Source organism: Pituophis catenifer, unplaced genomic scaffold (assembly GCF_029215685.1).
Source record: "Pituophis catenifer annectens isolate HBS135680 unplaced genomic scaffold, rPitCat1.0.hap2 SCAF_18, whole genome shotgun sequence".
NCBI lineage: Eukaryota > Metazoa > Chordata > Lepidosauria > Squamata > Colubridae > Pituophis > Pituophis catenifer.
Window position 1 is genome coordinate 1318480 of NW_027256898.1, and position 60948 is coordinate 1379427.

At 42.0% G+C, this 60948-nt stretch overlaps 8 protein-coding genes across 8 annotated transcripts in view; 2 read left to right on the top strand and 6 right to left on the bottom strand.

Moving 5' to 3' along the window:
- The window catches only part of ATP10D (ATPase phospholipid transporting 10D (putative)), a 27955-nt gene extending 21516 nt beyond the window's left edge, over positions 1-6439 (bottom strand). The window contains exons 1-6 of the mRNA XM_070956271.1: positions 6391-6439; positions 4873-5164; positions 3544-3738; positions 2132-2336; positions 679-764; positions 448-554 (exon numbers count right to left, since the gene is read on the bottom strand). Coding sequence (XP_070812372.1) covers positions 448-554; positions 679-764; positions 2132-2336; positions 3544-3738; positions 4873-5164; positions 6391-6439 — 934 coding nt within the window. The remainder of the gene's footprint in view (positions 1-447; positions 555-678; positions 765-2131; positions 2337-3543; positions 3739-4872; positions 5165-6390) is intronic.
- Positions 6440-7582: 1143 nt separating this feature from the next.
- On the top strand, positions 7583-12756 carry COMMD8 (COMM domain containing 8). Its single transcript, XM_070956138.1, has 5 exons — positions 7583-7681; positions 8957-9112; positions 9727-9879; positions 11110-11265; positions 11939-12756. The coding sequence occupies exons 1-5, from the start codon at positions 7640-7642 to the stop codon at positions 11957-11959; spliced, it is 528 nt and encodes a 175-aa protein (XP_070812239.1). The 5' UTR covers positions 7583-7639; the 3' UTR covers positions 11960-12756.
- Positions 12757-13370: 614 nt separating this feature from the next.
- On the bottom strand, positions 13371-20155 carry LOC139326139 (arylacetamide deacetylase-like 4). Its single transcript, XM_070956272.1, has 4 exons — positions 19982-20155; positions 18648-18864; positions 15159-15222; positions 13371-14151 (listed from the first exon to the last, which is right to left on the bottom strand). The coding sequence occupies exons 1-4, from the start codon at positions 20153-20155 to the stop codon at positions 13371-13373; spliced, it is 1236 nt and encodes a 411-aa protein (XP_070812373.1).
- Positions 20156-25043: 4888 nt separating this feature from the next.
- LOC139326074 (arylacetamide deacetylase-like 4) lies at positions 25044-27286 on the bottom strand. The gene is made up of 4 exons (XM_070956173.1): positions 27104-27286; positions 26299-26533; positions 25926-25989; positions 25044-25818 (listed from the first exon to the last, which is right to left on the bottom strand). Exons 1-4 carry the CDS (start codon positions 27284-27286, stop codon positions 25044-25046), a joined length of 1257 nt encoding a protein of 418 aa, XP_070812274.1.
- Positions 27287-30240: 2954 nt separating this feature from the next.
- LOC139326140 (arylacetamide deacetylase-like 4) lies at positions 30241-31324 on the bottom strand. Its single transcript, XM_070956273.1, has 2 exons — positions 31233-31324; positions 30241-31125 (listed from the first exon to the last, which is right to left on the bottom strand). The coding sequence occupies exons 1-2, from the start codon at positions 31322-31324 to the stop codon at positions 30351-30353; spliced, it is 867 nt and encodes a 288-aa protein (XP_070812374.1). The 3' UTR covers positions 30241-30350.
- Positions 31325-34659: 3335 nt separating this feature from the next.
- LOC139326081 (arylacetamide deacetylase-like 4) lies at positions 34660-36987 on the bottom strand. Its single transcript, XM_070956188.1, has 4 exons — positions 36805-36987; positions 36017-36233; positions 35652-35715; positions 34660-35544 (listed from the first exon to the last, which is right to left on the bottom strand). The coding sequence occupies exons 1-4, from the start codon at positions 36985-36987 to the stop codon at positions 34770-34772; spliced, it is 1239 nt and encodes a 412-aa protein (XP_070812289.1). The 3' UTR covers positions 34660-34769.
- A 2871-nt stretch (positions 36988-39858) lies between these two features.
- On the top strand, positions 39859-49859 carry VAMP3 (vesicle associated membrane protein 3). The gene is made up of 5 exons (XM_070955977.1): positions 39859-39967; positions 43382-43457; positions 45855-46013; positions 46897-46948; positions 48702-49859. Coding segments are annotated over exons 1-5 (309 nt in total). The 5' UTR covers positions 39859-39965; the 3' UTR covers positions 48722-49859.
- Positions 49860-52303: 2444 nt separating this feature from the next.
- Positions 52304-56712, bottom strand: UTS2 (urotensin 2). The gene is made up of 4 exons (XM_070956094.1): positions 56613-56712; positions 53296-53409; positions 52854-52897; positions 52304-52420 (listed from the first exon to the last, which is right to left on the bottom strand). The coding sequence occupies exons 1-4, from the start codon at positions 56710-56712 to the stop codon at positions 52304-52306; spliced, it is 375 nt and encodes a 124-aa protein (XP_070812195.1).
- Positions 56713-60948: the final 4236 nt, after the last annotated feature.

Sequence of the window (60948 nt, forward strand, 5' to 3'; positions counted from 1 at the left end):
ATCTGGGTCCTCATTTTATCGAACTTGGAAAATATTGGATAAATAGCATGGACCAAATTCCCAATATAGTCCACATGCAATTTCACTGCTAAAAGTCCTCGAATTGTGTTTTGTGAGCATTTGTATTTCATTATTTCAATTAAAGTTTATTGTCATTGTACGTATATACACAGTATACCCATACAACGAAATTCACATAACACCCAGAGACTAAGCCCAACACACATGACAATCCCCAAACACCCCCCCCACCCACCACAAATCCCCCACCCCTAAACCACCCAAACATCCACACAACAGACCAAGTAATGCTGTCCAACAGCTCACTGATGGTTGGCCCTTTAGTTCATTGTTGAGTGCCATTGTAGCTCTGGGATAAAAACTATTTCCTAACTGACCAATGAATGGCTAGATATTTTCCTGCACGATCCAGCTATGGGCACTCACCTGCGTACACCACGATGCCAACCACAGCTTCCGTGTTCCTGACAATGCATCCTCGCATCAACAGGTTGTCCTTGTTTAAGCCCACTCGCTCCTGATCCACGTTCTCACTGCAACACATGGAAATCTAAGAGTAATTCTGACTGGTGCTGCAGTCCTGCTTTTAAAAATAAGCGACCACCCCACGCTTAATTTTTCTCAATGTGATCAAAGAGCATCTTCAAAACTACTTACATGAAGCCCCGGAATGAATTAAGGTCGTTGTTAGGAGTCTCACATTCTATTCTGCATATAACTTCTTCTGGATTGATTTCATAGGCCTGCAAAAGAAGAAGATAGATAGATAGATAGATAGATAGATAGATAGATAGATAGATAGATAGAGATAGAGATAGAAAGATGATAGATAGATGATAGATAGATACAGTAGATAGATAGATATAGAATGATAGATGATATAGAAATAGAAATAGAAATGGATGGATGGATGGATGATAGATAGATGAGAGAGAGAGATGAGAGATGAGAGAGAGAGATAAATAGATAAAGATAGATAGATAGATAGATAGATAGATAGATAGATAGATAGATAGATAGATAGATATAGAGAGAAAGATGATAGATGATAGATAGATAGATGATATAGAAATAGAAATAGATGGATGGATGATAGATAGAGAGATGAGAGAGAGAGAGAGAGATGAGAGAGATATATATAAATAGATAAAGATAAATAGATAGATAGATAGATATAAAGGAGAGAGAGAGATGAGAGATAGATGAGAGAGATAATAGATAGATAGATAGATAGATAGATAGATAGATAGATAGATAGATAGATAGATATGGAGGAGAAAGAGAGAGAGACAGAGAGATGAGAGAGAGTTGAGAGAGAGACATAGAGAGAGATAATAGATAGATAGATAGATAGATAGATAGATAGATAGATAGATAGATAGATAGATAGATATAGAGAGAAAGATGATAGATGATAGATAGATAGATGATATAGAAATAGAAATAGATGGATGGATGATAGATAGAGAGATGAGAGAGAGAGAGAGAGATGAGAGAGATATATATAAATAGATAAAGATAAATAGATAGATAGATAGATATAAAGGAGAGAGAGAGATGAGAGATAGATGAGAGAGATAATAGATAGATAGATAGATAGATAGATAGATAGATAGGGAGGAGAAAGAGAGAGAGACAGAGAGATGAGAGAGAGTTGAGAGAGAGACATAGAGAGAGATAATAGATAGATAGATAGATAGATAGATAGATAGATAGATAGATAGATAGATAGATAGATAGATAGATGTGTGTGTGTGTGTACCGGAGGAAAGTGCAAGAAGCAACGGATGGAAACATCTTGCCACCAGAATTTGTGGGTCATCCATCACTGGAAGTTTTTAAGAAGAGATTGGACAACTGTCTGAAATTGTATAGAGTTTCCTGTTTGAGCAGGGGGTTGGACTAGAAGATCTCCAGGGTGCCTCCCAGCTCTATTCTGATCGATTGATTGTTTAAAAGGATCTAGGGCCTCCTGCTTGAGCTGGGTGTATGTGTGTGTTTCGGATAATAATTTCCTTCACAACCGCGATGCCGTAACCTTGAACGGTCACTAAATGCAACGGTTGTAAGTCGAGGACTACAGACATAAAATCCTCAACGCGATCGGTACCTGTTCGGCAAAGCCCTTCACCACCTGTCTCTGTTTCAGGTTGGTCTCTCCATCCAGGCTCGAAGTCTCAATGTGGCAGATCCCATCCCCGTCGCTAGAATAGATCAGGATCATGTCGGCCGGAATCTCTTCGTTGCACGCCAGTCGGATGAAATCTCCCACGGCCACATCGCTCCAAAACTTATCCACGTAATCTCTCTCTCTCCTGGAAAACCAGTAGATGGAAAACATGAGTGTGCCATTTTTATTTTTTATTTTATTTTTGTATTTTATTTATACATTTTTCTTTAGTAAGCATAAAATCCTCAATATTCTACATGAACAGAGTGTTGCCTGAGGACAGTGAGTTTTGAAAAATAATAGCATTAGTAATAATAACAATATTCATATCCTTGATAATAATCACATCATCATCATAATATTTGCTTCTCTATTACAATTATAAGTAGGGACGCGGTGGCTCAGTGGCTAAGACGCTGAGCTTGTCAATGGAAAGGACGACAGTTCAGCAGTTCGAGTCCCTCGTGCCGCATAACGGGGTGAGCTCCCGTGACTTGTCCCGGCTTCTGCCAACCTAGCAGTTCAAAAGCACGTTAAATAAAACGCAAGTAGAAAAATAGGGACCCCCTTTGGTGGGAAGGTAACAGCGTTCCGTACGCCTTTGGCGTTGAGTCATGCCGGCCACATGACCACGGAGAAGTCTTCGGACAGCGCTGGCTCTTCGGCTTTGAAATGGAGTTGAGCAGCGCTCCCTGGAGTCAGGAATGACTAGCACATATGTGCGAGGGGAACCTTTATCTTTTACAATTATAAACCTTCATTCTATGTTTAATCATCCTCTTCAACTTCTCAGTTTCTAACTTCCGTTTCTGTCAACGCACCGTTAGTGAAACAAGTCCCACGTTAAAAAAAAAAATTCAGTTTCTTCCTTCTCCTTTATTTTGAGTCTTCATCTATCCATCTCTGTGCATTATATTATTTTAAAATATTATTTTAAATATTATAAAATATTATTTTTTTTTTAAGTATACTTTCCTCCGCAGGGATCTCCTTATTTTTCTACAGTCGTGCAAAAACAATTGTGCGCCGTTGTTGTTGATATAGATGGACGATCCTCGGCTTACGACAGAGGCTTCGAAGTGACAACATCGCTGAAAAAAAAGCCACTTTGGGCCATTTTTTCACACTTGTGACCGTCACGACCATCCCCGCGGTCACGTGATGGAAATTCAAAGGCTTGGAAACTGGCATGTACTTATGACTGTCGCGGCGTACCAATCGGATCCCCTTTTGTGACAAGCAAAGTCAAGGGGGAAGCAGGATCCGCTTAACGACCGTGGGACTTAAGAGCCTTCGATGGGCATCTGTCAAAGTGAAGTCTCGGTACACGCCGCGGGAGAACTGTTACGTACCTACAATACGCTCTGGTGGTGAAGTTGTTTATCTTTTTGTCTAATTTGTACTTTGTGTAATCCTCCAAGCCATCTTTCACGGCGATAATGGTGAGAACCACGCAGAGTGGAATCATGGTAACTTCTTTTCTAAAGGCTTCCACCGCTGGGACCCAGTTGAGCAGAACGATAAATAAGAAGTACAGATTGGCGACTCTGAAATAGAACAAAACGCACCCGCCGTAAACATACGAGAGACACGTACGAGGTATTCGTAGGGAAGCAACCTTAGCTAATCAAAGGAATATCGAAACGACGTTGTGTATCCACAAACTGTAGGTGTTTTGTCATAGGTAGACTCAAATATCCAGATATTTGTTTCTTTCTGACTTAAATATTCTGCTTAAAATCATAGTTCAGATGCCACCACAATTGTAAACAAAAGGTGTTGAGACTCCAGAATAGAAGAATAGAATAGAACAGAACAGAACAGAACAGAACAGAACAGAACAGAACAGAATAGAATAGAATAGAACAGAATAGAAGAATAGAATAGAATAGAATAGAATAGAATAGAATAGAATAGAATAGAATAGAATAGAATAGAATGATATAATAGAATAGGATAGGATAGGATAGGATAGGATAGGATAGGATAGGATAGGATAGGATAGGATAGGATAGGATAGGATAAGCACTGAACAACCAACTTAGTAGGAGTTTATCAACTACAGAGTAGAGTAGAGTAGAGTAGAGTAGAGTAGAGTAGAGTAGAGTAGAGTAAAGTAAAGTAGACTAGACTAGACTAGACTAGACTAGACTAGACTAGACTAGACTAGAGTAGCAGAGAAGAGAAGAGAAGAGAAGAGAAGAGAAGAGAAGAGAAGAGAAGAGAAGAGAAGAGAAGAGAAGATGGAAGATGGAAGATGGAAGACGGAAGATGGAAGATGGGAAATGGAATGGAATGGAATAAAATTCTTTATTGGCCAGGTGTGATTGGACACACAAGGAATTTGTCTCCGGTGCAGAAGCTCTGAGTGTACATACAAGCAACAAGTGATAAATCATGATCATAATCATAAAATACAATCATCATAAATCATAACATACAACCAATCAACCGATAGTCCTAAGATGCTAAAGGAATAGGTAATAGGAAGGATGAGAAGGATGATAGTGATACAGTACTACTACAGTTTGACACCCTGGGGCATAAGAGAGCGTTGTGGGAATTACTTGTTTTGCAGAATGATGGCATGGGTGGGAATAAAATTGCCTTTGTGTGCGTCTAGCAGAATTATGGATTACGGTCCTATAAACTCAAATAGAATAAGGAAACAAACGAATCACCTGTGGAACTGTTCGAAGAGATTCCTAGGTATGAAGGACCAAAACCGGTATTTGGTCGTCCGTATTTTGTTATTCACATAAAGGTTGGTGACTTTTTTATACTCCTCTTTAAAATGGGCCGACCAAGGTATAACGATTCGGTGTTTCTTCGATTTTTCAGGGACCAGCAGGGTCTCACAACTGATTTTCGGCCTGATTTTGCTCTGCCTGCCGAAGACCAATTTCAGCCACCGCTGACAATAACGGGGTGCCCACGCCCGGTCTCCCATCTTCTCAAAAGAAGCCAGCAAATCTGGAAGAGGAAACCTATGAGAATAAATTTAGTTAAATGATCGTTGCAAAGGACTTATCTGCCCTGCTGAGATCAATGGCGCATTGAACAGTCTACTATAAACCAACTTTCTAAATTGCCAAATATTTAAAACAAAGATTTGCTCAAGCATCTTGGGGGCGGAAAGGTGGAGGTATTGAGTTCTTACTCCAGAAGTTGTGGGTGCTCCATTAGTGGAGGTTTTTAAGAAGAGATTGGAGAACCGTTTGTCTGGAACGGTATAGGACTTCCTGCCTGAACAGGGGGTTGGACTAGAAGACCTCCAAGGTCCCTTCCCACTCGTGATTGTTATCTTGTACAAGGTAGGGCTTTGCCCACGTCTGATCCCATAGAAAAGACTCACAACGATAGCTCAAAAAAGCAGGCTAATAACAACAACAATAACAACAATACATATTACAACAATAGTATTATTATTATTATTATTATTATTATTATTATTATTATTATTGGTTAATCTTTAATGAGATTCACAGCCTTTGAGGCTGGTTAATAGCTCAGCAGCTCGAGTCCTAACCAAGGACCTAGGAATTGTTAAGGTATCGTCGGAGGATGTAAGCTGTTCCGAGTAATATTATTATTATTATTATTATTATTATTATTATTATTATTATTATTATTATTATTATTACTTTTACTATTATTATTATTGTTGTTGCTATTATTATTATTATTATTAATTATTTATTATTATTTACAGATATCGCTGTACCAGGAGACGCCAGGGGCGAAGAAAAAGAACTGGAAAAAAAATCACGAAATACCTGGCCATCGAAACTACACGGCTATGGATGAACCATGCAAGAGTGATACCCATCGTCATCGGGGCACTTGGTACCATGTCCAAGAATTTTATAAGATACATCAACAAATTGCAGCTTCCTGCAATAACACCAGCGGAACTGCAAAAAACTGCGCTACTCGGAACATCGTACATCTTAAGAAGGTACTTGGTTGATCCCTAGGATGCTGGCAGCAACCCCTATCAACCATTAGCGCCAGTCAATGGTATTTGTGATGCATTTTTGAATGTTCAGTTGACTGAGTTTCATGTTTAATGAATAAAGTAAATAATAATAATAATAATGCAGGAACTCACTTGTTTAGACTTTACTGCCAATAAAAGTTTTTACAGAAGAAAACAGAAGATTTAAGCCATGGTGGCTGAAAATCTTTGCAAGAGGCACCATTGGCATCCAACTCGGAGAAACTTCGGAACCAGCAACTGATGTCCATTGTGGTGAACGTTCTAGAAGAGTTAGACAATGGATTGTGTAATCACAAGTTGGCTCTCCTAGGTTCTACAGGCTGACATGTGTCCTCCCGCTTTGCAAATACAGGCGGACCTCAACGCTCGGCCCAACATTTACGTTGCTAAGTGAGAAATTTGTTAAGTGAGTTTTGCCCCGTGTTACGTACCACCGTTGTTAAGCGAAACACGGCGGTTGTGAAGTTAGTCACACGCTGGCTCAGAGAACCTGGCTTCCCCATGGATTTTGCTCGCTGGAAGGTCAAAAACGGGGATCGCGTGGCTGCGACCGTCGTAAATACGAATCGGTTGAATTTTGATCACCTTTCCATGGTTTTAAGGGTGAAAAACGGCCCTAAGTCAACCTTTTTTTTTCAGGGCCGTTGTTAACTTCGAAGGGTCACTAAACGAAGTCAAATGAGCACAAAAACGGTTGTTAAGTGAACCATCGGCTTTCTGAGAAGGTCGCAAAAGGGAGAATCCCATGACGTTGAGACACATCAACCGTCGTTAAGTGGGAACCAGTGGTCGGAAACTTTGAAATTTATGTTCCTAAGCGCGACGTTCGCTAAGTGAGTTTTGCCCCATTTTGCGACCTTCCTTGGCGCCATCGGTAAGTGAATCGCGGCAGTTGTTAAAAGTTAGCAACGCGGTTGTTAAGTGAATCAGGCTTCCCCGTTGATTTTGCTTGTCAGAAGGTCACAAAAGGGGGGGGACACGAGACCCCAGGACACTGCGACCGTCATAAGTATGAATCAGTTGCTAAGCGTGGGATGCTGCAATGGTCATAACTGTGAAAAACACCCCTAAGTCATTTTTTTCAGTGCCGTTATAACTTTGAACGGTCACTAATTGAACTGTCGTTAAGGCGAGGACTGCCTGCATTGTAATGTTATTTGTGGATTACAGTATAAGCAATAAAGCAATAAATGAGCAATAAAGCTTTGACATTGGTTCAATAGGATAATGCAAGCCACATTTGGTGCCACAAAACTACAATTCCCGGGATGCAATGCTCGTCACGTGTCGACGAGGCTCCTCCTCCCGCCGGCCAAACGCTGCGCCTGCGCAGAAACGGCTGGCCGACTCCGTTGCTTCCGTCGCAGGAAACTACGCATGCGCGCGACGAAGCGGAAAAGCGAGCCAGGCGGACCACCGCCTCGACTCTTGCGCCTGCGCACGGGAAGATGAAGCTCTTGGAGAAATTGCCGGAGGCTGAGACGGCGAAGGTGAGGACGGAAAGGGACTTTATTACGGTCGGATGGCCTATCGGGGTTTCCGCATCAGCGGAGCATTCATTTTCCCTCAGTCCGGGCATCGAATGCTCGACGCTAGCTGCCCATGCGCAGAATGGTTCGCGCGCATCTGAACGTGTGCATGAGTGTGCGCATGCGTGCGTGTTGGCTTTTTTTTTTTTTTTTTTTTTTTTTTTTGCACATGCGTAGTAGGGGGTTTAAAAAAAAATTCCTGTAGCATCCTTGCTGTATTGGAATAACAAAATAACAGAGTTGGAGGGGATCTTGGTTCTTGGAGGTCATTTAGTCCAACCCCCTATTTCTTGCATTTGCATCTCTTTTTTTCCCCTTTTGGAGAGATGATGATGATGATGATTAATAATAATATCATGGTATTTGTGATGCATTTTTAATGTTTATTATTATTATTATTATTATTATTATTATTATTATTATTATTATTATTATTATTATTATTAAATATGAAACAGTCAACTGAACATTCAAAAATGCATCACAAATACCACTGACATTATTATTATTAGTTAATCTTTAGTGAGATTCACAGCCTTTGAGGCTGGTTAATAGCTCAGCATTATTATTATTATTATTATTAATAATAATAATAATAATAATAATAATAATAATAATAATAATAAAAAATTAGTAAGTAAGTAAGTATTGGCTCAGGGGTGGCTGACCTCATCGATTTAAAAGTTACCCAACACTGAACGAAAAAATAAATTTGTCTATTTATTCCTTAATACAAATGATGATCCTGGAATTATTATGAACTGAAAGAAAGAAAGACTTTCGACTCATGCCTTGCAGGTAGTCCTCGACGTACGACCGCAGTGGAGCCCAACATTTCTGTTGCTAAGCGAAACATTTAAGTGAATTTCCCCCCCTCCCCATTTTATCGCCTTTCTTGCCACCTTTGTTCAGCGAATCACTGGGGCCGTTAAACGAGTAACCTGGTTGTTAAGTGAATCAGGCTTCCCCGTTGACTCGGCTTGTCTGAAGGTCGCAAAAGGAGAGCATGTTACACACACACATATCCCTGGGGGTCACGGCAACCGTCATAAATACAAGTCAATTGCCAAGCGTCCGAATTTTGGGTCATAAGTATCAAAAATTGTCCCTTTTTTTCCCCAGTGCCGTTGTAACTCCAAACGGTCACTAAACGAGCAGTTGTAAGTCAAGGACTACCTGTACCGAGTCGTGGCCCTTAGGAAACTCATCTCTTTGTTTATGCTTCATTTCTTGCAGTTCTTTCACAAAGTCATCGACGGGCTGTGCGGCCACGTTTCCCCCCGGTATCGTGACTACGACGCCGTTTGGAATTTAACAGAATGGATGGAGGCGCTCGAACAAACGGCCTCGTATTTCAGGGAAACGGTTGGAAAAGATCTTTCGGAGGAAGAGGTAGAAACACCCGGGGATTTTTTTAAAAAAAAAAAAGAGAGAGAGGGACTCGATTCGGCTGGTTGACTCGAAATTTATTTCATAGAAAAGAAAATCATTATAAGATCATTATAAAGCAAAGCTTGGTTTATGGAGGAGAACTTGGTTGATTTACGCGTAAATCTAAGATTAGATTAGATTAGATTAGATTAGATTAGATTAGATTAGATTAGATTAGATTAGATTAGATTAACAGAGTTGGAAGGGACCTTGTAGGTCATCTAGTCCACCCAAGAAGGAGACCCTATATCATTTTTGACAGATGGCAGTCCAGCCTCTTCTTAAAAGCCTCCAATGATGAAGCTCCCACAACCTCTGAACGCAACTTCTGTTCCACGGGTTGATGGTTCTCACTGTCAGAAAATTCCTCCTTATTTCCAGGTTGAATCTCTCCTTGGTCAGTTTCCATCCATTATTCCTTGTCTGGCCTTCTTTGGTGCTTTGGAGAATAGCTTGACCCCCCTCCTTTTTTCTGTGGCAGCCCTTCAAATACTGGAAGATAAATTCACTTAAAAATCAATTCACTTAATAACTGCGACATTGTTTTTACCGCTAATTCTTTCTTTTCTTTGTAGGCTGTTCGGCCGTTGGCGGAGTTAAATCCCGACACTCAAAGAGCAGCGCTGACTTGCTTGAAAGCTAGAAAACCTGATATCAGGCAAGCCCTGGTTGGGAAAACAAATGCTATTTGTTCTTCCCAGCTCCTGAATTTTGATTGGCAGCTCAAGGTGAGAGGCCAATCTGCTTATTCTTGTCTGCATAATATTTCTAGGAATCCCCAAATCTGAGCACCTCAATTGAGGGAGATCAATTGAGGACTGACAGGTTAAAAGCTCCTGCGTTTACCATTTTTAAACTCAAAAAAAAAAAAAAAAAAGGAAAAAAGAGGAGCTGTTAAATATGTACATAGATAGATAGATAGATAGATAGATAGATAGATAGATAGATAGATGGATGATAGGTGGGTGGGTGGGAGGGTGGATGGATGAGAGAGAAGGATGGATGGGATAGGTAGGTAGGTAGATGGATGATAGGTGATCAATAGATGATAGGTGGGTGGGAGATGAAAGAGAAGAGAGATGGATGGATGGATGGGATAGATAGATAGATAGATAGATAGATAGATAGATAGATAGATAGATAGATAGACAGACAGACAGACAGACAGACAGACAGACAGGCAGGCAGACAGGCAGACAGGCAGACAGGCAGATATATAAATACAGTAGATGATTGATAGAGAGACAGACAGACAGAAAGACAGACAGATAGATACCGTGTTTCCCCGAAAATAAGACCCTGTCTTATATTTTTTTAAACCCTGAAATAAATGCTTGGCCTTATTGCCATGCACTCAAAAACCCGATTAGGCTTATTATCAGGGGATGTCTTATTTTGGGGGAAACAAGGTAGGTAGGTAGATAGGTAGGTGGGTGGGTGGGTGGGTGGGTGGGTAGGTAGGTAGGTAGGTAGGTAGGTAGGTAGGTAGGTAGATAGATAGATAGATAGATAGATAGATAGATAGATAGATAGATAGATAGATAGATAGATATAGAGAGACAGAGACATATATAGAGCTAGAGCTAGAGATGATGGATGGATGGATGGATGGATGAATGGATGGATGGATAGAGATAGAAAGATGGATGAATGGGGGGAGATAGATAGATAGATAGATAGATAGATAGATAGATAGATGATGGATAGATGGATAGATGGATAGATGGATAGTTTGTACGAACTTTGTGTGGATAGATAGATAGATAGATAGATAGATAGATATAGAGTTATAGGCTGAATGCAAACTAGATTTCCCATTTACATGTACTGGGAGTTCCTTTCAGCTCTCACGTTATGACCTTAAAAAGACTGCTAATTATTATTTTTCTCATCTCTTCTGATTAAAAAAAAAAAAAAACCCCAAGTCTTAATTGTGTCGTTTTTCCTTCCCTACGCAGCTCGCCCTTTCTAGTGACAAATTGTCCATGCTCCAGATGCCGCTTTTAAACCTTGATCTGGATTTGTCTAAAGATGGGGACCTCAAATTTATCTCCGTGGAAATGAATAAAGAAGAATTACAGGCTCTGATAAACGCATTGGAAGCGGCGAACAAGGTGGGTCTTTTTGCTTTTAACTCGCTTAACAAATGTTTCACTTAGCAACCTACATTTCAGGATCAATTGTGGTCGTACGTTGAGGACACTGGGAAACGCCAGGGGATGCTGAGCATTTATTTCACCCCAAACTGAGTGATAATTCTATTTTTTAATTGAAGTTATTTTTCTGCTCCCATTTTTACACTTAACGTTATATTTGGGGGATGTTCAGGAAATCATTTTGTTTCATAAAGCCAACGAAAGCTGAAATCTTTTTCTTAGGGAAGAAAATTGGAAGCCAGTCCATAAATGTTGGAAACTGTTGGGATTTTTCACACGAATTGAACGCTCAAATCATCCCGGCCAAAAGTATCTCAAAAAGTTCAATCATGGCAACTGGATTTACAAATTATTTTGTAAATTTATTTATTTATTTATTTATTACGTTTTCGGGCAAAATGAAAATAACAAAACGTCTCAGTTTTAATAAACTTAATTTACTGAACTTAATAACGGTCCCGTTGCCATCATTTAACCTTTTTAGATAGGTTGGGAATTCCGTGGTTGGGATTTATTGATTGAGAAGATATGCGGGCAATCACGTCCACACAATAAAGTTTAAAATATGAATAATATGTTTGAATAAGTTGTTGTGATTTAATGGTTTCTCTTCTTTTTCCCTTCTTTGAAGGTAGTTTTGCAGCTGAAATGATTCCCGATTCAGAGCCGCCCAGCGCTGAGAAAGAGGATATTTATTCTAAAATGCAAACGGATATTATTTTTCCAGAGATGGAAAGTTTCCTGAGATGGAAAAGAAGATGAGGAATTTTAATTGCAAGCTTAGCAAGACTTTGCATTAGACCTTTAAATCAATTAAGTACATTTAGGCTACAGTATGTCTGAAAAATTTTGAAGAAATGAAGCGGCTGAAAATTCATATTATGTTAACAAACATTGCGTCAAATTGTTTAGGGCAAAAGAAAAGAAATTTCTTTTTTTTCTCAATTCGCTTTGGATTTGTTCAAACAATTACATATTTTGACTACCGTGGGATGGTCAGACTGGAAAGCAAAATACGTTGTTTCCAACTTGCCTAAGAACAATATTTTCTAGGACAAAAACAGCTCTGCGCACAAATACAAAGGAACGCGTCTATTGAATGAAGTACATCCAGTTTGAAAGTGACGTTAGGAACAACTCGAGCGGATTTATGGTGTCGGAGTAATACTTGTACGTGGGAGAAATCAATAAATGTTTTTGTAACTGGGTTTTTGTAACCTAAGCTATGAAGCAGGTTGAAAATTGAATACAACGTTGAATCTTACAGGTTTAGGACAACTCGCCGTGGCGGGAAAGTTACACTACTGTCGAAGAAATGGTGGAATAGAATCATAAAAGGAAGGGTGCCAAAGGAGGGGCAGAATGAAATAAAATTAAAAATTATTTTTTAAAAAATTATTTTAAATAATTACATTGAATTGTTGAATTGTCCTGCAGCGAGAAAGAATAAGAATAAGAATAAGAATAGAATAGAATAGAATAGAATAGAATAGAATAGAATAGAATAGAATAGAATAGAATAGAATAGAATAGAAAATATGGAATGGAATGGAATGGAATGGAATGGAATGGAATAGAATAGAATAGAATAGAATAGAATAGAATAGAATAGAATAGAATAGAATAGAATAGAATAGAATAGAATAGAATAGAAAATATGGAATGGAATGGAATGGAATAGAATAGAATAGAATAGAATAGAATAGAATAGAATAGAATAGAATAGAAAATATGGAATGGAATGGAATGGAAGAATAGAATAGAATAGAATAGAATAGAATAGAATAGAATAGAATAGAATAGAATAGAATAGAATAGAATAGTAGAATAGAACAGAACACAATAGGATATGATAGGATATAGAATATAGAATAATAAAACACAGAATGGAGAAGTCAGATTGATTTTTTAAGAGCTGCGTTTGGATGGGGAAGACCCCAGTTTGGGGTTCATTGACCAGGATCTAACCAGTTTATCCTAAGGGGTCCACGAGTCTGGGCCACCGGATTCCCCCGGGAAAGAAGATCAAAATGCGACATCCTTCTCTCGGTTTTGTTTTGGCTTCACAAGCGTCGGATAAAATCGGCGATATCGTGCAACATCCTGTTGGTCGGCAGAGGGGATCGGATCCAAAGCATATAGAGCAAGACCATCCCATGCAGGCCCTTCTCTATGTGGCTCCAGGTTACCGGCACACGATTGTCCGTCAGTCGCTTCATGTACAACAACCCGTCATCGCGAAGGACATCATACTCGCAGGTCAGCAAGAAGGTCTGAGGGAGCTTGGAGATCACCGCGTCCTCGGCGAGCAACGGCGAACAGGTTTCGGTGAGCAGATCTTTCATTTCTTCGTGCAACCGAGGGTTAAAATGAGACGAGGATGGCTCTGGTGGCGTGTAGCCTCTGGCTTTGAACCGTTCCGGGATGTTGTCAGCGCTCAACCACTTCTGGTACTTCAGACGGGTGGCTTCAGGAACGTGACTGTTTTTCAGAATACTGTCCACAAGAGAAGTGGGCTTGTTAAAGTAATAGCAGCCCAAGAAGGCAACTAGCTTACGCCACAAGAAGGGACTTTTGCGGTTCTGCTGATAGGATGGCAAGGAGAAATCCAGGCCTTGAAGAACGGGGTAGATCAACACTTGGGCGTGAACCTTGGGAAGGTCACTCCGGTCCACCAGTAACTGGCAGATATGTGCGGTCAATGTACCCCCGAAGCTGTCTCCAGCAATGATAATACGGGAGCTGTCCACCCCGTAATCTTCTGCGTGTTTCATAAGGAAGATGGTCGCCTTCAGACAGTCATCGTACTGAGCTGGATAAGGGTTCTCCGGCCCAAGTCTATACCTGAAAGGAGAAAACGACTGATTATGGATTCCTGATCCAATTGGGTACAATGACGAGCTCAGTCTTTCCCTCGTTTTGTAATGTGGTGGTGATAGTTTTTTTTTAATTATCAATCAATGAGAATAGAGTTGGAAGAGAATCTTGGAATCTTCTAGTCCAGCCTCCTTTTCAAGCAGACCATTTCAATCAATCAATGAGAATAGAGATGGAAGGGACCTTAGAGGTCTTCTAGTCCCATCCCCTGCCTTAGGCCATTTCAGACAAATGGCTGCCCAGTCTTTTTTTTTTTTTTTTAAATCTCTGGTAATGGAGCACCCACAACTGCTGAAGGGAAGCTGTTCCGTTGGTTCTCACTGTTAGGAAGTTTCTCCTTACTTCTATTAATATTATATATACCCTGTTTCTCCAAAAATAAGACCCAACCAGAAAATAAGCCCTTGCATGGTTTTTCAGGATGCTCGTAATATAAGCCCTACCCCCCAAAATAAACTCCACTTAAGATTGTCAGCCATATTTCCCCAAAAATAAGACCCAACCAGAAAATAAGCCCTAGCGTGGTTTTTCAGGATGCTCGTAATATAAACCCTACCCCCAAAATAAGCTCCACTTAAGATCATCAACCAGATAGGCGCATTTAGTACCGTATTTCCCCTAAAATAAGACCTAACTGGAAAATAAGCCCTAATGTGTCTTATGGAGTAAAAATTAATATAAGACCCGGTCCTATTTTCAGATAAACTCTGGTGAGGCCAACTTGCTGCGGGACAATTCAACCACTGAATGATTTCAAATAATTTTTTAAAACATATTTTTAACTTTTTTGTCATTCGCGTTTCATTTGGTCCCTCCTTTGGCAGCCTTCCTTTCTTTTAACAATTTCTATTTCATCGTTTCGTTGATATTAGTGTCACTCTTGGCCCGCGGCGAGTTATCTGCACCGCGAATTGGCCACGGCGACTTGTCCAAGACCTACTGCAGATTAATGAGACAATGGAGGTAATACTCACCCAACTATGAACACAGTCGAATTCCCCTCTTTGGCAATGTACTGCAGGAATCTTTCGTAGAGACCTGAAATGAGTATTGATGAGTTATACAATGGATGAGGATTCATTTCTGGAAACCCCTTTCCCTGCTTGGGGGAAGGAAGATTTGCTGAAGACCAGCTGTTGTACTAAGGACAGCTGCTGTCCACTAATCACTTTCCTATTTGCCAGGCCTCTTACTAAAGTCTGTCCTATTTGCGTTTGGAATCGTTTTTTTTGTTTTTTTTTAAATAGGTTTGTTATTTTATACATCTCATTGAGTGGATGGTGTGATACCTGGGTATCATACATTTCAATACAAATGAACATAGCATTATTATTCCTGATAATACATTCCATTTTCACCTTTTTAACGCAAAGCTTTTACTATCGTCCTTCAGTTCTAAACTTTCTCCTACTTCTTCCATACATTGTAATATCTATTTTTACTATTATTCCCCTCTTATTTCTATCTCTATTTAAACCCTCTTTTTTTTTCCCCCATGTCACTCTAATCCAGGTAGGGTTTCCTGCCTGGGCAGGAGGTTGGACTAGAAGACCTCCAAGGTCCCTTCCAACTCTGTTATTCAATTCAATTCCTATTCTATTCTATTCTATTCTATTCTATTCTATTCTATTCTATTCTATTCTATTCTATTCTATTCTATTATTTCTATTCTGTTCTATTCTAATATTCAAAGACATGATATTTCCTTCTTTCATTATTCAATATCTCAAGTGTACACTTCTGGTACCAGTCACAATCATTCCAACATTTAATATACATCTATTCCTATTCCTATTCTTTCCAGTCCTTGTATTTCTAGTATGGATACACATGTTTTCATTAAAATATATATATTTTCATTATCTAATCACGGAGTGTTTAATTTTAGTTTCCATCGTTAATCACAAGTTTATATCTATTCAATAGTACCCCCACATAACTTCTAGTTATCTAATTTACAAAGTAATTTTCTAACTTACATAACACTAATGTTGATATACAGTATTAAAGTAATTTTTACCTCTTTAACCCCTTAGCCATCATGTCTTGCCTGTTTCCGAATTTGTAATCTCATTATTATTATTATTTAAACTTGCTTCCCACGTCCCTATTTGCCAGGCCTCTTGCTGAAGTCTGTCCTATTTCCTTTCGGAATCAGAAGATCCCAGCCATGTCGACAACGCTGTGGCAATATTGAAAATTGCTAAAACTTTGGGTGCGGCTGGCATAAACACAGATATGGCTTGATTATAGTGTGCAAAGCAAATGACTGATAGAATCTGTGCCTAATGTCCATGGTTAATAAGAGAAATTAATATTCCCTGTTTATCTCTATTTAAATATCCACCTTCTCTTGCTTCACCATGCCTTGCACATAACTAATTGGCCTATAATAATAATAATAATAATAATAATAATAATAATAATAATAATAATAATAATAATAATTTTATTTCTATACCGCCCTTTTCCCGAAGGACTCAGGGCGGTGTAACTCTGACAGCAACATTATAGGTCCCTCTTCAATATCTTCATGGATGACTTGGAATAGAAGGGGAACTCAACAAATTTGCAGATGACACTAAACTGGCAGGAATAACCGACACCCCTCAAAAACAGTAACGCTGAGAGGGATCTTGGAGTCCGAGTGGACGATCCCTTAAACCTGAGCCAGCCAAAAAAGCTAATCCGATCCTTGGTTGTAGAAACAGAGGCATGGAATCAAAATCACGTGAAGTATTAGCACCGCTTTATAAATCCTTAGTAAGGCCACATCTGGAATATTCTGCATCCAGTTTTGGTTCCCACATTACACACACACAAAAAAAGGCGTTGGGACTTTGGAAAAAGTACAGAGAAGAGCAGCTGGGATGATTAAAGTCCTGGAGGATAAAACATATTTATTTATTTATTGTTTCGATTTATATGCCGCCCTTCTCCGGAGACTCAGGGCGGCTTACAATGCGTTAAGCAATAGCCTTCATACTTTTGTATATACCTGCTTAGTAGGGCTTTTAACCCCCCCCCAAAGCAGTGTTCTTTTTTATACAAAGCTTATTGCCCCCACCATCCGGGTCCTCGTTTTACCTACCTCGGAAGGATGGAAGGCTGAGTCAACCTTGAGCCTGGTGAGATTTGAACTCACAGTAATTGCCGGCAGCTAAGTGCTACTTAACAGCACTTTAGTCCGCTGCACCACCAAGGCTCTAACGTATGAAGAACGGTTGCAGGAATTAGGTATCAATTTCAATACCTATAGAACAGTTTAAAGCCAATGGGACAGTTTAAAATCGTATTTTATTCCGAATTCATTTTAAATTGCATTTTATCCAATTCGATTTTAAATTGCTTTTCTCACATTTTAGTAATAATTTGTTTCTGGAACTCTGCACTTTGATATGGCCCAAGGGCTAATCAATAAATAAAGATACTAGATACTTAAAAGAAGGATTAGTGGGGGCATGAGAGCAATCTTCCAGTATTTGAGGTGTTGTGGATTAATTAGACCAACACAACTTTTCTAGGTTAGTCAGAGACAGTATATTGCGCAATAGGTTCAGAGCCATTTTTACATGAAGCTGTGAACAAAGACAGAACCTAGTTACAATGGTTTTATACCCTTCTAAGACAAAGGATTCTGCTAACACAGCAGTTTATGTGATCATATACATTTGTTATATTTAATTGACATTTCCTAATTACTAAGTTTCATATTATTCTTGCCAAACAGTCATAATTCTTCTTGTAAATCACTGAAGCATAGATTCATGGCTGGCCTTGGATTAATAAGTAACTTTCTGTTTCATATGGATGTCTGCATCCTTGACAGATAGGCCCCTCACTGATATATGTTGCCAAGAATGGAATTTAACTGACAGTGTAATCTCTGAACTAGCACATTTCTTTCTTTATAACAATGTGAATAAAGAGGGCCCTTCAGTGATCATCCAGCTGGACCCGCATTACCTACATTAGAGGGGCTTCAACTTATTTTCCAAAACACCAGAAGGCAGGACAAGAAATAATGGATGGAAACTAACCAAGGAGAGCAGCAACCTGGAATTAAGGAGAAACTTCCTGACAGTGAGAACAATTAACCGGTGGAACCACTCGCCACCAGAAATTGTGGGTGCTCCATCGCTGGAGGTTTTTAAGAAGAGACTGGACCAGCCGCCTATCCAAAATGGTCTGCTTGACCAGGGGGTTGGATTAGAAGACCTCTAAGGCCCCTTGCAGCTCTCTTCTGATTGATTGAGAGCTGTGTGTGTGCGAGAAAGAGAGAGATTTTGAATGAAGTGGAATCGTAGGCGACCTTCTGAACATCTACAAGTGTTTTAGTAGCCAACCATCCGGAACTGATTTGCCATTAACTGGGATGCTTTTCAGCGTTCCAGTTTATCTCCCTGAGATTCCCCAACTATCTTGGTTTAGCAATCCAAGGTTGGCTTGGAATTACACCTTACCGATGCTTCCCGCAATGCCAGCTCCACCATGGCAAAAAAGCACAGCTTTTCCTTTGGCCTTTGGCCCCGTTTTGGGTGAGTAGATCCTCACTGGCACCCCATCAAAATTCTGATCCCGAATGGTCAGGGATGGATCCTTAAACAAGCTGATTGTATTCGTCCACAGCCGTATGATTTCAGGCAAACTGGACAAGCCCAGCGCCTCTACAACAATTCCCTATTGGCCAAACGACAGGAGAGAAGAAGTTAATTTGGGGAGACGCTCACAACTTCTGAAAGCGAGCTATTAGTAAGAACTGTGTTGCTAATTTTCCAGTATTTGAAGGGGGTGGAAGAAGAGGGTAATCAGCTTATTCTCCAAAGCACCTGAGGGCAGGACAAGAAGCAATGGGTGGAAACTCATCAAGGAGAGAAGCAACCTGGAATTGAGAGATTTCTTAACAGTGAGGACAATTAACCCGTGGAACAACTTGCCACCAGAAATTGTGGGTGCTTCATCACTGGAGGTTTTGAAGAAGGGACTGGACAATCACTTGTCTGAAATGGTCTAGGGTCCCCTGCTTGATCAGGGGGTTGGACGAGAAGACCTCCAAGGTCCCTCCCGACTCTATTCTGATTGATTGAAATGTCGTCCAGCCAGAGGGCATTTTTAGTTTTTAGTTTTTAAATGGTTATTAATTGTTTAGTTTTAATTTGTTAATGGGTTTTAATTCGCACTGTTTTAATTCGGGCCAAAGTATATAATTCTTTTAATTAATTTTAAATTTTGTATTGTTATGTATTTTAGTTTTGGCTGTGCACCGCCCTGAGTCCACTAGGAGAAGGGCGGTATATAAATTGAATAAATAAATAAATAAATAACTTCAACCTTAACTTAAATTTTACTTTCATTTAACTTTTCCTTAGACATAGTGAGGCATGATTCTCCCAAGTTCAGATTAATTAAAAAAAAAAAAAAGATTTTCATTGCATTTCCCACCCACCCCACCCCCTCTTCTATTTAGATTTTACTACCTGGTGTAACTCAAACCACATTCTCAGACTGAATGAGTCCCAACTGTTCCAAAGGGACGTGCCCACTTACAGACACAGCTGTGAGAGGAAGGAGAAGAAAATGAAAGGAATCCCTCTTAATTCCCAACCCCTTTCAAAACTGGACAGGGAGGTGACCCAGTCAGTTTCACAGCTTTTCTTGTTCAAGAAAGCGAAGAAAGGCTTTTGACGGCGGCGTGGATGGATTCGGGGCCAGTTCGAATCTTGTAAGGAAATAACAAAACGATTATTTCCCCCCCACCCCTCGAAGTTCCTGAGAAAAGGAATAAAAGAAAACTTACGAACAGGATGCCCGAAAGGATCCACACTTGACACATGCGAAGCTTCAAGGCTTGATCGATCCCAGGAGGAAACACCGTTTGGGTATTTTGGATGACGACCGAGACCAGGACGATGGCTGGGTAGATGGCGGTTCCGACAAGAAGGCAAGCCAGGCGCTTCCAGAAGGAAGTCATTGCGCCTTGTTCTGGAATAGAAGGATGCTGCTTGTCCTCTTGTCCGTAGAGACTGCGAAGAGCCCAGTAGCAACTTGTCCGTAGAGACTGTGAAGAGTCCAGTAGCTATAGGTATTTCCATATATAGCCAATCGATCCATTTGTGGAAATATAGATGGGTTGGTATTAATAAAGAGAAGGCTGCCTTCTCCTCTCCACCCACTATGGAGACACCTACAAGAAGGACCAGGCAGAGAAGAAGATCTGGTGGGAGGGACCGACCCAGAAGATTGGTCTTCTCTAACTGGGTTGTTGTGAAGCCAAAAATCTTAACCTGGTTATTATAAGGGTTTAATTGCCAACATTGTACCTTGGCTGGCTCGCTTCTCATTTCCTGATGTTGCAATGGTTGCTATATTGGAAAGGAGTCAACGGATTGTGTCACATATAGAGATATATTTTGGAGGCGGAGAACATACCACAAAGGAGATATGAAGAGCAGGGACTTGTGGGAGCCAGATGGGAACAAAAAATACCCAACAGGCACAAAAGATAACCTTGTGGAGTGGGTGCGGCGGCCTAGAGGTGCAGCTCTGGCCTCACAATCAAGAGGCTGTGAGTTCGATCCTAGGTAGAGGCCGATATTTCTCTCTCTCTCTGGGCACACTGAGAATATACCTGCTGAACAAAACTCTGTATTGGCAACAGGAAAGGCATCCGGCCATTAAAAAAAAAACACCATTCTGCTAGCTTCATTCAGTTGCCCAGACTCCAGACCCCGCAAGGGATTATAGGGTCATTAAATGATGATGACAAAAGATAACATTGTCCGTTCTCTCATCCCTTAGCAAAGATGGAGGCCTTCTCCTCCCCACCCATTATGGAGACTCCTACACAAAGGACCAGGCAGTGAGGAACGTCTGAGGGGAAGCGCCTAAACCATTTCAGACAAAGGACTGTCCAATCTGTCAGCGTCTCACCACTGGCATAGAGTGGAGAGAGATAAGCCCTGAACGTTTGCCTGCTAAATCCCTTTGAAGCTGGGTCGTCGTGGAAATGAAGGGAGGGGGGACATTCCTGTGAAATGACGAGACAAGAAGCCAGTAGAGTGACTTGGAAGATAGCCAATGAGAAGCAGATAATTGGGGATCGGAAAGGGAGGGATTGGGGGGCAAAAGGTCAGTCTTGTCCGCATCGAGTCATGATCCGGTTGCTGTGCTCAAATAAAGAGAAGATTTCCTTAAAGATTGGCAGTTTGGAAATTCATTTATTTTGAGATAGCATCGAAGTCTGACACAATCTCTTCTTGAAGACCTCCGGTGATGGAGCACCCACAACTTCTGGTGGCAAGGAGTTCCCCTGGTTCATTGTTGTCACTGTGAGGAAATTCCTTCTTCGTTCCAGGTTGCTTCTCTCTCCTTGATGAGTTTCCATCCTTTGCTGCTTCTTCTCCTGCCTTCTGGTGCTTTGGAAAACAGGCTGAAAACCCGCCCCCCCCCCTCTTCTTTGGGGCAGCCCCTGAGATATTGGAGCATTGTTAAGAAAAGGAAGTTTTTGCCCCAGGACTAATGATAGGGTTGGTATGGATTAGAAGGGTTAATCGCGGTCATATCCTGCAATCCTCATTTTGTATGGAGGCTGATAGGATCAGAGAACTCAGTGCTCGTTAATATCAGCACACCACGTGAGTAGATCTTTGTCTGAACGGGTGACTGAGGCACCCACTGGTAAGGATCAATTAGGACAGCCAATTCCCACAGGTGCTATTTTTGGGGCATGTGGTATCCTTCACACCTTAGAAAATCACGATCAGCTTTGCACGTGGCAGGAACACACGGTCTGTTCCTTGTGGGAGCTGCAACGTCCCCGGGACGTGGAGCCCAGATTGACGTCGTCTCCCCAAGGGATGAAATCAGAAACGGAAATAGAAACGATGAAAGCGAAAAAAGATTAAGAGACGTGGGTGGGTGCAGTGGTTAGAGAGCGTGGGGATGGCAGGCTAGCTCTGCCCATTGCCGGCAGTTCGATCCTGACCGGCTCTAGGCTCACTCAGCCTTCCGTCCTTCTGAAGTCGGTAAAATGAGGACCTAGATTGGGGGGTGAGGGGTGAGGGGGGGAAAGATGCTGAAACTGCTTAGAGTGGGCAGTAATGCACTGTGGAGCGGTATATAAGTCTAAGGTCTATTCTGTTCTGTATTCTGTTCTGTTCTATTTTATTTTATTCTATTCTATTCTATATTCTACTCTATATTTTCTATTCTATTTTATATCTATTCTATTCTATTCTATTCTATTCTATTCTATTCTATTCTATTCTATTCTATTCTATTCTATTCTATTCTATTCTATTCTATTCTATTCCATTCCATTCCATTCCATTCCATTCCATGTTTTCTATTCTATTCTATTTCATATTTTCCATTCCATTCCATTCCATTCCATTCCATTCCATTCCATTCCATTCCATGTTTTCTATTCTATTCTATTTCATATTTTCTATTCCATTCCATTCCATTCTATTCTATTCTACTCTATATTTTCTATTCTATTCTACCTTGGTAGCACAGTGGTTAGAATGCAGGTTTGCAGGCTAACCCTCCCCACTGCCAGCGGTTCGATCCTGCCCGGCTCAAGTTTGACTCAGTCTTCCGTACGTTCCGAGGTCGGTAAAATGAGGACCCAGATTGTTAGGGGCAATAGGCTAACTTTGTAAACCGCTTAGAGAGTCAGCCTTTCACACATGCACACACCCAACCAACCAACTGTGTCCTCACTTTACCCACCTCGGAAGGACGGAAGGCTGAGTCAACCTTGAGCCGGTCAGGGTCGAACTCCTGACAGTTGGCAGAGTTGGCCTGCGATCCTGCATTCTAACTGCTGTGCTACCACGGCTCCCAAGTCCCTATTTTCAATGTCGTTGTCATTTAATAACGGTCACTTAAGTCGAGGGCTATCTGTGGAGGTTTTAGCCAATTCCCGGGAAGATCTCAAGCTGAGGGACGATTGTGGATGTGAAGTAGCATCTTGGGAAGGGTGGAGTCTTCTCCAGAGATGGGAGATCAGGATATTTGTTTTAATTTTGTGCCACCTCCCTAACACATTTTACAACCTGGGGCCCAAGACATGGAATTACAAAATCAAAGATATTGCAAGATTTCCCTATAACGTCCACGATGCCAGCCCCAGAGCAAAATCCAGAAATAGGAAGCGGGGAGTTTCCAGAACAATCTCCAATACCAGCCTTAAGGTACGCAGTGTGAAATTTCCGAAAGATGTCCCTAATTAATTCATGAGCCATGAGCCAAACTTCAAAAGAAATACAGTCATTTATTAGGAGCACCATTTCAGCAATACGCGGATGCAGTTAGAACTAATCCCACGTAGATTTACGTTCCCCCATGACCCTGTCTCTCCCCTCCTCTCTGGCCGTGTCATAAATCATATTCTCATATTCTTTGGCTGGCTGTGAAACCTAACCCCCTCCTTCTGATTGCGGTAGAAAGGCATCTGTGGAATGTAGTTTCAGTTAGGGAAATCAATCAGCTCTATCAGTTCTCCCTCCCTCCTGCTCATGGCAACTTGAAAGCTTTGCAAGTTGACATGCAGAACATTAAAATAAAATAAATATAACCCCACATGTATTTTGTCTTTTTATCTGCCGGGATGCAACAACAGGGTAATGCCATCTTAGGCTGCATTAACAGAGGGATAGAATCAAGATCATGTGATTACTGCATTCACTTTTGGCCACCAAGATATAAAAAAGATGTGAAGACTCTAGAAAGAGTGCAGAGAAGAGCAACAAAGAGGATTAGGGGACTGGAGGCTAAAATATATATAAAGAAAGGTTGCTGGAACTGGGTATGTCTACTTTAATGAAAAGAAGGACTACGAGAGACACGATAGCAGTCTTCCAATATCTCAGGGGCTGCCCCAAAGAAGAGGGAGTCAAGCTATTCCCCAAAGTACCTGAAGGCAGGACAAGAAGCAATGGACTGAAGATCATAAGAGTAACCCAGCCTTTTCAATCAGAATAGAGCTGGAAGGAACTTTGGAGGTCTTCTAGTCCAACCCTCTCCTCATGCAGGAGACCCTAGACCAGTGATGGCGAACCTTTTTGCCATCGCGTGCCAAAAGCGTGTGTGTGTGTGGGGGTCACATGTGCGTGTGCCCACACCGATAATTCAATGCCCCCCGTGCCTGTCCCCCCAGGCATGAGCACATGACACCCCCCGCACCCCGTTTTGGGCCTAGCAGGCCTACCTGAAGCCTCCAGAAGGTGAAAACAGCCTTCCCCCCTCCCCCCGGAGGCCCTCAGGAGGCCAGAAACGGCCCATTTCCCGACTTCCGGTGGGCCCCGTAAACCCGTTTTTCGCCCTCGCCAGCCTCCAGGAAAACTTCTGGAACCTGGGGAGGTCAAAAAACTGGCCTACCGGGCCCACCGGAAGTCCAGAGACTTCAAGTAGGCCTCCGAGGCCGAAATCGGGGCGCAACCCCCTCTCCCAGCTCTCCACCGCTTTTGGCCCCCAACGGCAAAAAGGTTACCCATCACTGCCTTTTCAATAAATCAATCAGAAGAGAGCTGGAAAGTCTTCACATCCAACCAGTAGTAGGTTTCAAATCCTTGCGCTACTGGTTTTGCTATCAGTAGCACATGGGTGCGCAGCACTACTGCGCAGGCACAGAGTGTTTTGGATGATGTCTGGGCAGGTGGACGAAGCCTCCCGCCACTACCAATTCGCCCGAACTGGGAGCAAGCCACCACAGCATCCAATCCCCTTGCTCAAGCAAGACGCCCTATATCATTTCAGACAAGTGCCTGCCACTCACTCACACACAAACACATGCACCAGGCAAGGTCACCAAGCTGGAAAGACGAACAAAGCAGAAGAAGGTGGACGTTGAGTTTCTAGAAACGTTCGAGGAATTGGATGACACTTTTGAGACTCCTCCTCGTCCCAGGAAACTCCACTGGCCCAAATCCTATCAGCAAGGTGATCCCGTGGAATCCATCCTCCAGGTGATGCCAGGTGACAGGAACCCCGTTGTCTTCCAGCCGTTTCTTGTACAGCAGGCCTTCGTCCCGTAAAATGTCGTATTCACAGGTTAAAAGGAACGTCTCTGGATACTGTTGGAGGACGGCATCTTCCGTCAGGAGTGGAGAAAACGTGGGTTCAAAAACTCCCTCGCATTCTTTGAAAAGATCTTCAGAAAAGCGTCCGGGTACAAAGGGCACGTAACCCCGGAGTTTAAATTCTTCCGGAATATGTTCAGCGCTGATCCATTTCTGGTACTTGGCCCTGAGATGTTCCGGAACGTGAGCATTGGCCATCACGCCATCGCTGTCCGAAGTCTTTCCGGTGAGATAAAACTTGCCAAAAGTGACCGCATCTCTCTTGAGTAAAAGGGGCACCGATTGGTTTTGCTGGTAAGAAGGCAGATTGAAATCCACACCTTGGAGGAAAGGGTAGAGTAACACGTGGGCCCTGACCCGGGGCAGGTCCTTTCCGAACACAAGTTGTTGAGAAATGGCCGCCACGATGGAGCCTCCGCTGCTGTCTCCACCAAGCACGATCCGTTGTGGATCCACACCGAAGTCCTTCGCGTGCTTCAGAAAGTACGATACGGCCGCAAAGCAGCTGCGTTGTTGAGCTGGGTAGGGATGCTCCGGTGCCAAGGGATATCTAAACCAATAGGGAATCAAAAGGAAATCTTTCAAATGCATTGGCATTCCTATTATTATCATTGTTATTGTTATTTTTGTTGTTATTATTATTATTATTACTATTACCCGATAGATACAACCACGGTGGCACTTTCCTGGGCAAAGAAACGACACAGCCTTTCGTGGCTTTCTGAAATATTAAAACATATATAAGTATATATATATATATATATATATTTAAGAAAAAAATGAATACATCCATTTTTTCCCATTTAGCCCAAACATTTCTCTGTCCCCTTTGTCGCTCAATCAAATCAAAAAAATCAAATTCATTACAGTCAAAGATGAGAGTCCTGAACAAATCCAAACACCCGAGGAACATCCAGTTTCAAATCCCGGGGATGTCGTAAGTGTGAAACACGGCCCCCTTTTTGTGACTTTGAATGGTCACTAAATGAGCCGTTGTAAGCCGAGGACTGTCCGTCTTTGGAGAACTTACTTAAGCTTCCAGACATGCCCCCTCCTCCGTGAATCCACACAAGTCCCCGTCTGCTCTCAGGGTTTGATGTTTTGGACCGATAGACCCTCACGGGCACGGAGTCGAAAAGCGTTTCCTTGATGCTCAGGTCACAGGGCCCCGCTGGAAATATTCCATTTGTCACGAACTTCCATACTGCCAATTCATACAGCGGAACTTCCATGTTGCAGATGCCAAGTTTTTCCAGGATCGCAGCCTGCTCAGTGCAAAAATTAAGGGAAAAACCACATAGAGAGATCCAGAGAAATGCTATCAAAAGCGAGTTCAATCAGAATAGAGCTGGAAGGGACCTTGGAGGTCTTCTAGTCCAACCCCCTGCTCAAGAGACCTTATAGTATCCCAGATAAATGTTAAACTAGACACTCTGGTTTCCCTCGGGAAGGCGTTTTGCTTCTCATCCGAGCTTCTTCAAGCTCTGAGCTTCTTGAGCTGAAGAGCCGAAGAAGCTTCTCTTGATGAGAAGCGAAAGGTCTTCGAAGAAAAACCAGTTGCCTCTTGGGAAAAATAAAAGCCTCTTTGGGATAAAGTGAAACTTTGATTTTCCTTACAAATTTCTGCTCACCAAAATGCTATTGTTGAGCCAGAAAAACCCATGGATTGATTTTATTATATTAATTTATTCCACGACTCTTCTTTTTATTAGGTTGATAGTTTTTAGATGAGGTTTTACATTCTATAAGCTGCCTTGAGTCGCCGTGTGTGAATGAGCAGCAATATAAATTCCACAAACAAACAAGCAAACTGAAGCTAGAATCCAAGGACTTACCAGTCTGAGAAGAATACAGATGAACAGATAGATAAGGCGAAGTTTATTCCCCTGGATGATTCCTGGCGGGATATGAATTTTGGTATAATCGTAGTAAAGGATCCACCCGAGAATTAAAAACGGGACCGAAATGCAGAAATAAAATATCAGCATCCACAACTCTTGGCCAAATATAATTTCCATGCTGAAAATGAAACTCGGAATATATATATATATAAGAAATCTGGTCCAAGGAAATTGCAGCCCCCGTTTAATTTCCCTTTTTCGTTGGTGCACGACGAGATGCACCTTGCCACGTCGTCCTTTTAACAGCGAGAGACAGGTGTGTGTTTCAATCCCTTTTCGAAGGCATCTTTTAAATCCTGCATTTGATGCAATTGGGCAGCTTAAACTTGAGGACAGGGTGACCTTTTTCCGAATCCTTCCCTCCTTAAAGATTACACCACCCGACTTCAGGGTTTAACTTTTTAGATCACCCGGCAGATTAAATATTATTTTTGTTTACAGCCTTCATTATGTAGGCACGCCAAATTTTCTAGAACACCTTTTCCCCAACGGAGGCTTTCCCAGACCGAGAATTTCAAGCCAAAACCCACGTTGAACGAGAGTTTTCATTGATAGATGAAAATATAAATACAACATCTTGAATCTCCAAAGACCTACGCAAGGGTCCTCTTTGTAGACTTTAGTTCAGCATTCAACACTATCATACCAGACAACGATGAATCTGCACACAGATGGGAGGTTGAACAACTAGCCTCGTGGTGCGACCGGAACAATCTGGAACTGAAGACACTCAAAACCGTGGAAATGGTGGTGGACTTTAGGAGAAACCCTCCCATACTTCCACCTCTTACAATACTAGACAACACAGTATCAACAGTAGAGAGCTTCGAATTTCTAGGTTCTACCATATTTCAAGACCTAAAATGGACACCCAACATCAAAAACGTCATCAAAAAAGTTCAACAGAGAATGTTCTTTCTGCACCAACTCAGGAAGCTCAAAGTGCCCAAGGAGCCGCTGATCCAGGTCTACATAGGAACTATTGAGTCTGTCATCTGCACCTCCATAATTGTCTGGTTTGGCTCTGCAACCCAACAAGACAGACACAGACTTCAGAGGATCATTAGGACTGCGGAAAAAAACTGTGGCTACCAACCTGCCTTCCATGGAGGACCTGTCTACTGCACGAGTCAAAAAGAGGGATGGGAAAATATTTTCAGACCCCTCGCATCCTGGACATCAACTGTCTCAACTCCTACCCTCAAAACGACGCTGTAGAGCACTGCACACCAGAACAACTAGACACAAGAAGAGTTTTTTTCCCAACGCCATCACTCTGCTAAACAAATAATTCCCTCAACACTGTCAAACTATTTACTAAGTCTGCACTACTATTACTATTAATCTTCTCATCGTTCCCACCACCCATCTCCTCCCGCTTATGACTGTACGACTCTAACCTTGTTCCTTGCATCCTTACGATTTATATTGATATTATTTCCTAGTATGATTCGATTGCTTATTTGTACCCTACGACTATCATTAAGTGTTGTATCTTTTTATTCTTGACGAATGTATTTTATTCTCCTTATGTACACTGAGAGCTTATGCACCAAAGACAAATTCCTTGTGTGTCCAATCACACTTGGCCAATAAAGAATTCTGTTCTGTTCTGTTGCCGTTTTTTTAAAATAATGAGACATTTATACGATTTCATAATTTTCGATGAAGAAGCTGGGAATAATACGCAAAGAGAAGATCACAAGGGGAAAAATTTGACCAAGGGAAGAAAGAAAGGAAAGGAAGGGGGGGAAATTAAAGAATTTGAGAAGGCTGGTGGTGAAATTCTGGGAAAGGGCTGTGCTGTGCCCTGAGGAAGGTCACAGCTTCCTTGGCTTATCCACAGGGAACCTTAGAGGTCATCTAGTCCGACCCCATGCCCAAGCAGGAGACCTTAGACCATTCCAGACAAGCGGCTGTCCAATCTCTTCTTAAAAGCCTTCAGTGATGGAGCCCCCACAATTTCTGGAGAAAAGTTGTCCCACCGATTATTTAATTGTATTAATCGGTGGAAGGCATTACTTTTCATTCAATTTTTCTGTGTGTGTATCAGGCCTTTAATCATCCTAGTTGCTCTTCTCTGCACTTTTTCCAGAGTCTCAAAGTCTCTTTTGTCATATGTGGTGGCCAAAAGTGCATGCAGCATTCCAGGTGTGGCCTTACTAAGGCTTTGTAAAGCAATAGTAATTCTTCACGTGATGTTCATTCTATTTATCTGTTTATGCAACCTAGGATTGCGTCAGCTTTTTTTGGCTGCTGCCGCACGTACCAGCCTTGTATTTAAGGGATCATCTACTAGCACTCCATTTAATGATCGTTTGAAGTTACAGAGGCCTTGAAAAATGTGATTTACGACCTCTTTTGCCCGATTTTATTATTCTATTCTATTTTCTATTCTTTTCTATTTTCTATTTTCTATTTTCTATTTTCTATGCTATGCTATTCTATTCTATTCTATTCTATTCTATTCTATTCTATTCTATTCTATTCTATTATTCTATTCTATTCTATTCTATTCTATTATTTGTGTGTGTGTGACTTACGACTCATTTTCACCGATTTTATTTTTTCTATTTTACATTATTTTGTCTTTTCTATTATTTTTTATTTTCTGCCTGGGTGGCGTAGTGGTGAGAATTCAGGATTGCAGGCTAACCCTTCCCACTGTCAGCAGTTCGATCCTGACTGGCTCAAGGCTGACTCAGTCTTCCGTCCTTCCGAGGTCGGTAAAATGAGGTGTCAGGGTTCCAAGTAACTCCCCCGCCCCCCAATGAAAAGAAACTCCGAGGCTTGAATTTCCTCACAGCTATATTTTATTAGCGGTATCATATAGGCGCATCTGGGGAAACCCAAATCTAAAAGCTTCCAGGTTTTCTCCACCCTAAGGAAAGTTCAAGTCCCTGCCCAACACTCTCATGTCCATCACGCGGTCCAATTACAGCACGGTCTCAACCGGACAGGCCTCCCAATTCTCCCATTTGCATGGCAAGACGGCCTTGACTCTCTGAGAAAGGAATGTTATTATGACTACCTATCCACACAATCCCCCCTCCCAATTTCCCACAGCAGTAAATGTGGCAGGCCTGAAGGCCCAGATGTAAGAAAGCGCTGCCAGATTCTGTGTCACCAAGTCACCAAGCTGGAAAGACGAACAAAGCAGAAGAAGGTGGACATTGGGTTTCTAGAAGCGTTCGAGGAATTGGATGACACTTTTGAGACCCCTCCTCGTCCCAGGAAACTCCATTGGCCCAAATCCTATCAGCAAGGTGATCCCGTGGAATCCATCCTCCAGGTGATGCCAGGTGACAGGCACCCCGTTGTCTTCCAGCCGTTTCTTGTACAGCAGGCCATCGTCTCGGAAAATGTCGTATTCGCAGGTTAAAAGGAACGTCTCTGGATACTGTTTGAGGACGGCATCTTCCGTCAGGAGTGGGGAAAATTCGGGTTCAAAAACTCCCTCGCATTCTTTGAAAAGATCTTCAGAAAAGCGTCCGGGTACAAACGGTACATAACCCCGGAGTTTAAATTCTTCCGGAATATGTTCGGCGCTGATCCATTTCTGGTACTTGGCCCTGAGATGTTCCGGAACGTGAGCATTGGCCATCACGCCATCGCTGTCCGAAGTCTTTCCGGTGAGATAAAACTTGCCAAAAGTGATCGCATCTCTCTTGAGTAAAAGGGGCACCGATTGGTTTTGCTGGTGAGAAGGCAGATTGAAATCCACACCTTGGAGGAAAGGGTAGAGTAACACGTGGGCCCTGACCCGGGGCAGGTCCTTTCTGAACACAAGTTGTTGAGAAATGGCCACCACGATGTTGCCTCCGCTGCTGTCTCCACCAAGCACGATCCATTGAGGGTCCACACCGAAGTCCTTCGCGTACTTCAGAAAGTACGATACGGCCGCAAAGCAGCTGCGTCGTTGAGCTGGGTAGGGATGCTCCGGTGCCAAGGGATATCTAAGCCAATAGGGAATCAAAAGGAAATCTTTCAAATGCATTGGCATTCCTATTATTATCATTGTTATTGTTATTTTTGTTGTTATTATTATTATTATTACTATTACCCAATAGATACAACCACGGTGGCACTTTCCTGGGCAAAGAAACGACACAGTCTTTCGTGGCTTTCTGAAATATTAAACTCCACTCGCCACATTGGCTTTAACCAATGATCCACAACCTCAACCAGAGTACGACAGACGACTCCTGTGGACTTTGGACAGTGGTGCAGCATTGCATGTTACCTATAGAAAGGAACTTTTCACAGAGATGCACGAGCCTGAACCAGAACTACGTGAACTTTATTCTTTTTCAAATCATTCTTGCCAGAGGTCCGGCTCAGATAGCCGGCAAGAATTACTTTCAAAAATGTAACAATTAACTTTTCTTAGTTAATGAGGTGTTTTATTTTCTTTATAACAAATAAATGAGTTTTATTAGAAACCTTTTCTCGCGTTTCTTTTCGGAATATTGCAAACAAGGATAAGCCTCGATTCATCTCCTCCTCTAAACCAGGGTAATTAGTCCCAGAGCCAAACATGGGATTAATAAATGCCCTGACATTCTGGTAGCAGAGGATGGTTCTGGATAGATGGTTCTGAATGTTCTGGATAGTGAGCATGCACCTTGCCACGTCGTCCTTTTAACAGGGAGAGACAGGTGTGTGTTTCAATCCCTTTTCGAAGGCATCTTTTAAATCCGGCATTTGATGCAATTGGGCAGCTTAAACTTGAGGACAGGGTGACCTTTTTCCGAATCCTTCCCTCCTTGAAGATTACATCACCCGACTTCAGGGTTTAACTTTTTAGATCACCCGGCAGATTAAATATTATTTTTGTTTACAGCCTTCATTATGTAGGCACGCCAAATTTTCTAGAACACCTTTTCCCCAATGGAGGCTTTCCCAGACCGAGAATTTCAAGCCAAAACCCACACTGAACGAGAGTTTTCATTGATAGATGAAAATATAAATACAACATCTTGAATCTCCAAAGACCTACGTAAGGGTCCTCTTTGTAGACTTTAGTTCAGCATTCAACACCATCATACCAGACAACGATGAATCCGCACATAGACGGGAGGTTGAACAACTAGCCTCGTGGTGCGACCGGAACAATCTGGAACTGAAGACACTCAAAACCGTAGAAATGGTGGTGGACTTTAGGAGAAACCCTCCTATACTACCAGCTCTTACAATACTAGACAACACAGAATCAACAGTAGAGAGCTTCAAATTTCTAGGTTCTACCATATTTCAAGATCTAAAATGGACACCGAACATCAAAAACGTCATCAAAAAAGTTCAACAGAGAATGTTCTTTCTGCACCAACTCAGGAAGCTCAAACTGCCCAAAGAGCTGCTGATCCAGGTCTACATAGGAACTATTGAGTCTGTCATCTGCACCTCCATAATTGTCTGGTTTGGCTCTGCAACCCAACAAGACAGACACAGACTTCAGAGGATCATTAGGACTGCGGAAAAAACTGTGGCTACCAACCTGCCTTCCATGGAGGACCTGTCTACTGCACGAGTCAAAAAGAGGGCTGGGAAAATATTTACAGACCCCTCGCATCCTGGACATCAACTGTCTCAACTCCTACCCTCAAAACGATACTATAGGGCACTGCACATCAGAACAACTAGACACCAGAAGAGTGTTTTTCCCAAACGCCATCACTCTGCTAAACAAATAATTCCCTCAACACTGTCAAACTATTTACTAAGTCTGCACTACTATTACTATTAATCTTCTCATCGTTCCCACCACCCATCTCCTCCCGCTTATGACTGTACGACTCTAACCTTGTTCCTTGCATCCTTACGATTTATATTGATATTATTTCCTAGTATGATTCGATTGCTTATTTGTACCCTATGACTATCATTAAGTGTTGTATCTTTTTATTCTTGACGAATGTATTTTATTCTCCTTATGTACACTGAGAGCTCATGCACCAAAGACAAATTCCTTGTGTGTCCAATCACACTTGGCCAATAAAGAATTCTGTTCTGTTGCCGTTTTTTTAAAATAATGAGACATTTATACGATTTCATAATTTTCAATGAAGAAGCTGGGAATAATACGCAAAGAGAAGATCACAAGGGGAAAAATTTGACCAAGGGAAGAAAGAAAGGAAAGGAAGGGGGGGAAATTAAAGAATTTGAGAAGGCTGGTGGTGAAATTCTGGGAAAGGGCTGTGCTGTGCCCTGAGGAAGGTCACAGCTTCCTTGGCTTATCCACAGGGAACCTTAGAGGTCATCTAGTCCGACCCCATGCCCAAGCAGGAGACCTTAGACCATTCCAGACAAGCGGCTGTCCAATCTCTTCTTAAAAGCCTTCAGTGATGGAGCCCCCACAATTTCTGGAGAAAAGTTGTCCCACCGATTATTTAATTGTATTAATCGGTGGAAGGCATTACTTTTCATTCAATTTTTCTGTGTGTGTATCAGGCCTTTAATCATCCTAGTTGCTCTTCTCTGCACTTTTTCCAGAGTCTCAAAGTCTCTTTTGTCATATGTGGTGGCCAAAAGTGCATGCAGCATTCCAGGTGTGGCCTTACTAAGGCTTTGTAAAGCAATAGTAATTCTTCACGTGATGTTCATTCTATTTATCTGTTTATGCAACCTAGGATTGCGTCAGCTTTTTTTGGCTGCTGCCGCACGTACCAGCCTTGTATTTAAGGGATCATCTACTAGCACTCCATTTAATGATCGTTTGAAGTTACAGAGGCCTTGAAAAATGTGATTTACGACCTCTTTTGCCCGATTTTATTATTCTATTCTATTTTCTATTCTTTTCTATTTTCTATTTTCTATTTTCTATTTTCTATTTTCTATGCTATGCTATTCTATTCTATTCTATTCTATTCTATTCTATTCTATTCTATTCTATTCTATTCTATTCTATTCTATTCTATTCTATTATTCTATTCTATTCTATTATTTGTGTGTGTGTGACTTACGACTCATTTTCACCGATTTTATTTTTTCTATTTTACATTATTTTGTCTTTTCTATTATTTTTTATTTTCTGCCTGGGTGGCGTAGTGGTGAGAATTCAGGATTGCAGGCTAACCCTTCCCACTGTCAGCAGTTCGATCCTGACTGGCTCAAGGCTGACTCAGTCTTCCGTCCTTCCGAGGTCGGTAAAATGAGGTGTCAGGGTTCCAAGTAACTCCCCCGCCCCCCAATGAAAAGAAACTCCGAGGCTTGAATTTCCTCACAGCTATATTTTATTAGCGGTATCATATAGGCGCATCTGGGGAAACCCAAATCTAAAAGCTTCCAGGTTTTCTCCACCCTAAGGAAAGTTCAAGTCCCTGCCCAACACTCTCATGTCCATCACGCGGTCCAATTACAGCACGGTCTCAACCGGACAGGCCTCCCAATTCTCCCATTTGCATGGCAAGACGGCCTTGACTCTCTGAGAAAGGAATGTTATTATGACTACCTATCCACACAATCCCCCCTCCCAATTTCCCACAGCAGTAAATGTGGCAGGCCTGAAGGCCCAGATGTAAGAAAGCGCTGCCAGATTCTGTGTCACCAAGTCACCAAGCTGGAAAGACGAACAAAGCAGAAGAAGGTGGACATTGGGTTTCTAGAAGCGTTCGAGGAATTGGATGACACTTTTGAGACCCCTCCTCGTCCCAGGAAACTCCATTGGCCCAAATCCTATCAGCAAGGTGATCCCGTGGAATCCATCCTCCAGGTGATGCCAGGTGACAGGCACCCCGTTGTCTTCCAGCCGTTTCTTGTACAGCAGGCCATCGTCTCGGAAAATGTCGTATTCGCAGGTTAAAAGGAACGTCTCTGGATACTGTTTGAGGACGGCATCTTCCGTCAGGAGTGGGGAAAATTCGGGTTCAAAAACTCCCTCGCATTCTTTGAAAAGATCTTCAGAAAAGCGTCCGGGTACAAACGGTACATAACCCCGGAGTTTAAATTCTTCCGGAATATGTTCGGCGCTGATCCATTTCTGGTACTTGGCCCTGAGATGTTCCGGAACGTGAGCATTGGCCATCACGCCATCGCTGTCCGAAGTCTTTCCGGTGAGATAAAACTTGCCAAAAGTGATCGCATCTCTCTTGAGTAAAAGGGGCACCGATTGGTTTTGCTGGTGAGAAGGCAGATTGAAATCCACACCTTGGAGGAAAGGGTAGAGTAACACGTGGGCCCTGACCCGGGGCAGGTCCTTTCCGAACACAAGTTGTTGAGAAATGGCCGCCACGATGTTGCCTCCGCTGCTGTCTCCACCAAGCACGATCCGTTGTGGATCCACACCGAAGTCCTTCACGTGCTTCAGAAAGTACAATACGGCCGTGTAGCAGCTGCGTCGTTGAGCTGGGTAGGGATGCTCCGGTGCCAAGGGATATCTAAGCCAATAGGGAATCAAAAGGAAATCTTTCAAATGCATTGGCATTCCTATTATTATCATTGTTATTGTTATTTTTGTTGTTATTATTATTATTATTACTATTACCCGATAGATACAACCACGGTGGCACTTTCCTGGGCAAAGAAAGGACACAGTCTTTCGTGGCTTTCTGAAATATTAAAACATATATAAGTATATGTATATATATTTAAGAAAAAACTGAATACATCCATTTTTTCCCATTTAGCCCAAACATTTCTCTGTCCCCTTTGTCGCTCAATCAAATCAAAAAAATCAAATTCATTACAGTCAAAGATGAGAGTCCTGAACAAATCAAAACACCCGAGGAACATCCAGTTTCAAATCCTGGGGATGTCATAAGTGTGAAACACGGACCCCTTTTTGTGACTTTGAATGGTCACTAAATGAGCCGTTGTAAGACGAGGACTGTCCGTCTTTGGAGAACTTACTTAAGCTTCCAGACATGCCCCCTCCTCCGTGAATCCACACAAGTCCCCGTCTGCTCTCAGGGTTTGATGTTTTGGACCGATAGACCCTCACGGGCACGGAGTCGAAAAGCGTTTCCTTGATGCTCAGGTCACAGGGCCCCGCTGGAAATATTCCATCTACCACGAACTTATATACCGCCAATTCACGGAAGATGCCAAGTTTTTCCAGGATCAGACCCTGCTCGGTGCAAAAATTAACGAAGAAATCACATGGAGAGATTGAGAGAAATGCTATCAAAAGCAAGTTCAATCAGAATAGAGCTGGAAGGGACCTTGGAGATCTTCTAGTCCAACCCCCTGCTCAAGAGACCTTATAGTATCCCAGATAAATGTTAAACTAGACACTCTGGTTTTCCTCGGGAAGGCGTTTCGCTTCTCATCCAAGCTTCTTCAAGCTCTGAGCTTCTTGGGCTGAAGAGCCGAAGAAGCTTCTTTAGATGAGAAGCGAGAGGTCTTCGAAGAAAAACCAGTTGCCTCTTGGGAAAAATAAAAGCCCCTTTGGGATAAAGTGAAACTTTGATTTTCCTTACAAATTTTTGCTCGCCAAAATGCTATTGTTGAGCCAGAAAAAAAACTCGGATTGATTTTATTATATTAATTTGTTCTATGACTCTTCTTTTTAGTAGGTTGATAGTTTTTAGATGAGGTTTTACATTCTATAAGCTGCCTTGAGTCGCCGTGTGTGAATGGGCGGCAATATAAATTCCACAAACAAACAAACAAACTGAAGCTAGAATCCAAGGACTTACCAGTCTGAGAAGAATACAGATGAACAGATAGATAAGGCGAAGTTTATTCCCCTGGCTGATTCCTGGCAGGATATGAATCTTGGTATAATCGTAGTAAAGGATCCACCCGAGAATTAAAAACAGGATGGAAATGAAGAAATAAAATGTCAGCATCCACAACTCTTGGCCAAATATAATTTCCATGCTGAAATTGAAACTTGGAATATATATATATATATATAAGAAATCTGGTCCAAGGAAATTGCAGCCCCCGTTTAATTTCCCTTTCTCGTTGGTGCCTGACGAGATGCACCTTGCCACGTCGTCCTTTTAACAGCGAGAGACAGGTGTGTGTTTCAATCCCTTTTCAAAGGCATCTTTTAAATCCTGCATTTAACATAATTGGGCAGCCCATGTTCTAAACTTGAGAACAGGCCAATCTCTTTCCAAACCCTTCCCTCCTTTAATATTACACCACCCGACTTCGAGGTTTAGCTTTTTAGATCACCCGGCAGATTAAATATTATTCTTATTTATGGCCACTTTCCCAGGACAACTGGAACAATGGAGGCTTTTCCAGACCGAGAATTTCAAGCCAAAACCCACGTTGAATGAGAGTTTTCATTGATAGATGAAAATATAACCAAGGAAATATTAGATTGTGTGGAAACGGATAGTTTAACGTCGAAGATAAAGGATAAAGAAGATACAGAATCCTTTTAAACTTGGGATTTGTTTTATCAATGGTTAGATCTCCTGCTTGAGCAGGCGGTTGGACTAGATGACCTTCAAGGTCACTGCCGTGGTCCGCCCGCAGCCTGCGGAGTTGGCAGCAAGTCGGACAACGATGAGGCTGAGGAAGAACAGGGGCCAGTCCTGGAGGCTGGGGAAGGCCCGGATGAGGGCTCTGCGTCGGAGGCAGAGCTGGGGCCTGGGCCATCGGGGAGTGATGTGCGGACTTCGGAGCCTGGCGATAAGATAGATCTATTTCAGCCTTATAAGGCCTCATCAGTTAGCCACACCCTCATCTCATGTATCCTCCCTGTAAAGGTACAATATTTGTTTTTCTTTCTTTTTCGTAGGTTTTATGTGTCTTTCTCTTTAGCCAGGTTCCACCTACGTAAACCAAGATAATTATGACAAGTTAGAGAGCTTGTCGAAACGTTGCCAACAGGGTGGATTTGATTTAAATCGCGTTGATTTAAATCACAATTTAAATCATGATTTAAATCACTAGTAAAAGGGCTTGATTTAAATCCACTCGATTTAAATCATCATTTTTAAAGAGCAACTGTCATCTCTGCTACTCCTTTGACCCGCTGTTGACTCACCGATAGCCCCAGTGTTGCAGAATATACAGCCTCATGCTGCATAACTAAGCTCCATTTCATGCTGAATAAACTAAATTATTTATGTATCTTAAATAGAAAACTATCTTACGATAGATTTTTACCCCAAAAGCTTTTTATTAAAATAAATTCGATAAAAATCAAAAAAATCCGATTTAAAAATCAAAAAAATCCGATTTAAATAAAAAAAATCAGATTTTTTTGATTTTTTTTTTTAAAAAATCATTGATTTTTATCCACCCCGGGTTGCCAAAAAGAAAACTTTTAAAGTGTTGGTTAGGATTTTAGCCAGAGTTTCAAAAGACTGTTTTGTTGGGATTTTGGAGGATTTTAAACTGGGATTTTAGCCAGGATTTTAAGTATGTCAACTAACAGACTTTTAATGACGCGGGAAAACACCCGAAATTGCCAACTTCCGGTTGGTCCGGAAAGCCCAGCTCTCCCCAGACTCCAGAGCCTTTCTAGGAGCCTGGGGAGGGTGAAAACAGCCTTCCCTCCCCTGGAGGCTGTCCGGGGGCTGGAAATGGCCATTTGCCAACTTCCGGTGGGACCGGACGTAAAGCGTGAGTACTGCACATGCGTGGAAGGCCATGCGTGTGCGCAGAGGAGGGGTGCGCACTCAAATTTGCGAACCGGTAGGGAAGGGAATCCCACCTCTGCAAGCCCATAATATTCCGGAAAATAGGTAGTTCTTCTAAGGTCACCAAAGTAAGCACAGCACATGATTAAAATATCGACATGCCTTGCCTATATAATCTGCTAATCATAATGCACATATGTGAGGTTTAGGGAGGGTTTTAGGAAACATGTAGGAGGCGGTCAAAAGAGAGTGTAACCTGATAGTATCTCAGATAATGGGGAACAAGGAGGGATGTGGCAGCCGGTGAAGAGAATGTTGATTGGACACGATCGGAGGGAACCAAGCTACTTCTCCCCACATGTTGCAACAGAACTTAGGATAACTTTTATTGTCACGTTGAGTGCACACTAATCAGCCATACATTAAAATGAAATTTTTAAGGTCTTTCCCACATCTTGGCTGGTTATCAGCCAGGCAGATTTGCCACAGGTTGTAAAAGAAAGTAGCTACACTCACAACAGGGGATCAACGTTTGGAGGCTTGGCGACGACCGTAAATAAATATAAACATAAATAAATATAAATATAAATAAATATAAATAAATATATTTATTCCGAGAACTGGCAAATACCACCTCTGGCTGGCCCCAGAGTCGGGAGGGAAGGGAGATTTTGCAATATCCTTCCCCTGGAGTGGGGAGGGAATGGAGATTTTGCAGTATCCTTCCCCCAGGAATGGGGAGGGAATGGAGATTTTGCAGTATCCTTTCCCCAGAAATGGGGAGGTAATGGAGATTTTGCAGTATCCTTTCCCCAGGAGTGGGGAGGGAAGGGAGATTTTGCAGTATCCTTCCCACAGAACCAGTAGTAAAAAAAAAAAAAAAGGATTTCCCCACTGACTATTACTATGTATATACTATTAGGAGTACCTTTACTTTGTTTTGCAACGACCCTTCTATTTCCATCTGCTCGCCTTTGGCATGGGCATTTGGCTAGTTTGCGCATTTTCTTTTTCTGAAATGGAAGTTTGCTCCGGGATTCCCTTTGCAGGGGGATTCCCCACGCGCGTGGACACACCTACAACACCCACACCCGCCCAGCGGAGGAGACTTCGCCCCCTTCCCTTCTCCACACCCGCCCCCACAGGGAGGGGTTTGCACGGCCCGCCCCGGACCCACCGCGCAAAAATCCCCGAAGCTGCAACTTCTCCTGTTCCTCCTCCGCCTGGTTCTAAGAAAAGCGACCTCCGCCGTCATGTGAGTCCCCTCCGAGGGTCTTGGGGAGGGGGCTGCTTTCGGAAGAAGAGATGGGGCGGGGGCTCCTGCCGGCTTTTTCCCTTTCCCCCCCCCTTTTTTGCAAGCTGCGGGGAAAAGTTCTCCTTGGAAATTCTCATTTGCAACCGGGCGCCCACCGCTCTGCTCCGGCGCCCTCGGGTCTCCTTTCCTTCCACCCCCTCCCCCAAAAAAACCCCTCGCCTCGGGGGTCTCCGAGGGTGGCTGGGTGGGTGAAGGGAAGCCGAGTTAGAAGGGACCTCGGGCGGGGGAAGGTTACACAGGGCCCTGGCGGAGGGAGAAGGCCGAGACTTTTTGGACCCAATTTCTTGGCTATAAAGTTTAATCCGGAGCCAAGACTTTTTACCCAACTCGGTCTGACTCCGGATCTGCTGCAACTACGGTTTTGTTTTGTTTTTTCCCCGAAAGAGTTTAGTTGCAACTTGGTTGCAACTTGGTTGCAACTAGTTGCAAACAGAAAAAGAAAAAAAATCACCCCAGGGCGATGCCCATTTCCGGGACAGGCGGAGCTCGGATCGACTCCGGCGTTAAGAGCCCGGCCTGTTTCTGTTCCCCTAGGGGTGGAACCGAGAGCCCTGAACCGCTTTGGGGGTGGGGGTTAGGGGGCTCTGGGGATGTCTGCTGGGAGAACCCCCCGGGGATGTTTTATCCCGGTGGGTAGCTGTACTAGCAGGTTTTTACCTGCAAAGCAGGATGATCTGAAGGTTGGAATTGGGCTTCAGTCAGAATAGAGCTAGGAGGGATCTTGGAGGTCCTCTAGTCCAGCCCCCTGCTCAAGAAGAAGACCCTAGACTTTTTCAATCCCTCAATCAAAATAGAACTGGAAGGGACCTTGGAGGTCTTCTAGTCCAGCCCCCTGCTTAGCTAGGAAACCCTACACCACTTCAGACAAATGGTTATCCAACCTCTTCTTAAAAACTTCCAGTGTTGGAGCATTCACAACTTCTGGAGGCAAGTTGTTCCACTGATTAATTGTTCTAACTGTCAGGAAATTTCTCCTTAGTTCTAAATTGCTTCTCTCCTTGATTAGTTTCCACCCGTTGCTTCTTCTCTTGCCCTCAGGTGCTTTGGAGAAGAGCTCGACTCCCTCTTCTTTGGGGAAGATCCTGAGATACTGGGAGGATGCTATCATGTCTCCCCTAGTCCTTCTTTTCATCAGACTAGACATCATCATCATTATTATTATTATTTATTGGTTAATCTTTAGTGAGATTCACAGCCTTTGAGGCTGGTTAATAGCTCAGCAGCTCGAGTCCTAACCAAGGACCTAGGAACTGTTAGGGTATTATTATTATTATTATTATTATTATTATTATTATTATTATTATTATTATTATTATTATTATTTATTGGTTAATCTTTAGTGAGATTCACAGCCTTTGAGGCTGGTTAATAGCTCAGCAGCTCGAGTCCTAACCAAGGACCTAGGAACTGTTAAGGTATCGTCGGAGGATGTAAGCTGTTACGAGTAAGGTAGTTTTTTGTAGAGTCAAAATGTTCAAGTCCGGCAAATTTAGAATTTCTAAATAGCGGGGTAGCCCTTTGGGTATTGCTCCGAGGGCTCCAATTACAATCGGGACAACACACGATTTCTTTTTCCATTTTTTATTATTATTATTATTATTATTATTATTATTATTATTATTATTATTATTATTATTATTATTATTATTATGGGCTGGCTTGATCCCGTCCTCTCAGTTTTAATTGATTCGGTTTTAATATGGGTTGTTTTAAATTATTTGGGCCAAAATTATTTAATTGTTTTTAAATTGTTTTTTTAAATTTTGTATACAATGTTTTATTTTGGCTGTGCACCGCCCTGAGTCCTGCAGGAGAAGGGCGGTATAGAAATAAAATAAATAATAATAATAATAATAATAATAATAATAATAATAATAATAATAATAATAATAATAGTACCCTAACAGTTCCTAGGTCCTTGGTTAGGACTCGAGCTGCTGAGCTATTAACCAGCCTCAAAGGCTGTGAATCTCACTAAAGATTAACCAATAAATAATAATAATAATAATTAGTTCAATTTATATGCCGCCTTTCTCTGAAGACTCAGGGTGACATACCCAATTTCTGCAACCGTTCCTCATACGTTTTAGCCTCCGGACCTTTAATCATCTTTTTTCCAAAGTCCCAACCTCTTTTTTGTGCTCTATAAAGTGGCTCTATAAAGTGGCACTAATTCTTCGCGTGATGTTTCATTCATCGTATTTTATACAACCGAGGATCGTATTAGAACTTTTGGCTGCGGCCGCACACGGCTGGCTCATGTTTAAGGGATCTTCCCCTAGAACTCCCAACTGTTAACTGTTTTTGAGCCAGGTTTCCCCTAATCTGGACTTCCACCTTTGTCCTGCCTAGCTGTCAAACCTTGCTTTTTCTCCACGTTAAAACGGGGTTGGGCTAGATGACCTCCAAGATCCCTTCCAACTCTGTATCTGTAAAGGTCAGGGTGGATAAAAATCAATGATTTAAAAAAAAAATCAGATTTTTTTTATTTAAATCGGATTTTTTGATATAAATTGGATTTTTTTTTATTTTTATCGAATTTATTTTAATAAACTTTCGGGGTAAAAATCTATCGTAAGATAGTTTTCTATTTAAGATACATAAATAATTTAGTTTATTCAGCATGAAACGGAGCTTAGTTATGTAGCATGAGGCTGTATATTCTGCAACACTCGGACTATCGGTGAGTCAACAGCAGGTCAAAGGAGCAGCAGAGATGACAGTTGCTCTTTAAAAATTATGATTTAAATCGAGTGGATTTAAATCGAGCCCTTTTACTAGTGATTTAAATCATGATTTAAATTGTGATTTGGGCCAAATTTATATATATATTAACTGTTTTTTAATATTTGTATTTCATGTTCTTAATTCTGGCTGTACACCGCCCTGAGTCCTCAGGGAGAAGGGCGGTATATAAATTGGAAATAAAATAAAAAATAAAAATAAAATAAATCCACCCTGGTAAAGGTCATGATATTGTCTTGAGTCTGGCCAGATCTTTTTGGATCCTGAGCTTGTCTTCTGGGGTGTTGGCTGTTGCTGTCAGCTTAGTGTCATCTGCAAATTTGATGAGTTTCCTTTCTAATTTCCTCATCGGAGTTATTTATGAAGATATTGAAGAGTACTGGGACTAAGATCTGACCTTGTGGTGCCCATTTTAATCACAAGCTGGATAAGTGACTGAAACTTCATTTTATTGGTGGCCTAAAAGCAGGAAGCCATCCTAGGATTTTAAGCCCACCATATCTGAATGATGTTGGATGTGAATGGATACTGGTAACCCAGATGAAGTACCTGGTGTTTATAAATGGCTGTCTGGCAATAAATAATCTGGCTTGTCTTTTTTTTCTGCAGGTCTGGTGATCCTGTATCCGGCTCTGCCTCTGGCAGCAACCGACGTCTTCAGCAGACTCAGAACCAAGTGGATGAGGTATGTATGGCCAGGTTCTTCAGAACTAGGATGGTGGGTGAGCTTGGTGGTGAAGCTGCAGCACATTGGGAGTTGAGGACATTCCTGAAGGGTCCATCAGTTGAGGACTTCCTGAAGGGTCCATCAGTTGAGGATTTCCTGAAGGGTCCATCAGTTGAGGATTTCCTGAAGGGTCCATCAGTTGAGGACTTCCTGAAGGGTCCATCAGTTGAGGATTTCCTGAAGGGTCCATCAGTTGAGGATTTCCTGAAGGGCCCAACCAGTTGAGGATTTCCTGAAGGGTCCATCAGTTGAGGATTTCCTGAAGGGCCCAACCAGTTGAGGATTTCCTGAAGGGTCCATCAGTTGAGGATTTCCTGAAGGGTCCATCAGTTGAGGATTTCCTGAAGGGCCCAACCAGTTGAGGATTTCCTGAAGGGTCCATCAGTTGAGGATTTCCTGAAAGGCCCAACCAGTTGAGGATTTCCTGAAGGGCCCAACCAGTTGAGGATTTCCTGAAGGGTCCATCAGTTGAGGATTTCCTGAAGGGCCCAACCAGTTGAGGGCTTCCTGAAGGGTCCATCAGTTGAGGATTTCCTGAAGGGTCCATCAGTTGAGGATTTCCTGAAGGGTCCATCAGTTGAGGATTTCCTGAAAGGCCCAATCAGCGGAGGGCTTCCTGAAGGGTCCATCAGTTAACAGTAACCCAAGTTGGAAGGGACCTTGGAGGTCATCTAGTCCAACCCCCTGCTCATGCAGGAGACCTGTGCTAGGGATTTGAACCACCGAAGTGCCGATCTTTCTGATCGATAAGCTCAGGATCTTAGCCACTTGAAAGGCTAAGACCTTCGAAGGTCGAAGACCTTCCTAAAAGGTCCATCAGTTGAAGGGCTCAACTGATTGAGTTGAGTTCTAGTCCAACCCTCTGCTCAAGTTCAAGACTTCAGTCCATTTCAGTCAATCCATCAGAATGGAGCTAGAAGGGAGCTTGGAGGTCTCCTTGTCCAACTCCCTACTCCAGCAGGAGACCCTAGGCCATTTCTATCAACTCATGCAAAAACCTCCAGCGATGGAACCACCCACACCTTCTGGTGGCAAGCTGTTCCACTGATTAATTGTCCTCACCGTCAGGAAGCTTCTCTGTTCCAGGTTGCTTCTCTCCTTGATGAGTTTCCATCTGTTTTTCCCTTCTCCTTGTTTCTTTTCTTTTTCTTTTTTTGAAAAAAAAAGTATTTTATTTTATTTCTTATAAACATTGTAAATGTGCATTCTCTTATCCATTTGTTGATCATACATATTACATACATTTTCTAAAGAAAAAAAAAGATTTTTTAATTATATTCGGGATTGCTTTTCTACTCTTTCTTCTCCCTTGTTTTACAACAATCCTTCTTCTCTTTCTCTCTTTCCCTTCTCTCCCTTCTTCTATCCTTTTCTACTTTCTTCTTTCTTCCTCTCCTTCCTCTTCTCTCCTTTCCCCCACTCTTCCCCTCTTCCCCCCTTTCTAACCTTCTCTCCTACTCTTTTTTTCCCTCCCTTTCTTCCTCTCCTTTTCCCTTTCTTCTGTTCCTCTCTCTCCTTCTCCCCTCCTATTTAACCCTCTACTCCTCTTTCCATTCCCTCTCCATTGTTGTATTTATTTTCGATTCAATATTTTCCATATTGGTATCCGAGCAACCCCCATTTTCTATTAATATATACTTTCTTTTCAATTTCTTTTCTATTTTACTAATTTCACAGATAATTGTACATTTATACAGTAACATTTTTTCCTTTTCCCCCCCCCCACCATTCCCCTTTTCCATTTACACAGGTGTCATCTGAGTTTCTATTCCTTTTTTGTCTTCTCTCTCATTTACTTTTACACTGTCTAATTTATTAACCTGTCGTCTTTTATTCATATTTCTTTTCTAACCATGCATAACATCGTATTTCCATGTCTTGAAATACACCGATTCCTCTTTATCTTTTATTCTTAACGTTAGTCTGTTCATTTCTGCACAATCTAAAATCTTCTTTATTACTTCATTATTATTATTATTATTATTACTTTTATTCATATTTCTTTTCTAACCATGCATAACATCGTCCCCATGTCTTGAAATACACCGATTCCTCTTTATCTTTTATTCTTAATGTTAGTCTGTTCATTTCTGCACAATCTACACTCTTCTTTATTACTTCACCTTCTGACGGGATTTTTTTTCTACCTTCCAATTTTGTGCGTATAGAATTAAAACCAGAGATTTTTCAATTGGGTATTTTACCGGAGAGATATAGTAAAGAATATATGTATTCTTTACTATAGAGTAGAGTATTATATGTGTATAATTATCCTACTTGAGTCGGGGTTGGTCTGGAGGACCTCCGCGGTCCCTTTTAACCTTACGATCCTGTGTTCTAAACCTTTACTTCTAGGTGGTAGATATCATGAGAGTCAACGTTGACAAGGTTTTGGAGAGGGATCAGAAGCTGTCCGAGCTGGACGATCGGGCCGATGCCTTGCAAGCTGGAGCTGCTCAGTTCGAGACCAACGCGGCCAAGCTGAAGAGGAAATATTGGTGGAAGAACTGCAAGGTAAGGGAGCTTTTTGGGCTGGACTAGAAGACCTTCAGAGGTCCCTTCCAACTCTGTTATTCTATTCTAATTCTAATTTGTATTCTGTTATTTCTAATCTAATCTATTTTTTTCTGCATTCTATTCTATTCTGCGGTTTTTTTTTTGTTTTTATTTTTGCTATTCTGTTCTGTTCTTCATTCTTCTGTTATATTCTACTCTAATTATTCTATTCTTTTCTCTATTCTCTATTATTTCTAATCTATTTTTCTGCATTCTATTCTATTCTGCATTTTTCTGCATTCTATTCTATTCTGCATTCTTCTGTTCTGTTCCACTGTAATTATTCTATTCTGTATTCTGTTTTATTCTATTCTATTCTGAATTCTATATATTTTATTCTATTCTGAATTCTATTTTATTCTATTTTGTATTCTATTCCAAATTCTACTCTATTCTATTTCTATTCTATTCTGAATTCTGTATTTTATTTTATTCTATTCTGAATTCTATTCTATTCTGTATTTTATTCTATTCTATTCTGAATTCTATATTTTATTCTATTCTGAATTCTATTTTATTCTATTCTATTCTGAATTCTATATATTTTATTCTATTCTGAATTCTATTTTATTCTATTCTGTATTCTATTCCGAATTCTATTCTATTCTATTTCTATTCTATTCTGAATTCTGTATTTTATTTTATTCTATTCTGAATTCTATTTTATTCTATTCTATTCTGTATTCTATTCTATTCTATTCTGTATTCTATTCTATTCTATTCTGTATTCTATTCTATTCTATTCTGAAGTCTATATTTTATTCTATTCTGAATTCTGTTTTATTCTATTCTATTCTGAATTTTGTTCTATTCATCATATTATTCTTTTCTTTTTTTGCAGATGTGGGCCATACTGGTTACCGTGGTGGTAGTCCTTCTCATCATTATCATTGGTAAGTATCTTAAAGCCCCCTGGCCAGAAGTACCGGTGGTCCTCATTTAGCGACTGCCTTGTTTAGCAACTGTCACAATAGTGGTGGAAAAGGACCTTGGTGGACCAATCCTCACATGTATGTCCTTCGCCGTTCCAGTTAGCAAAGGGCAGCTGTGGTAAGATCGTAAACCGCTTCATTTAATGACCGAGTTGCTCGTCCCTAAATTTGGTCACTAAACGAGGACTGCCAAACGGGGACTGCTTTTTCCTAGGCTGTCGCTGAAAAATAATTTGCCGCTGTCTCATATATTTATTATTATTATTTATTATGAATGCCATCCTTACGTTGAGTGATGATTGAGGCTGTTTTTTTACTTCTCTTTTTTTTCCCTGCTGTGGGTTTTATACATTTGTGTATTGTGTATATTGTGAGTTGCTCAGAATCACAACTTCCAAGATAACGTCAGTTTCCCATAATTCCCCAGCCTGCCTGCTAGCTTGGGAATTCTGGGAGTTGAAGTCCACATGTCTTGAAGCAAAAACAAAAACAAAACGCATATAGAAATGGCTGTAGTTTATACTCTTAATTAAAAGTTTTAAAAGTTGAGGTTTGATCTTATTACCTGATTCTGCTGCACCAAACGGAGTCGGACGTCAATGCATTTTTTTTCTTTTTTTCCCTCCTTTGTTCTACATTTTCCCCTTCCCTTTTCCCTCCCCTATTTTTCCTGTTATTTACTTTTGAATTGTTGTATTTTTATATTATAAACAAATAAGGACGATAAAGAAAAATGTGCAACAGGGAATTTTTGCTTCCACCTCATCTAAAAGACAGACTGGTGAAAATTTATGGGAAAGCGATGAACAAGGAAAGCTGAAATTTTTCATTATTTGAGGCGGCGTTTTTTTCCCCCCAAGAATAACTGATGCCAAGATTAAAGGAGGCATTTTGATGGGTTCACAGCGGGGATGAAATCCAGCAGGTTTCGACAGGTTTTGGAGAACCAGTAGCGGAAATTTTGAGCAGTTCGGAGAACCGGAAAATACCATCTCTGCCTGGCCCCAGAGTGGGGTGGGAATGGAGATTTTGCAATATCCTTCCCCCAGGAGAGGGGAGGGAATGGAGACTTTTCAGTATCCTTCCCCTGGACTGGGGTGGGAATGGAGATTTTGCAATATCCTTCCCTCAGAAGTGGGGAGGGAATGGAGATTTTGCAGTATCCTTTCCCTGGAGTGGGGAGGGAATGGAGATTTTGCAGTATCTTTCCCCTGGAGTGGGGTGGGATTGAGGATTTTGCAGTATCCTTCCCCTGCCATCCCCACCAAGCCACGGCCACAGAACCGGTAGTTAAAAAAAAATTGGATTTCACCACCGGTTCACAGATCAATTGCATCGTGACAAGCAGTTCAAAGATCTGTTAGCTAGGCCAGAGAAAATGGCTTTAAGGAATCTATTGGATTCCTTAAAATCTTGGAACCTGACACCATAATCACCAAAAGCTTTTCAGGAAGCAAAATGTGGTGTTTTTTTTTTTAAATTGTCCTCCACTGGAATCTTATTTGCAAAAGAACGTTTCGTTTGAAAATCTCTCTTCTATCAGTGTATTTACATTTGCAGGATAGCTGCAGCTCTACTATCCCCGTTATTGAAAAAGTAAATCAACGGCACGTAGAGATACATTACATTTTAATTTTTTTTTTTAAAAAAATCGTGTTTAAAAGCTATCGTACGCTATTGTTTTTTTTTTGGCTCATCTTTCTTTTCTTTGCAGTTTGGAGTGTGTATGGGTGACCAAGCAGAAGATTAAAATTCCGTTCAAAACCTCCCAAATTCTTCCATTTTCACCTGCTTTGTTGCCAAGCTTTCGTAAAGGATGCACGAATTATTTTATCCTGGACTGCTGTGTTTATAACTCTTTATAGTTTGAGTGACCGGACAGTTCCAGAAGCAGCGTGCAAGCTGGAGAAGGAAACAACTACACGCCTCCTATCTTGATCATGTATTAAAATTGCTCGGACAAATCCATATTATTCCTCTCGCGCTTAGACTGTTAGAAAAAGAGAATCGGTTGATACTTCTGCTTTCCTAAAATTAATCCTTTTTTTTTTCTTTTTATAATACCACAATTGTGACATAAACCACCACCACGGTGCCTTCATTAAATCACCGCAATTTATCGAGCGGACTATCAAGTGCGAACACTACTCTTTTTTTTTTTTAAGCCTCTTGCAAAGATTTGCACATTTGGGGCACTTAAAATAGCCACCTTGGAAGTCTTTTGGATGCAAATCTAGTTGGGTGCAGAAGGAGCAATTGTGGGTTTTTTTCCAACACAATTGCAAGCCAAAATAATTATCACCATCACAATGGCTTTTCGGAAGAATTTTGACTTTCTTTTTTTTTTTTTTTTTTTTTGGCAACCGTCGTTCTACATTGCCGATTTAGTAATTCTGTGAACGAGGCTTATTTTTCTATCGATCAAATCATCTTTGTGACTCACTCACTCTTTCATTTTTTGTATTGGTCCTGTCGGTTTAGCACCCCACCCCGCCCCAAATAGCCCCAAATAACAGCTGACAAATAACATGAATTATTCCAGCTGTCTCAACGGATTGTTTTTCTACTTGCTTGCAAAAATCTGGTTATATTTCTGGGGGGTGGGGGGTGTTATTTCAATACTTTTGTATAGCTTGAAAAAATGTCATGATTTGGAAACGCCGGAAAATAGGTTTTCCTGTCTGGGAAATTGTACTCGTTAACTGTAATTTTTCCTACTCAATCCTTAACCAGACTTGAATAGCTATGTTTGTCTGCTACTAACAAGCAATCTTGGTTTATTATCAGCCAGGCAGCCAAGATTTCCAACAGGCCAGTGGGTCAAACGGCTGAACTTTTTATTGTAGCTATTTAATAAAAGAGTGATTGTCAATCCCGTTTGGTGTTTTGAAATTCTTGTGGAGTCCGGTTGTCCTTGCAGGAGTCATAAATAGAAAAAAAGAAAGAGCTTAGAAAACATTGCACGAACTAGCAAGAGCTGGGGGGGTGGGGAAAAAAACTATGGAGTCCTAATCCTCAATCAGAATAGAGATGGGACCTTGGAGATCTTCTAGTCCAACCCCCTGCTCAAGCAGGAGACCCTAGACCCGTGATGGCGAACCTATAACATGCGTGCCACCTGTGGCCATATTGGTGGGCACACACGAGCGTTGCCTTAGCTCCAGCACACACGCGCGCTTTGGGTCTTCTGGGCCCACCGGAAGTGTTTCCAGCCTCCGGAGTGATGGGGAAGGCTGTTTTTGCCCTCCCCAGGCTCCTAGAAAGTCTCTGGAGCCAGGGGAGGGCCAAAAAATGGGCCCACCAGGCCATCACATGCCAAAAGCAGTGGGAGCATAGGAGGAGTTGCGCGCACATGCGTGGGGGGGGGCAGGGCCCATAGAATTACAGGCGTGGCCACGCGCCCGTGCAACCACCCCACACTCCCCCAGTTTTTGGCCCGCGATGGCAAAAAGGTGAGCCATCACTGCCTTACACCATTTCAATCGATCAGAATAAAACTGGAAGGGATATTTAAGAAAGAGACCGGACAACTTTTTGTCTGAAATGGTCGAAAGTCTCCTGTTCGAGCCGCGGGGGGGGGGGGGTTGGACTAGAAGACTTCTGAGGTCCCCTCCAGCTTCTTCTTCTCTCCTGAAATCTTCACCGACCTGTCTTGTCTTCTACGGGGAAACGTAGCTCAACGAAGAGGGTGGACGGATGCACGGCGCTCTCCAATGTCGGCCCCCAGCTGCTCTCTGGAGCTCCCCCGCTCAAATCGTACCGGCACTCTTTTACACACCACATACACACCCCTCCAAGGGTCATTTTGGACTTGTTACACAACGGCCCCTTTATTCAGCGTTCTTGAGATAACATCCATCGTGGGCGGCTTGTTCGAAATAAGCAGCCACAAGAAATGAGATGAAGCCATTAAACGATGACTCACTCCTTCGATCGGATGGCAGAGATGGCATCGCTTAGCTCTCTCCCTCCGGCCGAACGATGATGGATCGGCTGGTTGACCGATTGCCAGGGAGGTTCTCGAATGGTCTAGTGGCCCCTCAAGATGGGATAGGGAGTCCCCTGTATGGGACCCCCTGGAAGGGAGGTGGCCAAGCCTTGGCAAAGGGGGTCAGCTGGTATCAAGGATGCTTGCTGGGAGTCACTGCTGCTGACGGGATTTTCAGCTCAAGAACGGAAGTTTGGTCTAGTAGTTAAGACACCAGACACCTGCCAGGTGACTTCGAGCCAATCGCCAGGAAACTGGGAGTTGTAGTCCTGCCTTAGGCATGAAAACCAGCTGGGTGACTTTTGGCCAGTCACAGAGAGATGGGGAGTTCTAGTCCTGCCTTAGGCGTGAAAGTCTGCCAGGTGACTTTGAGCCAATGGCCAGGAGACTGGGAATTCTAGTCCAGACTTAGGCATGAAAGCCAGCTGGGTGACTTCGAGCCAATCGCCAGGAAACTGGGAGTTCTAGTCCTGCCTTAGGCATGAAAGCCAGCTGGGTGATTTTGGGCTAGTTACCAGGAGATTGGGAGTTCTAGTTCTGCCTTAGGCATGAAAGCTGGCTGGGTGACTTTAGGCTAGTCACCAGGAGATTGGGAGTTCTAGTCTTGCTTTAGGCATGAAAGCCAGCTGGGTGACTTTCAATCCAATCCACCTCACAGGGTTGTTTTTGCGGGAAAATAGGAAGAAGGAATACAGCTAATCCCCTAATTCTGAAAAGCATTTTGGGGTGCGCAATACAAATTTTACATCATATTTTTTAATCTTCGTCAGCCACCCAGAATGATGTCTGAGAGAAGGGCAGTTATATAAATTGATTTTTGCGATGTGTGCCTTTCTAATTTTCTAAACAGGAACAGGATCCACAGGGGGCGGGGGGGGAGAGGGGAGAAAGAAGGAAAGACATTATCTGCTTCCAATAATATGAACAAATCTAGAGATGATTTTATTGGAATGCAGCGTTCATGTATTTTCCACAACACCTACAGTAATATTCAGTAAAGAAAGATACATATTCTTCAACCAGTAGATGGCAGTGGTTATATGTTTGTCTTTTCTCCGAATAAAAGATTGCTGCTTCCTAGCCGCAGTTAAGCAGTAATGCACATGTCGACTGTGCACTGTTTGTTCTGTAGGGCTATATACAGAATTTCTAATATACAGATTTATTAAATCCCATGCAAGTAACATAGGAGTTTTTGCCATCTTCGGTATGACTTTATTTTCATCACGTGTGCGTTTCCAGAAATGATATGCAGGAATCTAGTCTATTGCTTGATCACGTCATAAATTATAGGGCAAGGGATTGGAAGCGAGTGGGTTCCCAGCCGGTCACACACAATATTTCCAGAAGCATTGGGAGAGGTTCCTACGTTTCTTGTATTGCTTCCTGGCAGATTCCCATAAGCGTCTTAACAGCATATTCCGGGAGAAGTTTCCAATCGGTGCCTGAAAGTGGGGGAAAAAAAAACAGATATTTTTCGACTTACAACCACAATGGAGCCCAAAATTTACGTCGCTAAGTGAGACATTTGTTCATGGGAGCTTCGGTCCATTCCGCGACTTTTCTTGCCACGTCGGTTAAGGGAATCCCTGCCGTCGTTAAATGAGTAACCCCCGTTGTTAACTGAATCTGGCTTCCCCGTTGACTTTGCTAGTCTGAAGGTCGCAAAAAAGGGGATCACGTGATCTCCCCCACCCCCATGTTTATGAACGAAAATTTACCAAAATAAAACAAAAAAAAAGAAAAAGAATTGGAAATCTTCAGAGGCAAAAAAAAGGAACAAAAAACCTCCAAACCATTTCAGATCTAATTTCTCTCCATTCACACACACACACACACACACACACACACACACACACACACACACACACTTCTTACCTCTTTAACATATTCCCTGGCACTGAAGCTGGAGGGACCGAGACCTGCAATGAAAAACAAAACTTCAAAATATTTGGAGTCCTACTGGATCAATACGAGCTAGCCGTGTGCGGCGGCAGCCAAAAATGCCAAATTTCACCCCTATTTTTATTACCCATTATTCCTAGTCTATTTTGATTGATTTCTATTGGGAAAAAAAATACAGAACCTGTAAGGTTGCAGGAAATACAGATTTTTTGGGGGGTTCCTTGTCGGGAAGTTTATACTTCATTGGTTGCTTCTCTCTTTGAAACAATCTTCAAGAAAAGAGGACTGTGCTTTAAGCTTTTTTGGGCATGGAGAAAAGACAGGTAGGGTTTTTGGGCGGTGAGATAGCACGATTATTCAAGGAAATATATATATATATATATATGCAGGGGTTTTTTTTTTTCCCCTGTCTTACCTGCTTTGCTTGGATTGTCTTCTATTGGTGCTTCAAGTCTACTGGCCAAGGATTGCTGGAAAGGTATTCTGTTAGTCAAAGGCTCCAAATTTAGCTCGGCCTCTTCATTGTTGACTGTTGATGGAGAATAAGATTAGGAAGAAACGAGAATGATATTTACAGATGGGCCTCCCCTTCCTTCCCTCTTCATTTTCCGTGAAAATAAGGAATGGCCTTATTCCAAGGGTGAAATCCAGCAAGTTCTGACAGGCTCTGGAGAACCGGTAGCGGAAATTTTGAGCAGTTCGGAGAACCGGCAAATGCCACCTCTGGCTGGCCCCAGAGTGGGGTTGGGAAGGGAGGTTTTGCAAGATCCTTCCGCTGGAGTAGGGTGGGAATGGGGATTTTGCAGTATCCTTCCCCCAGGAGTGGGGAGGGAATGGGGATTTTGCAGTATCCTTCCCCCAGGAGGGGGGTGGGAGTGGAGATTTTGCAAGATCGTTTCCCTGGAGTGGGATGGGAATGGAGATTTTGCAAAATCCTTTCCCCAGGAGTGGGGAGGGAATGGGGATTTTGCAGTATCCTTCCCCCAGGAGTGGGGTGGGAATGGAGATTTTGCAGTCACCTTCCCCTGTCACGCCCACCAAGCCACACCACACCCACCAAGCCACGCCCACAGAACCGGTAGTAAAAAAATTTGGATTTCACCACTGCCTTATTCCTTTGGCCTGAATAATTGTTTGCTCTGCAGCTATTCCTGGTTGCTGCCCCGTTCTTGCTAATCCGAAGAGACACTCTCCTCTCTCTCTCCCTCCCTCTCTCTCTCTCTCTCTCTCTCTTTTTGAAATAATTTTTATTACAATTTTCCTTTACACAACTCTAGTACATAATCAACAGACGGTGTCATTTTTGTATACTTCGGATCAACATTCCGTACAATATATACATGATATACATTCAATATCTAGTCCTCAATAGCCTTATGTATATTTCCAATTTTTATTTCGATTATCTATCCAGGTGTACCATTTTTCCCAGACCGCATAAAATTCCGAATCATCTTTTTCTTTTAGTTCTAGGGTCAGTTTATCCATTTCGGCACATTCATATATCTTCTGAATGATCAATCCCTCTGGTGGTGCATTGCGTTCCTTCCAGTATTGGGCGAACGCAATTCTTGCTGCTGTTAATATGTGTAGAATCAAATATCTTATCTTTCTATCAAATTTTGTTTTAAGTATTCCCAGGAGAAATGTTTTTCGGGCTTAGTTCTATTTGACATTTTATTATCTCTTGTAGCCATCCTTGTATCTTAGTTCAGTACTTTTTTCGCTTCAGGACATAGCCACCAAGCGTGTAAGAAGGTACCTTACATTTCCAACATTTTGGGCTTAAATTTGAGTACATTTGCTGGGGCTAACAATGAATGGCTTGCCTCCATCACTGGAGGTTTTTAAGAAAAAGAATGGACAACCATTTGTCCAGAATGATATATATAAGGTCTCCTGTTTGAGCAGGGGGTTGGACTAAAAGACCTCCAAGGTCCCTTCCCCAATGCATTATTCTGTATTCTGCCCTCAAAATAAAATATGGGATTTCCCATTCTGACTGTAAAATTCCACCGACAGAATGGCATGTTATTTCTATCATCTATTGGGGAAGAGATATAAATGATTAAGTATATAAGCGTGTATAAACATGTGCTGAGTAGAAGATTATATTAGTGACGGCTTGATATTATGGATAGGATAAGGGTCAAGATAGAGGAAATAATAACTATACAGAAGAAGAAAGAATTATGGAAGAGAACACCGGGATGTCGCAGGGAAGAGATAATTGATGGATTAAATGTTTTGTTTGTCTAAAAAATAAAAAACTTTTTATATATATATAAAAAAAGAATTGCATATCGGGTGACAGATTCTTATCTTGATCCTTGTAGACAACTTGAGTTCCATTTTAATGAACATAAAACAGAGAGATGGTTTGTCTCATTTCTCCACCAGTTTCTTTTCTTAATCATATTTCAGATGATTTTTATTTCTCCTACATTCCCCTCCCTTCCCAGATCAGTCTGGCAGCACCCCAAAAGTCGGCTGAGAGAGAATGACCAACTTTTTTTCTTTTTCGAAGTCGAAAATCCTTGCAGGCTTCAAGTGGGCACTCTCAAATGCCTTCAACTGACCCCATAACTCACGTCAGATACAACCGAACCTTATGGAGTCCTAAGATGAGGAGGGCACACCTATTCACAGCTAATTTCCTACCACTTTTACATACCCGGGGAGGGATGGGGGACAACTCCTCGACTTACGACCACAATTGAGCCCAAAATGTCTGCCGTTAACTGAAGTGAGACAAGCCCTGACTATAATGAGATTTTAGCTGAAGCTGGCTGTCATTTTGCTTCGTAATATCAGTTTTGTTTTGTTTTGTTTTGTTTCCCCCCCCCCAACCGAGTTGAGTTGCAATTGCAAACTTGGTCCTCCTGAGGGAGTCCTTTCTGTTAGATTTAGCTTAATTCGTGAAACCAAATCTGGATTAATCAGAATAGAGCCGGAAGGGACCGTGGAGGTCTTCTAGTCCAACCCCCTTCTTAAGCAGGAGATCCTCAACCATTCCCAATCAATCAGAATAGAGCCAGAAGGGACCTTAGAGGTCTTCTAGTCTAACCCCGTGCTCGAGCAGGAAACCATTTCGGACAAGTAGCTGTCCAGTCTCTTCTTAAAAAAGCTTTCAGTGATGCAGCACCCACAACTTCTGGTGGCAAGCTGTTCCACTGCTTAATTGTCCTCACTGTTAAGAAGTTTCTCCTTAATTCCGGGTTCTTCTCTCCCTTGCTCAAATTCCATCCATTTTTTTTCTTGTCCTGCCTTCAGGTGCTTTGGAAAATAAGTTGACTCCCTCTTCTTTGGGGCAGCCCCTCAAATACTGGACTATCGTTATGATATCCCCCACCCTCGTCCTTCTTTCCTCTAGACTAGCCATACCCAGTTCCTGCAACCGTTCTTCGTATGCTTTAATCTCCAGGCCTTTAATTATTTCAGTTGCTCTTCTCTGCACTTTTTATTCAGCCCTCCCCAAATCCTGGTTCTTTAAAAACAGCCCAATAGTTAGCCATTTTCTGCCTGTTTGTAGTCACCTTCACTTCTGCAACTGGATTTTAACACGAGGACTCCTTCTCGTCTTTGGCTGCTTTTGCCAGTTTGCCAAAGAATTTCCTTTGGGACTTTCTGGCTTTCCAGAACGGACTCAGCTCCTATGAAATGCATCCTTTTCTAGTACGATGCCAATGTCCTTAACTACCGGAGGAATCCAAAGAATAAATCTCATCTTACCTGGGGACCAAGCAGATAGCTCTTCGCTGATCCTGGGCATGGACCACAGCCGTCCAAAGAGGGAGAAGAGCAGAAGGCAGAACCAGCTCAGCTTCCCCATCCTTCACACTTTAACTTTGGTGTGGAGTTCCCCTGCTGGCTCTTGTCTCTCTCCAGAGGTTTCTCCACCTTGAGCTTATATGCTGTAGCCCACCTGTGACCTCATCACGCCCATGGTCTCCTCCGCCCCACCCGAAATTCTCCAGCGAACGTATCGTCCATTTGGGTACTGAGGTCATCCTTCCAAGTCGCTTCGTTAGACCATAAATCGAACTGTCTGATGGGCAAAGCGAAAGCGATGGAGAAGGGGAGGAGGAGGAGGAGGAGGGTAGGGAGGAGGGGGAAGAGAGAGAGAATCGAGAAAAAGAAAACAACTTTATAAATCGGGCATATTAAAAAAAAAAAATCAGAGAGTACTTTCGGAGTGATAAATCACGAGCTAATGAAAACATCGGACGTCATTCGGGAATGGCCCGAGTATTGAAACGGCTGATTTATGAAGCTGGGGAAGCTTGACGCAAGTCATCCGAGCGATATGGCATGGGCTGGCGCTTGGAGATGGATGAGGGAAGATGCCCTGTTGCGTTTCAGGTTGCCAGTGCCAAAAAAAGAGGACGATGAGCAGGGAATTAAACAGCCATCCCGGCCGGGTCTCTCATCTTGCCTCCCGAACGAAAAGTTGAGATTGACGTGGTGATGGGTTGCACTGAAGTCCTGGTTGACTCGTCTCGTAAACTGCACCTTGAACATGAAGGTTATTGTTGTTGTTAGTTGTGAAGTCGTGTCCGATCCCATGGACCACGTTCCTCCAGGCCTTCCTGTCCTCTACCATCCTCTGGAGTCCATTTAAGCTCACGCCGACTGCTTTGGTGACTCCATCCGGCCACCTCTTTCTCTGCCGTCCCCTTCTTCTTCTTTCACCCTCCATCGTTCCCACCATCAGGCTCTTCTCCAGGGAGTCCTTCCTTCTCATTAGGTGGCCAAAGTATCTGAGTTTCCTCTTCAGGATCTGGCCTTCTAAAGAGCAGTCAGGGTTGATCTCCTCTAGGACTGACCAGTTGGATGGCCTCGCAGTCCAAGGGAGTCGCAGGAGTCTTCTCCAGCACCAGAGTTCAAAGGTCTCATGAAGGTTCTCCAGTAGGTATGGGACATGGTATCCAACAGGACAAATGTCCCAAGGATGCCAGCTTTTGCTGACCCCCTGATATGGAGCATGGTAGAAGAAACCACGGGGAACAAAGCCACGGCCTTCACACTGGAGGCAAAAACATATGAAGAACGGTTGGTGGGATTGGGTATGTCTAGTGTAATGAAAAGAAGGACTAAGGTGAGACATGATAGCAGTGTTCCAATATCTCAGGGGCTGCCCCAAAGAAGAAAGAGTCAAACTATTCTCCAAAGCACCAGAAGGGAGGATAAGAAGCAACAGATGGAAACTCATCAAGGAGAGAAGCAACCTTGATGAGAACTAAGGAGAAATTTCCTGGCAGTGAGGACAATTCATCAGTGGAACAACTGGCCTCCAGAAATTGTGGGTGCTCCATCACTGGAGGTTTTCAAGAAGAGTGTGGACAGCCATTTGTCGAGCGTGGTATACAGGGTCTGCTGTTTGAGCTGGGGGTTGGACTAGAAGACCTCCAAGGTCCCTTCCGACTCTGTTATTGTATGAAGTTGTGGGTGGGCTCCATGCTGAACAAAGAGGAAGTTTAGGGGTGACATGATAGCAGTGGAATAGAATAGAATAGAATAGAATAGAATAGAATAGAATAGAATAGAATAGAATAGGAATAGAAAATAGAATAGAAAATAGAATAGAAAATAGAATAATAAAATTTAGAGAAGAGAAGAGAAGAGAAGAGAAGAGAAAGGAGAATAGAGAATGGAATGGAATGGAATGGAATGGAATGGAAGGGAAGGGAAGGGAAGAGAAGAGAAGAGAAGAGAAGAGAAGAGAAGAGAAGAGAAGAGAAGAGAAGAGAAGAGAAGAGAAGAGAAGAGAAGAGAAGCTGGAAGGGACCTTGGAGGTCTTCTAGTCCAGCTCCCTGCTCAAGCAGGAGAACCTATACTATCTCAGGCTGTCTAGTTTCTTCTTTAAAAACCTCCAGTGATGATGGAGCACCCACAACTTCTGGTGGCCAGCTGTTCCACTGGTTAATTGTCCTCACCGTCAGGAAGTTTCTCCTTAATTCCAGGTTGCTTCTCTCCTTGATGAGTTTCCAGCCGTTGCTTCTTTGGAGAAGATGGCCAACCAACCTGGCCAGATCTTGAGACTTGGCTCTAGCCAGTTTCTCCAGCCTACAATTCCAAGCATCGGTTGTCCCTTTTAAGCTAGAAGGCAACGAACGCCAAGATTTTGGGTGGGAAAGCTGTTTTGTTCCTGCTGAGCTCTCGATTGTAGGGAAAGCTGAAAACTCTCACCCTGGCAGCTCCTAGAAGAGAAATCATCCTTGAAAAGTGATATTATTAGCGTCACTCGTGGTCCTCACCACCCCAGGAAAAAAATATATATCGATGCTGCTGGGAAGTTTTCTAAAATTATCTTCGGGTTTTGTTCCTCTAAAAAACGAACGAGTTACGGTATCTCCAGCGTTGTGTCCACCTGCCAAAAAGTTCACACGTTTTGGCCCAGGAATAAAAACGCCTTTTTTTTGTTATAACAGCTGGCTTTTCTATTTTTTTTTTTTCTTCAATAACAGATGATGAGAAAAGCGTCGATTTTTCTCCGGAGTTTTTCATCCCGGGATCTGCCTTATAACCCAACCGAGGGAAGATTTTTTAAGTTGTTGTTGTTGTTATTATTATTATTATTATTATTATTATTATTATTATTATTATTATTATTATTATTGGAGTTCAAAAGCTACCTGTGGCTTCTCCGAGTTAAAACATAAATAAATAAATCCCCTGTGAACTTCTATATTTCTCTTCTGAAGCCCAAAGGGGTGTGAAATATTTATTCCAAGTTTTGAAAAAAAGTTTTTCGTGGACAATTGAGTGGGCCTCCCACAAATTTCGACTGCTTGGTCTTTCTTTTCTTTTTTTTAAATATTTTTATTTATACATTTTTCTTTAACATATATAAGTATTTAAAAGACAGTGTATTGTCTGGGTCATTTTACATATACATAATAATACCGTGTTTCTCCAAAAATAAGACCCTGTCTTATATTTTTTTGAACCCTGAAATAAGCGCTTGGCCTTATTTTCGAGGAGGTCTTATTATTTTGGGGCGCCTGGAACAAGACGGGGCTCCTCTTGCCGTCTTACCTGATTTCCAGCTCTGCGTTTAAGTATTTTTGGGGAGGGCTTATTTTCGGGGGGAGCTTTTTTTTAGCACAGGCGCTCAAAAGCCTGAGTGGGCTTAATTATTTAATATTTTATTTTATTTCTTTAATATAATTTATATGTCACCCTATCTCCCGCTCACAACAAGTAAAAACAAAGCCAATAAAAGACATAAAATACATAAATATGCATACATAAAATACATACATGTATAAATATATAGTTTAAACATTTATTATCGGGGGATGTTTTATTTTCGGGGAAACAGGGGTAGTAATAACATTCTTGTATATTATGGTATTCTTCCAGCTTCTAATTTCTACCTTTATTATCTAACCATTGATGAAACAAATCCCAAATTAAAAAAAATATATTCTGTGCCTTCTTTATTCTTTATCTTTAGGGTTAACCTATCCATTTCCTCACAATTGAATTTTTTTAAAATTATATTTTCATTTGAAGGAGCTTCCTCATTTTTCCAGTGTGGTGCGAATACAATTCTCGCTGCCGTCAAAACATGTAGTATTAAATAGAGATTCCCTTTATTATATTTTTCTGGCCAAATAGCTAACAAAACTATTGCTGTCTTTAAATCTATCCGTGGCTTTATCATTTTCTCTTCATTTCTTGGTTTCTTGTTGTAATAATTGCGTATCGGAATGTGATTTTTGAAGCCACTGCATATGAAGAACGCGTTGTTGCAGGAATTGGGGGTGTCTAGTTTAAAGAAAAGAAGGACTAGGGGAGACATGATAGCAGGATTCCAATATTTGAGGGGCTGCCCCAAAGAAGAGGGGGTCAAACTATTCTCCAAAGCACCAGAAGGCAGGACAAGAAGCAATGGATGGAAGGAGAGAAGCAACCTGGAATTAGCGAGAAACTTCGTGATAGTGAAAACAATTAACCAGTGGAACCACTTGCCACCAGAAGTTGTGGGTGCTCCATTACTGGAAGTCTTCAAGATCTTCTACTTGGGCAGGGGGTTAGACGAGAAGACCTCCAAGGTCCCTTC

What these genes read in the sequence shown, in the direction of transcription:
- COMMD8 (XM_070956138.1), top strand. Translation starts at nt 7,640, where the DNA reads ATGAAGCTCTTGGAGAAATTGCCGGAGGCTGAGACGGCGAAG. An exon ending in ATTTTGATTGGCAGCTCAAG is followed by an intron (nt 9,880 to 11,109) that starts GTGAGAGGCCAA and finishes TTCCCTACGCAG; the next exon opens with CTCGCCCTTTCTAGTGACAA. An exon ending in CATTGGAAGCGGCGAACAAG is followed by an intron (nt 11,266 to 11,938) that starts GTGGGTCTTTTT and finishes CCTTCTTTGAAG; the next exon opens with GTAGTTTTGCAGCTGAAATG.
- LOC139326139 (XM_070956272.1), bottom strand. Translation starts at nt 20,155, where the DNA reads ATGACTTCCTTCTGGAAGCGCCTGGCTTGCCTTCTTGTCGGAACCGCC. An exon ending in TCCTTTCGGGCATCCTGTTC is followed by an intron (nt 18,865 to 19,981) that starts GTAAGTTTTCTT and finishes TTTGGCCAATAG; the next exon opens with GGAATTGTTGTAGAGGCGCT. An exon ending in TGGCATTGCGGGAAGCATCG is followed by an intron (nt 15,223 to 18,647) that starts GTAAGGTGTAAT and finishes TACTCATTTCAG; the next exon opens with GTCTCTACGAAAGATTCCTG.
- LOC139326074 (XM_070956173.1), bottom strand. Translation starts at nt 27,286, where the DNA reads ATGGAAATTATATTTGGCCAAGAGTTGTGGATGCTGATATTTTATTTC. An exon ending in TCTGTATTCTTCTCAGACTG is followed by an intron (nt 26,534 to 27,103) that starts GTAAGTCCTTGG and finishes TGCACTGAGCAG; the next exon opens with GCTGCGATCCTGGAAAAACT. An exon ending in GGGCATGTCTGGAAGCTTAA is followed by an intron (nt 25,990 to 26,298) that starts GTAAGTTCTCCA and finishes TTAATATTTCAG; the next exon opens with AAAGCCACGAAAGGCTGTGT.
- LOC139326140 (XM_070956273.1), bottom strand. Translation starts at nt 31,324, where the DNA reads ATGTGGCGAGTGGAGTTTAATATTTCAGAAAGCCACGAAAGACTGTGT. An exon ending in ACCGTGGTTGTATCTATTGG is followed by an intron (nt 31,126 to 31,232) that starts GTAATAGTAATA and finishes CTATTGGCTTAG; the next exon opens with ATATCCCTTGGCACCGGAGC.
- LOC139326081 (XM_070956188.1), bottom strand. Translation starts at nt 36,987, where the DNA reads ATGGAAATTATATTTGGCCAAGAGTTGTGGATGCTGACATTTTATTTC. An exon ending in TCTGTATTCTTCTCAGACTG is followed by an intron (nt 36,234 to 36,804) that starts GTAAGTCCTTGG and finishes TGCACCGAGCAG; the next exon opens with GGTCTGATCCTGGAAAAACT. An exon ending in GGGCATGTCTGGAAGCTTAA is followed by an intron (nt 35,716 to 36,016) that starts GTAAGTTCTCCA and finishes TTAATATTTCAG; the next exon opens with AAAGCCACGAAAGACTGTGT.
- VAMP3 (XM_070955977.1), top strand. An exon ending in CTCAGAACCAAGTGGATGAG is followed by an intron (nt 43,458 to 45,854) that starts GTATGTATGGCC and finishes CTTTACTTCTAG; the next exon opens with GTGGTAGATATCATGAGAGT. An exon ending in CCTTCTCATCATTATCATTG is followed by an intron (nt 46,949 to 48,701) that starts GTAAGTATCTTA and finishes TTTTCTTTGCAG; the next exon opens with TTTGGAGTGTGTATGGGTGA.
- UTS2 (XM_070956094.1), bottom strand. Translation starts at nt 56,712, where the DNA reads ATGGGGAAGCTGAGCTGGTTCTGCCTTCTGCTCTTCTCCCTCTTTGGA. An exon ending in AGACAATCCAAGCAAAGCAG is followed by an intron (nt 52,898 to 53,295) that starts GTAAGACAGGGG and finishes TTTTCATTGCAG; the next exon opens with GTCTCGGTCCCTCCAGCTTC. An exon ending in CCAGGGAATATGTTAAAGAG is followed by an intron (nt 52,421 to 52,853) that starts GTAAGAAGTGTG and finishes CCCCACTTTCAG; the next exon opens with GCACCGATTGGAAACTTCTC.